This window comes from Indicator indicator, chromosome 9 (genome assembly GCF_027791375.1).
Source record: "Indicator indicator isolate 239-I01 chromosome 9, UM_Iind_1.1, whole genome shotgun sequence".
NCBI classification, from domain to species: Eukaryota; Metazoa; Chordata; class Aves; order Piciformes; family Indicatoridae; genus Indicator; species Indicator indicator.
The window spans coordinates 1,780,802-1,848,270 of NC_072018.1; the positions used below are offsets into that span (position 1 = coordinate 1,780,802).

Genomic DNA, 67,469 nt, shown 5'->3' on the forward strand with positions numbered 1-67,469 from the left:
GGAGTTGTAAGAGAGCAATGAGGTCTTCCCTCAGCCTCCTCTGGACTAAACACCCCCAGCTCCCTCAGCTGCTCCTCCCCAGCCCTCTTCTCCAGAGCCTTCACCAGTTTCTTTGCCCTTCTCTGGACACTCTCCAGCTCTTCAGTGCCCTTCTTGGAGTGAGGGCCCCAGAACTGAACCCAGTACTGAAGGTATGGCTCCACAAGTGCCCAGTACCAGGGCATGATCACTTCCCTGCTCCTGCTGCCCACGCTGTTGCTGATCCTTCTTAGCCACCTGGGCACACTGGCCGATGTTCAGCTGACTGTCAGCCAGCATCCCCAGGTCTTTCTCTGCTGGGCAGTTTTCATCCACTCTGCCCCAGACTTGGAGCATTCTTGGGGTTGTTTTGCGCTAAGGGCAGGACCCAGCCCTTGACCTTCCTGAATCTCAAAACTGGTGATGCTCCTTTGGCTTCTGTCTCCATCCATAGGTTGGCACTAACTGGGTGAGTACCAGCCAAATCACTCTGCTGCTGGTGTTTTCATGGTGCTGTCATCCTGGTTCCAACTGGAGTTGCTGGAAGAGGCCTTTGCATTCCTGGGGCTCTGAGGGTGCTCTCCTGTGACTGAGCAGTACAGAGGTGGTGGTTTTGGCAGCAGCAGTTTCTGTGCTCTGTGGCAAGCCCACAAGGTTTGTGCTGAGAATGCTTTTGAGTCCTGCTAGCTTGGGGACTTTATGCTGAGGTGCCCAGATCTGCTCTTTACAGAGCACTGAAGCAGGCTGCCCAGAGAGGTTGTGGAGTTTCTTTCTCTGCAGACTTTCCAGCCGTGTCTGGATGTGTTCCTGTACAATCTGTGCTGGACTCTATGGTCCTGCTCTGGCAGGGGGCTTGGACTGGGAGATCTCCAGAGGTCCCTTCCAATCCCTAACATCCTGGGATCCTGTAACCAGTATCTTTACTTGGCGTGGAGGTGAGGAGTCACAGCCAGTTGCCTCTGGCATGTGTTGTGTCTTCCAGGCAGCCCAAGGCTCAGCACCATCCCGCAGAAAGACTTCTGTCCTGATGGCTGTAGATGTTGGAAAGTCACCTTCTGAAGCCTCCCTGAGGGGGGTCACCGAGGGACATGGTAGATGGGACTGCACAGAGGTGGAGATGGACCACCCTCAGCTAGCAGACAGCCTGCACCAGCTTCTGGGGGCAGAGGAGGTCACGTCCTGCCCGCAGGGCATGGAGGGGGTGGCAGTGAGTGGATGTAGTCGCTTGACCATGGCTGTCACCCAGGGGAGCTCAAGCTACCGCTCAGAAGTGTCTCCAGCACCTGCACCCAAACTGCACAGAGCAAGGGCAAGCCTCCCAGAGACACAGACTTCACTTCACAGAGCCACTGATGGTGCTGATGTGCCTCATCGTGGTAGCCACTGGTTCCTCTCCTCAGAGGAGCAGCAGGTGAGCAGGTTGCATGCACAGGTCTGGCTGCATCACCAGGAGTAACCAGGCAAGACTGGCACTTCTTCATCCAGGCTTGTCTGAGCAAGGGCTTTCCATTTTTAGGCTTGAGCTTAGAAAGAAGTTCTTCCCAGAAAGAGAGATTGCCCCTGGGAATGGGCTGCCTAGGGAGGTGGTGGGGTCAGCATCTCTGGAGGTGTTTAAGAAGAGACTGGATGAGGCACTTAGTGCCATGGTCTGATTGATTAGATAGGGTTGGGTGATCAGTTGGACTTGATGATCTTGGAGGTCTCTTCCAACCTGGCTGATTCTGTCATTCTGTGATCTCCTCCAGCCAGAGGGTGCTCACCCCAGCCCTGGGCTAAGCTGCACAGTGGGGAAGGGCTTTGGGCTCCAGCAACCCCAAGGCATTGCCTCTGTTCATAGATTCATAGAATGGAAGGGGCCTTAAAGCTCGTCCAGTTCCAACCGCCCTGCTTTGGGCAGGGACACCTCCTACTAGCCGAGGTTGCTCAAGGCCTCATCCAGCCTGGCCTTGAACACCTCCAGGTGCCCATCTACAGCTTCCGTGGGCAACCTGTGCCAGTGTTTCCCCGTACTCACTGTCAAGAATTTCTTTCTAATTTCTAGTCTAAATCTGCCTTCCTGCAGCTTCAATTAATTCCTTCTCATTCTATCACTACAAACCATTCTCAAAAGTCCCTTCCTGGCTTTCTTCTGCCACTGCAGAGCTTGAAAGTTGTTTGGAATGGGCTCCTTAAATACGAGCCTCTTGCAGCCAGATGCCTGGCGCAGCCTTCCAAGCCCTTGGGATGCCTTTCCTTAAAGACAAGCCCCACTCTGGGCTCCAGGCAGCTGCCTGCTGTCCCACAGGCATAGCAGAGCCTCTCCTTGTGGCAGGTTCAGGGCTGGGCTTTTTTTCCTCCACGTCCCAGCTCAAAGAAGCCTTTTGTCTGGGTGCTGTGCTTCATTTCATGCATCTCTCTCTCTCTTTTTTTCCCCACCCTGCAGCAGGCGAAGGCATTGGGCTGTTGGGAGCCGGCGTGCAGCCCTCCCAGCCAGCACAGCTCTGCAGAGGAGAGCATTCTTGCTGGCAGCTGCCACGATGCCCTTGCCAGCCCGGGCAGAAGAGGGGGAGATCAGTCCCCATTTCCCTCCACCCCAGAGCTCCTGCGTCCCCCAACCCCCCCCAGCCCCGAGGGAGCCCTGCGGAGCCGCTCGGCGTCGTGCTTCTCGGCTCTGTCTTCCGAAGACCAGGGGCTCTCCGCAGAGCCCTCCGGGAGCCTGCTGACCAGCACAGCCCTGCCTTCGCCTGCAGCCGCCTCCCCCCGAGAGCTGGGCTGCGGCTGGGCTGGAGCAGAGGGCAGGGCACTGCGGCTGTGCAGCTCCCTCAGACCTCTGCTCGCCGGCCGCGGCGCGGCGGAGCGCGGCCGGGAGGTGTCGTCCTACCAAGCCAACTACTGGGCCTGCGCCATCCCGGGCTCCTTGCCCCCTTGCCCGGACCGCCGCTCGCCCCGCTGGGACCCCAACAAGGAGTACGAGGACTTGCTGGATTATGCTTATCCGCTGAAGCCAAGGTACAGGCTGGGAAAGGTGCCTGAGCCTTTCCTGCACGACTCAGGAATAGGTCTGGACAGCTTTTCTGTTTCCCTGGAGGGTACCTCGGGTTCTACCAGCGTCTACGGCCGAGGTGGGCAGGCTGAGGGAAGTGCAAGGAATGGACATCATAGGTCCCCGGCCTCTGCAGAGAGGTGCTCCACCCCACAGCTTGGACAAAGAGGCTGCTCAGGAGCTAGCTTGTGCTGTGAAGCTTCACCTGTTGCAGGAGAGTTTTCCTTCACAAGGAGGGCTTCCTCTCATTCTTCTAGAGGTCCTGCTAAGGCCCTAACGTTGGAGTCACCCGGGCTGGGTTCGTCTGTCCCCCGTGTTGCAGATGGTGGAAGCTGGAATGCCAGAGGCAGCTCCTTCCCAAGCCACAAACGGCAGCTGAAAAGCACCCACAGGTTTTTACCCACCACAGGGGTGCTCCCCCTGAGGAAGGATTGGGATGCTGATGAGGAATTTCTCTCCCTGCCTCCAAAACTGCTGGAGCTGGAGGGGCTGGCTCAGTTCCTGTCCAGCCTTTCCCTGACTGTCAGGATGCCTGTGCATGCCCATGGGAGCCCCTCACTGCTTCACACTGACAGCAGGCAGCCCCCTGCAGCCAGGGCAGCTCTGGGGCAAGAAGCCTGTGGCAGGGACAGAAGAGGGAATGTTGGGGATTTGGGGGGGCTGGGGCACCCCTGCAGCTCTCGCCAGCCCAGATGGAAAAACACCGAACTGTGTGGCCAGATCCATAGGGATTCTCTGCGGGGCCTTACTCTGCCAGCTGGACTCAGGGACACGTTGGATGGGACATACCTAAATGAACCACGGGGCAAGGGACACCCAAAGAAGAGCCAGGAGGGTGAGTCCCTTGCTCAGTGCCTTAAGGTAAGGCTGAGGTGAGGAATGAAGTTCATTACAGGAAGATCTCAAGTTGTGTTTGGTACCTGGGAGCAAGGAGTGATTTATGCAGGGGGCTCAGCAGAGCAGGGAATTCCTTCTGGTGGAGCAGGAGCCCATCTCGCTTCTCCTGGGGCTCAGCATCATAGAATCAGGGAATTGTTTGGGTTGGCAAAGTCCTCTAAGCTCATCCAGTCAACCAGCAACCCAACACCACTGTGGCCACTAAACCATGGCCCCAGGTTTCTTGAACATTTCCAGGGATGGGAACTCCACCACCTCCCTGAGCAGCCTGTGCCAATCCCTGATCACTCTTTCAAGAAATAAAATTGTTCCTAATCTCCAACCTAAACCTCCCCTGGGGCAACTTGAGGCCCTTTCCTCTTGTTCCATCACCCAGTACCAGGGAGAATAGGACCAACCCCTGCCTGGCTCCAATCTCCTTTCAGGGGATCTGTAAAGAGCAATGAGGTCTCCCTCAGCCTCCTCTTCTCCAGACTAAACACTCCCAGCTCCCTCAGCTGCTCCTCCCCAGCCCTCTTCTCCAGACCCTTCCCCAGCTTCCTTGCCCTTCTCTGGCCCCTGTCCAGCCCCTCAATGTCCTTCTGGGAGTGAGGGCCCCAAACCTGCCCCCAGCAGTCCAGGTGTGGCCTCCCTGGTGCTGCATACAGTCTGGTCCTTCTGGTCACACTGTGTTGAGGGGTTGAGTTCTTTGTTTCCTGTTGACCCTCGGGTTCCCCAGCTCAGGGCTGTTTGTGTGCAGGGAGTGGGGAGGAGGGAGCCGGTGCTTTCCAAACCATACCTGTTGGTGTCCCTGCCCTGTCTTTGTTGCAGGCTGTGGTGGGTTGAAAATTCCACCCACCCCCAACGTAAAATTGCCAGCCCAGCTCAGCTGGAAGCAAATGAAGCTGTATTTACAAAGCAAACCTACAATCTACATGTGAAATGCAACGAATATGTACAAGATACACAACATTTACATATATTTATAATTTATAAACAACCCAAGAAACCCCCTGGACAAACCAGGGGGCTACTAGTAGCTTCTCCTTCCTTTCCCCCTGTACACACAGGGTAAGAGAAGGAGCAGAGAGTTGTTTGTTAATGCTCAGCCACAACAAAGCAATGCAGCCACGGTCCGCAAAGCCAGCAGAAGCCAGAAGTTAGTATCTGTCAGAGTGAGGAAGCTGAAAAGAGAGAAAGTTAGTGTACAGGACCATCCTATGTTGGTAATCTGTCCAGTGGGATTATTTAGAGTTTATCATTATTTTCCTTTTCACCTCCAATGGTGATTCATTACCATTCTACTACTTTCTGTTCAAGGTCTGTGGACAATTTTTCAAGGCACAGCCTAAAACTACCACAGCAGCCTAAAGGGCCAACCATGTTTGTTAATACCACAGCAAAGCAATGCAGCCAAGGTCAGCAAAGCCAGCAGGAGCCAGAGCCAGTACCTGCTAGAGCAAGGAAGCCAAAAAGAGAGAGAGTTAGTGTACAAAACTAGATTTTGTGTTTATTATCTGCCCAATGGGATTATTCAGAACTTACCATTACTTTCTTTTTTACATCCAGTGGTGATTTATTTACATTCCTCCACTTGCTGTTCGAGATGCGTGGAAAATTTTCCAGGCACAGCCTAGAAACTTACCAAGCAGACATAGCTCAGTGAGCCCTCTCGGTGTGCTTTGTCAAGCAGACGTTCTGCTGCCAGCTGGAGGAGCTGATCCGTGGGCTGTACCACACCGTGGAGGTTGCTGGCAGCGGGGAGCCAGCCTCGCCCGGCGCCGGGGGCGTGAGGGCCTCGCTGCACCGCTACCTGGTAGGGCATCGCCGCTGCCTCCCTTCCCTTCCCTTCCCTTCCCTTCCCTTCCCTTCCCTTCCCTTCCCTTCCCTTCCCTTCCCTTCCCTTCCCTTCCCTTCCCTTCCCTTCCCTTCCCTTCCCTTCCCTTCCCCTTCCCTTCCCTTCCCTTCCCCTTCCCTTCCCTTCCCTTCCCCTTCCCTTCCCTTCCCTTCCCTTCCCTTCCCTTCCCTTCCCTTCCCTTCCCTTCCCTTCCCTTCCCTTCCCACTGGCATGCTGCAGGTGGTGGTGCAGGCTGCACCGCACGTACAGAGCCGAATCTGGCAGCTCCAGGAACCTGCTCAGGCAGCGCAGGTGCAGGGTCCTCATCCTCTGCGAGGGTGAGCAGAGAGCTGGAGCTGCTCTGCTATGAGGACAGACTGAGAGAGTTGGGGTTGTGCAGGCTGGAGAGGAGAAGGCTCCTAGGAGACCTTCTGGTGGCCTTCCAGGATCTGAAGGGGGCTCCAAGAAAGCTGAGGAGGGACTTCTGAGGGTGTCAGGGAGTGATAGGAGTGGGGGGAATGGAGCAAAACTAGAAGTGGGGAGATTCAGACTGGATGTCAGGAAGAAGTTGTTCCCCATGAGGGTGGTGAGAGCCTGGCAGAGGTTGCCCAGGGAGGTGGTGGAAGCCTCATCCCTGGAGGTTTTTGCAGCCAGGCTGGATGTGGCTGTGAGCAACCTGCTGTAGTGTGAGGTGTCCCTGGCCATGGCAGGGGGGTTGGAACTGGCTGAGCCTTGAGGTCCCTTCCATCCCTGACAATTCTGTGATTCTGATTCCCTTCTCAGGAATTCAGGAAAGATGTGGCCAACCACCGGAGCCTGACCGAGAGTGTGCTGGAGAGGGGAGAAGCTCTCCTGGACTGCCTGGCAGTGACTTCTCCAGGTGAGAAGGAGCCCTTGCGTGGAGCTGTCTGGACACAGCTGGTGATGCTGGCTGTAACATCTGCCCCTCGACATCCCTGGCTCCACCAGTGTGTGGGGAGAGGGAAGCAGTGGGCAGAGTTGGCCATTCAGCAGCTGTGTGGGAACAAAGAGGGACTTAGAGCTCCTGGAGACCTGGAGGTGAGGTGCCTTGGGGGTGAGGTGACTTGGAGGTGATGATATTTGGGGCTGAGGTGCCTTGGGGGTGAGGTGATTGGGGGCTGAGATGACTTGGGGGTGAGGTGATTTGGGGGTTTGAAGGAATCCTTTCTGAGCGCTTTCAGCTGCACTGTGCCTTGACCATTGCCTTGTGCTGTGCCCACCCATCATGGGTGATGGATGGATGTGTTTCTGCTTCTTATGGGTCCCTCCTGAGGGTTTTTTTTTTTTGTCTCTAATCCGTGGCATGGGCAGCTGCTGGTGAGCTGTGGGTTGCTGTCAGCCCGTAGCTGGGAGGAGAAGCTTCAGTCCAGTGCAGGAGAAAGTGGTGCTCACACCCTGCTTGCATCCCAGGCAGTCTGGGGAGGACAGCTCAGGCTGGCTGGTGGTGGGACCTGTGTGGGGCAGGTGTGGTGAGTCCTGCAGAAGGGATTTCTAAAGGTTGGGCTGCATCTGCAGCACCCAGAGGGGCTTTAGAGGCTGAGTGCTGCAGTATGGATGAGCTCTCTTACACAGTCCCAAAGGTCTCCTTTGGAAGCCCCTATTCCTCTATCTTCACTCTTAAGATGAAGCCTTCCAGGTGGTTTCCCCACCCTCCCTAACCTCTGCATCACAGCTTGGATGGGATGAAGATCAGCCTATTATGGGATGAAGACCAGCCTATTATTTCTGTTACTTGGTATCCCTCAGAAACCTGCCTGGGCCAGGGACACCCTCTCGTGTTGCTCTTACAGACACCGAATTGTCACCTTGCTACCACTTTCCTCCTCCCTTTTCTAGCTCTGAGAGACACTCTGGGCTTGATTGTGAAGCAGTCAGAAGAGCTGGAAGCCCATGCAGAGCACTTGTATGAGTCTGTCCTAGCTGCTGTGGGCAAGGACAGGGTGGAGGACAAGGAGGGCACAACAGAGAGCTGCTCAGTGGGTAAGCAGAGGGGCAAAGCAACCTTCTTGCACTGGTGGGGAGAGGGAGGGCAGTGCAGGAAGATAAATTAGCAAGCAGTGTGCATCAGGACTTGTCATTAACTCATTTCATCTGATGCCTGGAAAGCCTAAAAGCAGCAGAAAGCAAAGGGGATGGCAAAATGGCTGCCCCAGCATCTTGAAGCATGCCAGGGAAGAGCAGGGTGTGGGTGAAGCAGCAGATGAGGAGAGCCGTGGCAGCTCCTCAGAGAGACCCAGGGAGGGTCAGCAGTCCAGCACAGGCAGCTGCTCTGCCTAAAGCACTTGGACAGCAGAGGGAAGATGGAAAGGGCTGGGTTTGGGTTGGGTGGGTTTTGTGGGTTCCTCCCCACTCTCCTTTTTGTTTGTTTTCCTCAAAAAATTCTGCTTGACAGGTCATGGTGGGAAAGGGAAACAGGTGTGAAATACAGGCTAGGAGAACTCAGCTGCTGATTTCCTGAACTCTTGCTTCAGCTAAAGCTGCAGAGACAGAAATGTTTCAGGAGGGCAGGGCAGGAGTGTTGGCCTAAAGGGATGGAGAGGCACAGGGTGTTTGAGGGCAAAGGCAGAGCAGCATGACCAGGACCAGCTGCACACCCCTCAGACACTCAGGCTGTGGCTGGGACTCAAACCCAGGTCTGCACAGAAAGCAGGAGTGGTCCTGAGGTGCTTGGTCCATAGATGGAAGAAGGCTCTTTAGCTTCTGAGCACCAAGAGGAAGGGATTTAGGAACTGCAGGATAACTTTGAGCCTGCCTTCCACACCCCTCCTACCCCCATGAGCTCAGACTGTTGAATTTTTCCCATGGCTCACTCCACAGCACTCCTTAAAACACGGAGTTGCAAAGGGGAAACAGCATTCCTGGCCCTTGAGAAGACTCAAAGCCACACCTTGAGCACTGGGCTCAGTTTTGGGCCCCTTAATACAAGTAGGACATTGAGGATCTGGAGCAGGTCCAGAGAAGGGCAAGGAATCTGGGGAAAGGTCTGGAGAAGAGGGCTGGGGAGGAGCAGCTGAGGGAGCTGGGGGTGTGCAGTGTGGAGAAGAGGAGGCTGAGGGGAGACCTCATTGCTCTCTACAGCTCCCTGAGAGGAGGCTGCAGCCAGGTGGGGCTTGGGCTCTGCTCCCTAGTGATTGAGTGACAGGAAATGGCCTCAAGTTGCCCCAGGGGAGGTTTAGGTTGGAGATTAGAAGAAACTTCTTCACTTGCAGGGCTCTCAAGGCCTGGCAGAGGCTGCCCAGGGAGGTGGTTGAATGAATCTGTTTCGAAAAGGCAGGGATGTGGTGCTGAGGGCCATGGCTGAGCCCCAGTCAGAGAATGGTTGGACTGGATGAGCTGAAAGGTCCAACCAAACTGATTCTGTGAGTCTGTCACTAATGGGATCTTGATTAGTTTGGGTCCTTTTTAATTGCTCAGTAGAGATAGCTGTGCCCTGCTCAGCATGCTCAGAGGTGATTTAAGGTGGAGGTGATTTCAGTACAGTGTGGAGGGCTGGGTGGGGTGTTGGTGTTTCTTTGTTTATTGGCTTGCAGCCAAAGCACAGCAGCAGTTTTAATTTGTTGTCTTTCAGGTGCTGCCTCTGTCAGACCTGGGCTTGGTTGAGCCCATTCTGGGACGGCTGAAAACTCCAGCAAGCACCAGAGCACCTCTTCCACAGATGCCAAATGCCTGTAATCCTTGTTTGGAGCCAGCCAGCCCAGGCTGATTTCAGGGTGGGTTTTGTGTCTTTTTTTTCCACTGTGGCCAGCTGTAGGTCAGGTTAAAGGAGCTGAGTGGGTTGGGGAGTTTGGTGAGGGTCCAGCTGGCCTTTTCTTTTGCTTTGGTGTTTTTTTTTTTTCCCCAGTGTAGCTTTTCTTTCTTTTTTCCTGGAGTGGCCTGTTCCATGTGTTAGCAAGAGGTCAGGGGCAGGCTGGTTTTTACCTGTATACTCCATGGTGTGCCATGCAAATCCCTCCTCAGTAAAGCTGTGTGACTTTAAGAGCAGTGTCCTCACCTCTTGTTTATGCTCTTCAAAAAGAGCTGCTGGAAGCCAAGGAACAGCAAACTCCTCCTGGTTGTTGGGTGCAAACTGACCTCTTGTTTATCATCACTGTTCCCTGCTGAAGCAGAGCCAAGGTAACTCTCGGTTCTCTTCTGCATAAACACCACAAGGCAGTGTTCTGTGTGAACCTCAACAAACACCTGAGCATGCTCAGAGGGGAACCAGGTGAGCTCTGAGCTGCTCCCAAGTGTTGTCTGCAGGAGCTCTGTTGGTTTCCCTGGGTGAGCAGCTGCACCTTTCACCTCCCAGCAGCCTAGTGCAGCTCACCACTGCTCACAAGACACTGGTACAGGCTTTGCAAAACCTTTCCTGCAACAGAAAAGGGCATCTCTGAAGCTGCAGAACAAGCTAAGTGGCCAAAAGAAGGGTCTGAAGAGACCTTCTTGTGGCCTTCCAGGATCTGAAGGGGGCTACAAGAAAGCTGGGGAGGGACTTTTGTGGGTGTCAGGGAGTGATAGGACTGGGGGAATGGAGCGAAACTAGAAGTGGGGAGATTCAGATTGGATGTTAGGAAGTAGTTCCCCGTGAGGGTGGTGAGAGCCTGGCAGAGGTTGCCCAGGGGGGTGGTGGAAGCCTCATCCCTGGAGGTTTTTGCAGCCAGGCTGGATGTGGCTGTGAGCAACCTGCTGTAGTGTGAGGTGTCCCTGGCCATGGCAGGGGGGTTGGAACTGGATGAGCCTGGAGGTCCCTTCCAGCCCTGACAATTCTCTGATTCAAAAAAGTTAGAGCCAACTACAGAACGTTGGTGTTTGGCTTTAATTACCCTCTCAACTAATTGGTGGTCACTGTGTTCTTGTGCAGCACACATCATTTCCTCCCATTCTTGGGAACAGAACAAAGGGGAGGGGCTGTACTGCACATGGGGAAGAGTTAAACTGAAGCAGTTAGGAAGGACAAATAACTCACTGGGGGTTATTTTTGATGTTCTCCCCTGTTCCACCTCCTCAGCTCGAAGGTGATTTCTTTTTTTCTTGCCAAGTTGCAGGGGATCAGCAGAAATTCAACAAAAAAGGTTCAAAGAAATGGTTCAGGTGAGACTGGTCTCACTGGCTGCGTTGCCACCAGGCCCTGTAGCTGTGAGCACTCAGGGTGATGCTTAAAGGCTGTAACAGGGCATGGTAAGATGTAGAGGCAAGGGAAGGCCACTGCTGCCTGCTTGCAAGTCAAGCCTGACCCCTTCCATCAAAGTTATTTGATCAGAACAATGACTGAGAGACTACAGGGTCCAGACTGGAGGTGAGGAAGAAATTCCTTAGCTTGAGGGTGGGGAGATGCTGGCACAGGTTACCCAGGGAGGCTGTGGCTGCCTCCTCCCTGGAGGTGTTCAAGGCCAGGCTGGGTGAGGCCTTGAGCGAGCTGGGCTGGTGGGAGGTGTCCCTGCCCATGGCAGGGGGCATGAACTGAATGACTATTAGGGTCCCTTCCAACCCAAACCGTTCTATGACTCCATGGGGCCTACTCTGCCCCCAGCCTGCAGCCCCCAGGCTCTGGCATTTCACAGGAATGAGTTATGGGGGTGAGGTGCAGGGGGAAGGGGATAAAGTCAAATAAGCACCAAAGAAGTGGTGTAGCCCAAGCTGGTTTTGCAATGCTTTTATTACTGTATATATTAACATTGGTTTGGATAGTATGTAGCAGGCATCTCGACATTTAAGTTCATTTGTGCACTTCTCTGAAGGGGAAGATGTTTCACCCTCACCACACCACCACCTATCTCTGTCCTGCTCTGCTTCCCAGACCTCAGCAGCGCTTCACAGCTCCCTCACACTGCTCCCACACTCACAGTATTCCATAATGAATTATACCAACAAGCACATCTCTAATAGAAAGCACATCACTTTATTGTGAAGGTCTCCAGTGGAAGAGTTCAACTTAACCATGACAATAACTCAGATGGATTACAATTGCCTGTCGATTTTAATGCAACTATGTTGAAGAAAGCTGTTAGCCAAAGTCATCCCCTTCCTCCCACCCCACACCCCCACCCTCCCAAAAAAAAAACAAAACAAAACAAAACCCCAAAACAAAAAACACCCCAAAGAAAAAGAGGATATTTGCACCAGTTTTCATTTATACCTCACAACATACCTAGGCTATATAGTTCTGACTATCACAGGGTGTATTTACTACTAGGGGAATGTTACATGGTCTTTCAAACATGAGACTATTTACAGAGTAGGCTGAAGGTCAGAGTTTAGATAAAGCTGAACAATTGTACATGTAGAGGAAGTGTTATAGGCTAGCTTTTTCCTGTGGCTTTCAGCTAGACATCAGGCACTAATGATTGGATTAGCTCTGTACAAAGAATCCCACTGTCCAAAACCCTCCTGGCTGCTGGTTAGTTCCAAAGTGTTGGAGGGTGGGCCCCTGCTTTGAGCAACAGTCTGGGGTGGGGCCTCCACTGCCCGCTTCATCCTTCTGCTGCCTCTGTGTGTAACAGAGCAGAAGCTAAGCTGTTGCACTAAGTCAGAAGAGTACTGCTCAAAAGAGGATGGAATTAACAGTATATAGAAGAGACAATATACTGGGAGGAAGTTAAACCACCTGGAGGAGGTGAGGGTGAAGTCACCCGCCAGGGGAACACTCTGCTCCCCTCTACAACACAGGCAGGAACTCCCCACACAGACTCCCTTGAATTCCAAGCTGCAAGCCTAAGGTGGGGAGCAGTTGTACATTCAGAGCCTGCTCTGCCTCCAGCAGCATCAGCTGGCTGCCTCTGGTACAGCAGACATGCCTTAAGCACTGTGACAACTCAGTCCTTTGGTGGTTTGGTATTTTTTGGGGGTGGGGGGAGGCAAAATCACTACTTGGAGTTGCAGGGATGGTCTCTGGGTCTACTAGGAAAGGGTCTGAGAGCCATGGCTGCACACAGATATGTTTTGTGCACAATGCAAGCCTGATTTCCCCTTTAAGCCATACAAATTAAGACACTATTTATCACCATACAGTTTGATATTACTTCCAATAAGTACAATATTTATTAAACATTTTTCTTCCGTTGTTTTTTTGTTACTTTTTTTTGTGCAACAAATTACAATATTTTCTGCAGCCACAAATTATATGCAGAGGATGAAGAGAAACTATTAATCAGATAAGTGTGATCTCTCCCATTGATAATTCTACAAGAAGGAACTAGCCAAAAAAAAAAAAGAAAATAAAAATAATCAGATCTTACAGACATCTTGACTAAATTTTCTGCATGGAAAGTGACAAACACCGTTTGTGCTGTTTTGATACAAAATGGCTAAACTTCATCTTCAGAAAGACTAAACCCCCCACACAAGCTAAACATGCCTGGATAGGAAACACTGAAACAAACAAAAAAAAAAACAAACACATCCTAACCCAACCACAGGGAAACAGTCTGGTTATCAAGGAGGAGCAAGGAGGATTACACCTTTTTATGAACCAGCACACCAAAAAAAAAAAATCAAAACAAAAACCAACAAAAAAAGGTTTAAAACAGTTCTGAAAATGAAGTTAAGCTGTCTTGAGTCAAGGGAATAAAAAAACAAACCCAAACAGAAGTCAGTATTGACCATTTACAATCTCTGACCTTTGTGGAGACGGTTAAGAATCTGTTGTAGTGCAGCTACATACAGTACAATTCAGGCAATTTTTTTGTTTTGTTTTCACTTGGGTTCAGATTGCAAATTCATTGTTGTGAGACAAAAGGGGGAGAGGAGGAGGAGGAAAGGGAGGAGGCAAGTTTTAGCAGCAACCTCCACTAGACTGCTTGACTGGAGTGCTCTGAATTTTAACATTGGACTTCTCAGCACCACCAGCCGTCGCTCCCGGACCCATTCGCTTTTTGATCTCAGCAGCCATGGTCATGAAAGACTGTTCTACATTTGTAGCATTCTTTGCACTGGTTTCCAAAAATGGAATTCCAAGGGAATCTGCAAATTCCTGCAAATTGAAGAAACAAATGGGAGTAAGCTCAGGCGCCGATCCCTCGCCTCGGCTCCTGGGGCACATCCAGGTAAGCCACAGGTCCCACACCACCACGCCCCTGCTCCCTGTTCTGCATGGGGGTCAGCCAGCTCCTTGGCACCTGTGTACCAAAGGCCCTTTCCCACTCCAGGACTTACTCGAGGGCATTACAATCCAGAGGAGGTGCTCAGCCAAGCAAGTATCAACCTACCTTTGCTGTTGTATAGTCTACTACTTTCTTTGTGGTCAGATCACATTTGTTCCCCACCAACAACTTGTTGACATTCTCACTGGCATAACGGTCTATCTCCTGCAGCCACTGCTTCACGTTATTGAAAGACTCCTAGGAGGCAAGAGAACTGTAAGCAGGAGCCCTGGCTGAGAGGAAAGCTGCCTCGGGTGGCAGAACACAGGGAGCTGTGTGATTTGTGCTTGGTGAGGCTCGTGAGCCTGGCTGCCTCAGGACAGGGGTGCCACCATCAGCTCTATACAGCTCTTCAGTCCTGGCTCCAGGCCCTGCACTAGCAGCCCGCCCTTCCTCCCTTGCTGTACTCCCCCTCCTTATTCTTCCCTGCTCCACAGCTTCAATAGTGAAACTTCTACCATCTGGGACTCTTCCTCCTCCTGCAGCAGAGATGAGCCATGGCACAGCTGAAACCAGAACCCCAGGCATTTAGAAAGCACCAGGAGCAGCTGCAGACCACACCACTGCAGAGATGCAGGAACAACCTTTGCCTGCAAAAGTGCAGAGCTGCTGTGCTGATCTCCAGTCAGTGATGGAACCAATTGCTCTTTTTCTGGTAGGCAGCTCTAGGCTTCCTAAGAGCCCTTCAAACAGGACAACTGCACCAGTCCTCTTCAGAGCTGCTCTCACAGAAAACACTGCCTCACCTGTGTCCTGCACACAGACAATTTTTGGTTTCAAATGCCACACGTTCAGGAATCTTTCAACAACTTCCATCAGTAACTCTGACTTCCTGCAACCAAAGGCAGAGTGAGAAGTGCTCATATAGAACACTCAGCTCTCTGCCCACCAGGTCTGAGGTTAAGCCTAGGACAACTGCTTTAGAGCCACAGATCCCTCCACTCCTTTCATAGCTGGGCTCAGCCCCACACCAGAGACTTCAGACCTATATTTGGCTTGATAAAGCTTAGTGCAGCCTGAAGAACACAGTCCCTGTCTCCTTCCCCAAGTGTCAAGCTGCTCAATTCCCAGTTTGATTTACTCAGCAGCCTGCTGCAGTCCAGCTGGAGCAGCTCTCCAGGCACAGGCTGAGCACTTACCTGGTCTGTAACATCATACACCACGATGATGCCATGAGCACCTCTATAGTAACTGGAAGTGATGGTTCGAAACCTCTCCTGCCCTGCCGTGTCCCACTGCAAGACAAAGGACAGGGTCAGCCCTGCCAGAAACACAGCTCAGCAGCCACCCAGCTCACAGCCACAGAGGTGGCTCTACACCAGCAGGCACCAAATAGGCTCTGAGAAGAGCCAAGTGTTCCACAGTGAGAAGAGTTTTACACTTCAGTAGGTGCACTTTAGGAGTGCTCCTTGGCTTGGGTTTTGGCAAGCACATTGAAGAGACCTCACCGAGGAAATCATTAGGGCAGTTTTGACCCAAGCAGCAGCCATGGTTCAGTGGTTAGAAGAACATGAGCCAGGGCTTGGACACCTGGCAGAGCTAAGGTCAGAGAGATGCGGGTCTCTACTATCACCACTTCCTTCAGCTTCCTTAGCACAGGAGCTGCAGCAGGTGCAACAATTTGAAGCAAACCTGGTCCCCTTCTCCTGCTGAGACTTAAGGAGGGACATTAGCACTCACCCAAACAGCTCTCTGGAGCCACGTGAGGAACAGTGCTAGCTGCCTGGCAGATAGATTTCAGCAGTGACAGGCATTCCTAGTGGGCTGCTCTGGACTCAGGACAGCTATGTTCAAGCATGGAGGCTCAGGCCTCTGGCTGTAAACTGGGCTCCTGTTCCACCACAAGGCCTGGAAACCCCAAGTCATTGCCTTCAAGTCCTGAGCTGGAAGCAGTGGCTGACAAGGATTGTGTGACCTTGCACAGATATTAGATTTCATTACACCCAGTCACCCTTTTAGAGTGCTTCAAGATTAGAGGTAAGAACTGCCAAGTCTAGTCCCCCGCTCATGCCAAGGCCAAAAGCACAAGCAGCAAACACTGCCCAGTGCTGAGGCAGACAGGCCAGGCACAAGCACTTGTGTCTGTTTCCCACTCCACAAAAGCAGAGCTTCCAGCACTAGACAATGCAGCCTGCTATTACCAGCTGCTGTAGAACCCACACATCTTGGACAGCTGTGGCATCACAGAATTGTTTCAGGTGGAAAGGACCAATCACTAACTCTGCCAAGGGCTGGGGCTAAACCATGGTCCTCAGCACCACACCTCTGCCTCTCTGAAACACCTCTTGGAATGAGGATTCAGCCACCTCTACAAATAGCCTGTTCCAGTGATTGAGAACCCTTCCAGTGAAGAAGTTTTTTCTAATATCCAACCTAAACCTCCCCTGGTGCAGCTTGAGACCATTTCCAGCTTCACTGCCTTTCTCTGAACCTGCTGCAGTCCCCCTGTGCCCTTCTTGTAGTGAGGGCCCCAAAACTGAAAGCAGGACTCAAGCTGTGGCCTCCCCAGTGCCAAGTCCAGGGGAACAATCACTTCCCTGCTCCTGCTGCTCACACCATTGCTGATCCAGGCCAGGATGCCAGTGGCCTTCTGGGCCACCTGGGCACACCCTGGCTCATCTTCAGCCAGCTGTCAACCAACATCCCCAGATCTTGCTCTTCTGGGCAGTTTCCAGCCACTCTGCTCCAAGCCTGGAGCATTCATAGGGGTTGTTATGACCCAAGTGCAGCACCCAGCCCTTGTTGAATCTCATCCTACTGGTCCCAGCCTGTCCAGGTCCCTCTGTAGAGCCTTTTACACACTCCAGCTTTTTCTTCCCAGGACAGTAAATTTCTAACAGCTAACTTCCTCCAGGCAGACAGCCTTGGTAGGCCTCCTTCTCCAAGGGCAGGTCATGGGAAGCCTTGTAATCTTGTGGAAACTGCCCAGCCTCCTCTAACAGGGAAGATAGTGCTCATTGGAATGGTTAAAGTACAAAGGTAAGCACCAATAGTCAGGAATGTAACTCTCTGCTCTGACAGATTAGAGTAGCCAGGAGTTGAGAAATCCTACTTACTATCTGAAGCTTGATCGTTTTCCCATCTAGTTCTATAGTTCTGATTTTGAAGTCCACACCAATCGTGCTGATGTAACTTTCTGTGTACGTGTCATCCTAGGAGAAAGAGTGAACACAAGTCAAGCCAGCTCCACTCCTTTGGGAGTCATTTATTTCATCAGGCAGGCATCAAGCAGACCAAGGTACTTCATTCCCTATCAAATCCAGTCTGACACTTTGTGGCAAGGTCCTGTAGCCAGCTAAGCACTGGTTGCTTTTCAAAAATCCTGCAAAGTGTTGTTTTAGTGTTCTAAAGCCAGTCAAAGAGCCTCTTCTCTGGAAACCCTGTCCTGTTAAGTCTTTTTCAACTGTAGTTTAAAAAAGCCTTTGCTCGTGTTGGCAAATTGAAGAGCTACTTCAAAACCATTACAGCTATTAAAATGCCTCAATTTTTATTTTCCTTTGGTGGTTTTTCACCTGTACTACACAACACCTACCTACAAGTCAGAGGCTTTGCCTCAGCCACACACCACATCTGAACATCAAATCCTCTGCAGCCACAGCTGGTTGCTAGGGCAGCTTAGAGTCACAGCCTGGGTACCTGTGTTAAGTTCCCTGCTCTGCAGGCTGTGTCAATACAGAGAAGAAAGCCCAGCACTGCTTTTAGCAGCTTGCATGGACCCAACTGCAGTTTCCAGCAGGCCTCCAGAAAGTGCTGGCTCAGTCTTTGCTACCTTCTAGTGACTGTTAGCTTGCTGGCAGGAAGTTAGTTTCTATTCCCCAGGTACCAGTAGGATAGAACTTCAGGTGAAATACACCACAGAAGGCTTTATGAAACCAACAGCTCTCACAAAAGCAAGAGATTGCTTTGAGTTGTGAATGGGAAAACACCTTGGGCAACACATCTGCCTGAGGGAGCACATGCAAGCAAGAATAAAGCCTTCTAGAATGATGCAGCATTTATTTCCTTAACATTTCAACACTCAAAAGGTTATGTCTGAAAAGCCTGATGCCATTTAACCTACATCAGGAAGAAGAGGTATGTGAATGCTGCAGTAATCCCTTAGCATTAGGGTAAAAAAAAGCTTAAAGTCAAATTTCTCAAGGAAAAAATGCTACTTGAAGAAATACCACATAAAAGTGGTTATCAACCCCCCAAAAGCTGCATTATTTACATGAAACCAAAATGCAGAAGCCTCCACAAGAGATGCAGGCTAGACCAGCCTGGGAGTACTGCTCCAGTTCTGTGAGCAGATCAGGTCATACCTTCCCAGTGCTCACAGTGGGTTTAGTGTCTCCCTGTGACAGCTTTAACTCAGGTGATGGTACTTGCACACACCAGACCACCTTTTCACATGGAAAACAAAAGAGGCTCTTCCCACAGGTGCACAGAGCAATTGTTTGGGCTACAAAACTGCTGTCCTCATCCTGCAGTAGTAAAAAATTCCAGGAGTAAAAAAACTCCCCCTCTCCTCCCACATCCATGTAATGCTGTACTTTGGCACAGAAGTGGGTAAGGAGTTCACTGGACTCCAGCTTTTTCTACTCAGAGCTGTCAAACCCATTTTAACATTTCCTGTTGACAGGAAAACTAGAGCTGCTTGCATTAAATTCCATTGCATTCCACCAGCAATCTTAACATTTACCATACATCCATTCACTGAAAGCAGCCCAAGGCCTTAGCATTCCTAGACTCTTGTATAAATGACCTCTCCCCCTGGCTAAGCAACTGGGAGGCTCTTGCAATGGAGGTATCAAACTTCACCTGGCTGTAAAAATTCAGATCAAGTAGTAAGAGATCAAGGTCTTGCCCTGCCACATTTGTACTCTTCAGGCCTCAAGGCACACACCCCAGAATTCAAGTCTGTTGTTCTGGTTTCAGTGTAATGATGAAAGCTGAATTAATGTATCTTTTTCCTCAAACAGCAGGAAAATGAGAATTAAACTTCACTGGACATATTCCTGCTGGTTTTTTTTTTTTTTCTTTCCCCATCACCCAAACACATCAGCTAGAAACAAATGCAGAAGACAGGAGGGGTCTGCAATATTTTCCTTATTCCTTGGCATACCAGACCTGACAGACATCAGCCCTTTCTGAGGAGTTCTTGTTAAGTATCTGGTGGTTTTTTCACATCAAGTTTTCAAGCATGATCACTTACTGCAAACCTAAGTAGAAGGCAAGATTTCCCAACACCGGAGTCTCCAATCAGAAGTAGCTTGAATAAATAGTCACTGTAAGAGAGGGAAAAAAAATGAAGTCACTTAATGAAAAACACAATTGAGAATCAAGTTCCTTACAGCTAGTACCTTGTGATGGTTGAAAAAGGTACATTAATTCACTATAGGGAAGTCCTCTACAACTCCAATCTTCTCTGTCCAGTTCAGACACTCCCACAAATTCCTCTGTTTACTTTGTAAGTGTGAGGCAGATGCTCTCACCACAGTGTTTGTGTAGAACTGTGCTTTCCTAGGAAGCTCTTCCAGGAATGCTGTGTGACTGTCACTAAGATTAACACAGTCCTGCTTCCCCCCTGCAAAGCCTAGCTCAGATTAAAATCCTGCTTTGCAATTAAGTGCAAGCCTCCTTGTTTGGTTGAATGACTCGAGCAGCACACAAGTAACAGCCCAGTGTCCACCACAGCCACTACCTTTGCCTCCTCTTGCAAGCCAAAGGCTTGATTCCACTGCCCAGCTTCACCAAACACCATGTAGCTGGCCAAAAGCAACCAATTCTTTCCTCAATATACCCACATTTAAGTTCCAGCAGAACCCAACAGCACAATACACTATTTAAATACACAAACCATTGACTGCAGCAAAATGAATCACAGAATCATAGAATTGTTAGGGTTGGAAGGGACCTCAAGGCTCAGCCAGTTCCAACCCCCCTGCCATGGCCAGGGACACCTCACACTACAGCAGGTTGCTCACAGCCTGGCTGCAAAAACCTCCAGGCATTGGGGCTTGCACCACCTCCCTGGGCAACCTCTGCCAGGCTCTCACCATCCTCATGGAAAGGAATTTCTTCCTAATATCCAATCTGAATCTACCCATTTCTATTTTCTTCCATTCCCCCCAGTCCTATCACTCCCTGACACCCTCAAAAGTCCCTTCCCAGCTTTCTTGTAGCCCCTTCAGATACTGGAAGGCCACAAGATGATCTCCTGGAAGCCTTCTCCTTTCCAGACTGAACAACCCCAACTCTCTCAGTCTGTCTCCATAGCAAAGGAGCTCCAGCCCTCTGATCATCCTCATGGCCCTTCTCTGGACATATTCCAGCACCTCCAGATCTTTCTTGTAAATGAACAACCACTTTCCACACCAGACTATGAACAGCTAAGATAATAGGAATTCAAGTCACATTGGAAGAGGTGACGCTTCTGCTGCAGGTGGAGTTCTCTCAACCCCAAGGGAACAATCACAGTATCATCAGTGACCAACCAGTCTTACACTTCAAAGACTAGGGAAGATTTCATTGTTAGCAAAACGTGGTTTGTGTTATCACTGAGAAGGCAGTTTAAGAATAAAGTAGCAGAGAAAATCACATCAAAGCAGCACTGACAACTTATTTTGCTCTCTAAGTTCTGGACTAACCCATTTGAGCTTTGCAGCTCTTTAGCCCTACAGTGTCCAGGACCAAGATTTGTTCTGTTAACCGTTAGTTTACAACAGATGTATTTCTATGCCTACTTAACCAGACTGACAAAATAAAATTTATGTGAATGCATGAAGTTAAACTGTCTCCACCTATTTTTCCTGCTAACAACGTCATTGACTCTGAGTGGCAGGGATCCAGCCAGGAAACTGCATCCATCACCAGCTGATAACAGCCAGATGGTTAACTACTCAGTTAACCACTCCTTTACTAAAGTACCCAAAATCTCATCTTGGCTGGGCCCAGGCTGCAAGAACACATTCAACCACTTTCTAAAGCAGAAGTGGCAAATATAACAACTAATAAGGAGATCCTTAAAAATAAAGCTAAAAGAACTCAAGGCATTTGAAAAACAGGAAAAAACCCCCAAACCAACCCAACAACAAAATCCCAAAAATAAACACCCAAACTCAAAGGATACCTGGCAGTTTTCAGTCATAGAACTCAGCACTCCTCAAGTCATGTGCTAACATAAGAGGACTTCAGTAGAACAAGTCATTAACCCAAACTACCCAGGGAGATGTCCCCTTACATCACAGCTCACACCTTAGCAGCTTCAAAACACCTGAAGCATTATTACTGACCAGAAGCACTTGTATTCTCACACTGGTGAGCACAGATGAAATCTATGGTTCTTGAAGCTCAGGCAAGGCCCTAAAATGACACCAAAATCCCACTTCACAATCCAGAGCCCTGAGCACTGCCTCCCTTGAGTGCTTCAGAGGAGGGTTGTGTTTCCTGTGGCTCCACTTGCAGAAACAACCCCAGCCTCACTGACAGGCCAGTTGTGCTTCACCACAAATGTTTTCAGCCCAAGGATCACCATCAGCTGTACTGACCAGTGCTAGTTACCCAGGGGTGCTGCCTCCAAACCAACACCATCCAGGAACAGAGGTAAAGAGGCTACCAAACACAGCAAATGTAGCCAGAGACATTTACAACTTCTTCACCCTTACTAATAAGGTACTGTGGCCCTGAAACTTGGTCCTCTGTTTTAAGCCTATGTCCAGAAATATGCATAAACAAGCTACAGCTGCCTCAGCCTTCAAATGGCTCCTTCCTGTTTCAGTAGGAAGTTTTGGTTGTTCAGTTCTCTGCAAAACCAGAATTTTCAGCAGTCCTGAAGTTAAATTACTACTTACAGTAAGCACTAATACACTTGAAAGTATTAGAGCTTGCAGCATGTTATAATCCCCTTAAGAAGGGTAACACATGAATATTACCACTACTTTGTCTTCACTAATATTAATGGAGAAAAATACCTTCCTGGTATAGGTAAGGCTTCAGCTAAGAGTCTGAGAGATTCACTTGAGTCTCCTCTTGCTTCCAAATGGAACTCAGGTCTCCCCAGGCCCCCAAATATCAAGGGACCTGTCTTCCTCTTAATGCTAAGAGCAGCTCCCAAACAAATCTACCCTACTATTAAATCTTTTACTGTGCAGAAACAATAATGGCTCATACATAGCCCACAACTAAGTTAATAAGAACCCACAAGCCTTAAATACAGGATTTGAAATCACTCCAATATTTCCAGAAGCAGGTGAAAATCACAGGCTCATATGGTGACTTGAGCCACCTGCCTCATCCCCACCAAACCCAGGGCCAGTGCCACTCAGGCTGCAGCGTAGTTGGAATTGGCCTTCACCCAGGTCTCTGACCTTAGAAATGGGCACTGTGTCACCAAAACCTAGTTTTGCCAGATAAACAGGATTAACACTTCAGACCTGCATCAACTCACACCACTTCAGTAGAACTGAGGTTTCAAAAAGTAAACATCATTCCATATTCCAATGATACTCTGCCTCCCTTTCTATGTCCAGTTGCTTCAGGACCTTTACAAACACAGCAAGAGCCTACAGAAGGGCCTTGAGAACCCAATGAGCAGCCTGTTACACAGCACTGCTGTACCCTGAAGAGCTGTCTCCAGCACCGCACCTTTTATCAAAAAGAAATGAAACCAAGCTACAAAACCATGCAGGAATCTATTCCTAGACTGAGCCACACTGATATTTGTGTGCACAGGTACAGGTTCAACTGTGGCAATGTGCCCAACAAGCCTGCAGGTTAGTTTTGGGATTTGCTCCTGAAAAGCCACTCCATTTTTGCTCTTTTTAAAGATGAAGTCTTATCAGCTGTTCCAGTTTTGGAAGCCTTTCTAAAGAACATTGAGCATTGCAGCACAGCCTTCTCTACACTTCTTGGAGAGAGTGTGAACTCAGATGTATCATTCAGCTATTTCTCACCATTGATATAAGCAAGTCACACCTGGCACTTGAGAGAGCACACTGGAAGAACAAGTGCAGCAAGGCAGGTAGGCACTGTTGGTAAGAGCAAGGCTTTCAAATCCTCTCCATCAGCAAGAGGAATGGGAATTGCCAAAGAAATAAAGGACAGATGTGCTAAGCTTAATTGCCTCTTACCAAAAGAAAAGCAACACCTCCAAAACTACCCTGCAACTTCTGAGCAGAGCTGCATCCTCCTTTTACAAGGATTCTCCACACAACAGTTCAGCTGAAGACCAGGAAGTCAAGTTGAGGACAGGCCTGGCCAAGGCTGTGTGGAACAAAGGACCTGTAAGGTACTGCTGTTTGTACAGGTAGGCACCTGGGGATTTTTTTTTTTAATGTCAGGGTTTATGCCAAAACAGACAAGACTATGTAGTCATAAGTCTCCAACAATGAACTGCTGGAAGCAGCTTCAATTGTTGGTATCAGCTGCTAGTTTACTGCAAACAGGTACTCAAATCCCCAGTTCAACCACCCAAGAAATTCTGGAGAGCATGACTGTCACTGTGATTACACACTGCTGGTGTCAGTAAACAGAATCCAGAAGATATAACACCACATTGCATAGCTGTTTGGTAAGGTTAGGGCACAAACAACTTCAGGTGGTTCCAGCAAGCCAGAAGCTGTCACTTAGCAGCCATCTACTCAACACCATCATACAAATTGAAATACCACAACAGGTATTCTCCAACACTTCTGAAGAATAAATTAAAAAAAAAAATCAAACAAAAAACCAACCAAAACCCAAACCAAACCAAAAACTAAAACCAAACAAACCCAAACCAACCAACCAAAACCCAAACTAGATTTACTCTAAAAAGCACTTCACTTCCCCATCTTCCCTTGAAGACCCAGTCAGAGCAAGGCTGGTCAACCACACTGGTAAAGATTAATTCCTGGTACCAGTTGGCTGTTAGTTGTTCACCCACCAGTCAGCCTGCAGAAGGGGTAGGAAATGCTGAACCTGAAAGGACCTAGCTACAATAAGCCAACACTGACATTTTGCTCATTTAAACACCATAAGAGGTGGGGGAGAAAAACAGAAGTAATATATTCCAGTGCTAGGTGGGCAGGTGTTTTGTGAATTTAGCTTCCAAATGCTAGCACTAATATTTTATCCGTCCCCCTTCAACTCCATTCAACTAGTTCTCTAGGTTGACTCTAGGAACTAGGGTCAAGGAAGCTCTCAACACTCATCTCCCTTCAAACTATTACACCAGCAGCTTCTAATTCTCTAACTTCAACAGGAAAATTGTAGAAGGCAAGGCTTTTTATTAAGCAATCTTAACTAGCTATCTCACTGATCTCTGACAAGAGTTCTGGCACAACTGCTAGACAGGATTGGGGGCTACAGCCTGATCTGAAGCTGTGATAGGGAAGCAAGAATGCACTGTTAGAGGCAAGGCACTTTCAAAAGGACAAATGGACATCCAGGTAACCAGCAGGAATAATGTCACAATCCCATAAATCTCATTCCAGGTTTAACACTGAGCTAAGCATACAGATTGCAGCAACAGATATCTTCTGTCCATTTCACCACACCCTTCCCATATCCCACCTTCATCCTGCAGGCACAACCCTGTCAGGAAGTGACGATTAAATACTACAAACTCATCTTGCACTACAGCTTTTCCTCTTTGTTTTACTGTCAAGAATTCAGCTGTCCCCACCACTAGGAATGAATGCTCTTCACTTAGAGCAAGTCTCCCTCAAAACGTTCTCTCCATCTCCGAAGCAAAACTCAGTACCTCACTGCAGGGAACCAACTCTGCATTAGAGTCTAGACAACAGAGAGGCTTCAGGAATGGCCAAAATATGTTGTGGAAAAAGCCAACTTCAACCTACAATACAGCATTTCACTACAAAACCCAGTCTGCAAGGTAAATTTAACTCTGAGAGTCACTAAGACCACAGAAGTACCAACAATTTGTTGGCCTTTCACCCACTGACTAACTCCAGCCACTCTTCTGATGCTTTCCAAAGCCACACAAGCAAGCTTGTTCAGTTATATCTTGCCAAGATGTAACTTGAGTTCCTGGCTGTACTCTTAATTTTCAGCAACTCCCTCACACTAGCTCATGACTATATTACCTTCAACTCCTCTTTGCTCTTCAGGTGATTTTAACAGGCCTAAAGTGCTTGCAACTGTGTAGCCATAAGCAGAGAACACAAAACCCCACAACCATGCAAGTCAGAAGCCTTATGAATGTGGACAAGCACACTCTCTGAGGCCCAACAGTCATCTGTGGACACAGACAATAGATATCTAGGGTAGTAAATGCCTACCTCATGAGCATTTAAATAACCACTTCAGTTACACAGAGCACAGTGGCTCCATCATCCTGAACTGGAGCACCAATGCCAGCGGCAGTGAAAGACTTCTATGAACTCTCAACACTGAAGCATTGAGAGGGCAGCAGCAGTTTCCTAAATTGCTTTTTAAACTAATCCCAGGCCTCTCCTCTTACTCAAAAAAAAAAAAAAAGCCATGAGCAAAACAAGGTTAATTGTCCCTGACACCCTGGTGGGCAAGCGACTGCTCGTACAATTGCCAGGATACAGACAACTATTGACCAGAGAGCTCAGACCTCCCGGCTCTTGAGCAGGCCAATTAAGAGAAAAAGGCCATACTCACACAACGAGGTACCATGACCCTCCAAAAAACCACTGTGCTATCACCCGGGTTTCTAGGCAAGTGCTATTTCAGCTCAAGACAGCCCCAAGAGCATTTCATTATCAAGTCACAGCGTTGCAAAATCTACATAGGCAAGAAGTGTTTTGCAAGAGCCATGTGACACACACATGACTTGCAGCTAAAGTGAAGGGTGGACCTCTGACTATTAAGCTGCCAGCAACAACCAGCCAGGAAGATCGGCTTTCACAAAGAGCTGGTTTTCCGCCGTCCCCCCCCCCCCCCCCCCCCGCGCTGCCTTCACTTGTTGGAGCTTGGTCTCCGATGCGCATTTTCGACGTCCGGAAAAATCGCCGTCGGCTGCGCCCATACTTATTTCATCGCCGACAGCGCTCCCGGAGGAGAGATACGGGATGCAGAAGCCATCCGGTTCACAGGGCCGGTTTACAGCAGGGGCATCGTTAATTCCTCAGGGCCTGCCGAGCGGCTGACCTCCGCCCTCCCCAACCCCGGTGCCCATAACCCAACCCCCCGGGGACGGCAAGAGCAGGCCTAGCGCCTGCCCTCCGCAGCCATACGGCCTCCTGGGGACGGCTCCCTCAGTAACCGGGCGCAGGTGATGGGTGGCTGGAGGCCCTAAGGCCCAACTGTTCGGCCCACCCATCCAAGCCACCCCCCCCTCGCGTCAGACCCGGCGGCGGCCACCTGCCCCCCCCTTATCCCCCCCGCCCCCACCAGCCCCGCCCGCGGCCTGCCCGATCGCGACCCCTCGGCGCGGTACGGTGGGGCCCGAGAGCGCGTCCAGGCCCTCCCCCTGCCCGCACTCACTATTCGGGATTCATGCTGGACATGTCCGTGGGGCCCGCGGCCCGAGGGACGACGAGTGCGCTCTGAGGGGGGGCGGTCGCGGCCTGGCTCCTCCCGCCGCCGAAGCAGGCGCTCCGCAGATGCAAGCGACCAACAGCTGCCGCCTTCGCCCGGCGCTCGGCTCGGCCTGCCCCTCAGCCGGCGCCCTGCCCGCTTCGCGGCCTCCGCGCTCGCTCTCCTCAGCCCAAAATGGCTGCCAGAGCCCAACCAGGAAACGGGGCGGCCTCTTGCCGAGCAGTGCTTACATGGCCGGGGAGCGGCCGCGGAGCCTGCCGGGAAAGCGAGTCCGCGCCGCCGCCTCCCGCTCGTGCCTCTAAGCGGCAGCTCTCAAGGCAGAGGGACTCGCTTTCCCGTCGGCCCCCGCGGTGGCGGGGACGCATGCGCACCGCCCGCCCTTTCTTCCCTGAGCCCCGGCGGCTCGGCGCGGTGACTGGTGCTGCCAATTGGCTGGAGAGGAGCCGGCTCCGAGTGTCGTCAGCGAGCAGACGTGGCAGCTCGGACGAGTCACCGCGCGGCCAGGAGAGGGGCGGGGCAGGGCGGGGCAGGGCGGGGCAGCATAGGGCAGCGCGCCCCCCGACGGGTCGGGGCGGCGCTGGGCAGTGGGGAAGCGGGGGGCAGTGACAGCCACAGCGGGAGCCCCGACCGGGGAACCTCCGGACCGGCTTTGGCTGTGGGGCCTCCGCCGTGCCCCTCCCGTCTGCGGTCGATCTCCCACCCCGCAGTGTGGCTCTGCCACAGCTTTTCTTTTTCCCATTTCCTCCGCTCTAAACACGAGCGGCGAGGAGATTGCGAGCCCCGCCTTAAGTCTGCTGGTGACCGACATCCGCGTATCGAGGGCGATGGAACGCGTTCCACACGGCCTTGGGGCAGGGGGGCGGTGAGCAGGGACAAGCGAGACAGGTCCAAGGTGGAGAGGCTTGTAAACATTCCATCTTGGAAGGGAGAACAGGCCTGCGGTGGCCTGGAGGCTGGGAAAGGGAGATGGTGCAGGACAAACCCCTCTGCTGCCCAGGTGTGGGGTGAACGTGGAGGAGTTGTCACAGAAACAGCGACAACAGGAGCGGCTGGCAAGGCAGGAATGGCTTTCAAAGGAAGTGATTGACCCCCTGTAGGGAGCACTGGTGGGGCCACACCTTCACTACTGGGCTCAGTTTTGGGGCACTCGCTACAAGAAACCTTGAGGTGCTGCAGCACCTCCAGAGAAAGGGAGCAACGCTGCTGAAAGGTCTGGAGAAGAGGGCTGGGGAGGAGCAGCTGAAGGACGTGGGGTGGTTTAGCCTGGAGACGAGGAGGCTCAGGGAAGAACTGACTCTCCACAACTCCCTGAAAGGAGGTTGGAGTGAGGTGGAGGTCAGTCTCTTCTCCCTAGGAGCAAGCAATAGGAGGAGAGGAAATGACCTCAAGCTGCACCAGGGTTGGATATTAGAAGAAACTTCTCCCCTGAAAGGGTTCTCAAAGACTGGCATAGGCTGCCCAGGGAGGTGATTGAATCTCCATCACTGGAGGTGTTTGAAAGAAGCAGAGATGTGGTGATGAAGAACATTGCTTAGCACCAGACTTGACAGAGTTAGAGAATGGTTGGACTCCATGATCTAAAAGGGCTTCCAGTTGAAATGATTCTGTGATTCTGGGATCTGGAGAAGAATAGGGCATCTGGAGGAGTTAACACTGCTTTTTCTCCACATGCACTAATAACTGACAATCCCTTTTTGCACTCCCAGTGTGTCTTTTATCAAAAGCATTTTACAAGCATGAATTAGTCCCATTCCATGACATTCTCTGGGAGCAGTAAATACTACTATGTTCATTTACTTCTGGGAAACAGGCAGGGACAGAGTGTCTCACACCTAGGATCTCAGCACAAACAACTGCTTAAGACTGGAAGAATTCAGGATGCAGGAGTTCTTTCTTCAACCATCTGAAATCCTTTCCTACTGAATATCAAGTTGTGCCACTGGTAGTTTTAGTTTATACTTTCAGGTTGATTCCTCACAGGGGCCTGGCATTTCCAGCCCCACCATGATTGCACACTCCTACACAGAGCACTGCAAAACTCTACCAGAGCCCTAACTGCTGCTGGTAATCAGCTCAGGAACTCAGATCACAGAATCCTAGAATGCCTCAGGTTCGAAGAGACTTCAGGGATCATCTACTCCAACCCCCCTGCCATGGTCAGGGACACCTCTCAACTAGACTTGGTTGCCCAAGGCCTTATCCAGCCTGGCCTTGAACACTTTGAGGGAGAAGGCATCCACAGCCTCCCTGGGCAGTCTGTTCCATGTCTCACCACCCTCCTACACAAGACCTTCTTCCTCAGCTCCAGTCTAACCCTGTTCTCCCTCAGCTTCAAACCATTCCCCCTTGTGCTGTCTCTAGACACCTTCATGGAAAGTCCCTTTCCAGCCTTCCTGCAGGTTCCCTTCAGGTACTGGAAGGCAGCAAGACCTTGCAGTTTGACTTGTTGAACCTCATGCAGTTGGCACTGGCCCACTTCTCATGTCTGGATGGCATCCCTTCCCTCAAATGAATCCCTCAACTGAATAGAATCATTTTGATTGGAAAAGCCCTTTAAGATCATCCAGCCCAACCATTCTCTAACTCTACCAAGGCTGGGGCTAAACCACAGCCTTCAGCACCACATCTCTGCCTCTTTGAAACATTTCCAGGGATGGGGATTCAACCGCCTCCCTGGGCAGCCTGTACCAGTCTTTGAGAACCTTTTCAGTCAAGAATTTTCTTCTAATCTCCAACCTAAACCTCCCCTGGGGCAACTTGAGGCCATTTCCTCTCATTTTATCACTTGTTACTGGGGAAGAAGAGCCCCACCTGGCTCCAACCTCCTTTCAGGGAGTTGTAGACAGCAATGAGGTCTCCCCTCAGCCTCCTTTTCTCCAGCCTAAACACCCCCAATTCCCTCAGCTGCTCATCAGCCCTGTGCTCCCCACTACATCCATAGTATTTCATCTTACTTCATTACAAAGGGCATGCTCTAAAACATTGACCAAAGTTTATCTTCCAAGCAGCTCGAAGGACAGCAGGAGCCACCTGCCAGTGGACAGTGAGATCACTGAAACATCCTGTGCAGGGCTATCTGTGTGTGTAGGACTTTGTTCTTCAGCTGGCAAGCTGGGAAGTCTTGCTGCAGCCACCTAGGCGTTGATCTCTTCACATGCTGAGAGAGTTGGGGCCATTCAGTGTGAAGAGGAGAAGGCTTTCTTTTTCAGGAGATCTTCTTGTGGCCTTGCAGTATCTGAAGGGTGCCCTACAGGAAAGCTGGGGAGGGACTTTTGAGGGTGTCAGGTAGTGATAGGACTGTGGGGAACAGAGCAAAACTAGAAATGGGTAGATTCAGATTGGATGTTAGGAAGAAATTCTTCCCCATGAGGGTGGTGAGAGCCTGGCAGAGGTTGCCCAGGGAGGTGGTGGAGGCCTCATCCCTGGAGGTTTTTGCAGCCAGGCTGGATGTGGCTGTGAGCAACCTGCTGTAGTGTGAGGTGTCCCTGCCCATGGCAGGGGGGTTGGAACTGGATGATCCCTGAGGTCCCTTCCAACCCTGACAATTCTATGATTCTGTGCTGACTTCCACCACACTGTAAGTCACCAGACAGAGTCAGACACCAGCACCAAGAGACTACTGCAATAACCAATGTGAATAGAAGTCTTCCGTGGGACAACAACAGAAGAGAGCTGAATCCCCAGAGGAACTGAACTTGTTCAGTCTTGTCTGCTTCCCCCCACGCACAATAAGATCATGAAGTCAGTTCAGGCTCCACACATCTTCATGATTTTAATACAGTTATATTTGATTCCTTGAAGTCAATAAACTGTGCCAGATGTAGCTGAAAATATTGAGCATTGATTGTAAACAAGTTTGGGGCCATCACAGACAATTCAATAGAAGAAGGACATGGAACTGCTGGAGCAGGTACAGAGGGGGTCCTGAAGATGAGGCTGGAGAACCTCCCCTGTGGGAACAGGCTGAGAGAGTTGGGGCTGTTCAGCCTGGAGAAGAGAAGGCTCTGGGAAGACCTTAGAGCAGCCTTCCAGTACCTGAAGGTGGCTGCAAGAAAGCTGGGGAGGGACTTTTGACAAGGGCTGAGAGTGACAGGATGAGAGGGAATGGATTGAAGCTTGAGGAGGGGAGATTTAGACTGGGGATTAGGGAGAAATTCTTGACAGTGAGGGTGGTGAGACACTGGCACAGGTTGCCCAGGGAGGTTGTGGACGCCCCCCCCCTTCCCTGGAGGTGTTTCAGGCCAGACTGGATGAGGCCTTGAGCGACCTGGGCTGATGGGAGGCATCCCTGCCAATGGCAGGGGGGCTGGAACTAGATGATCTTTAAGGTCCCTTCCAATCCAAACCATTCTAAGATTCCCTTTCCCTGTTACTCTGTGTGTTTGTAAATCCACACCACTTGGTTTGAAGTTTGCCATCACCCATCCAGGCAATTTGAAGCCCCTTGTCCTGTCTCAAGACAGTGAGACTCTTGAGACCCCTCTGTGGAAGGTGACCAGATGTGCAGGAGCCTACCAGATGCCACTTTTCCTTCAGCAGACAGCAGGTTATTCTCTGCTGGATGCAAAACTTGTTGCTGCAGGGACGTTTTTTAATGTGGGCTTTTACTTTTTCTCTTCCCCAGTGAAACAAAAATCTCTGTCCACCACAATTCCTTAATTCTGCTTTGAGGAACCCTGCTTGCAGGCCACAGCAAATAGAGCTCTGCCACATTTGGTGCTGCATAAACGTATCCTGCAAAGTCATAGAATCAGAGAATTGTTAGGGTTGGAAGGGACCTCAAGGCTCAGCCAGTTCCAACCCCCCTCCCATGGTCAGGGACACCTCACACTACAGCAGGTTGCTCACAGCCACATCCAGCCTGGCTGCAAAAACCTCCAGGGATGAGGCTTCCACCACCTCCCTGGGCAACATCTTCAGTCTCTCACCACCCTCATGGGGAAGAACTTCTTCCTAACATCCAGAGCAGTCAGGGGGACAAACCAGCACCAGCACTAGCTAAGGATGAAAGACACAAATCAGACTTGCCTCTGAAGTAGGGCACAGGTTTGTGGGATGCTGTTTCATCTAGATAAATAACAGCTTCTCAGTCTGAGAAGAGCAGGAAGAGCAACCCATGGCTCTGGGCTGGGTGTGAGGGCAGTGTGAAAAGTGGGACTCCTTCAGCTCAGCAGGAAGGTGCAGGCAGGGCAGTCCTCTGCCCATGCTGCAGGCCAAGGTCATCTGCTGCTGTGATGCCACCTGCAGCCAAGTGTCTGCACCTGTACCTGCTTAACCAGATGGACAGGCTCAGGACCCCTGCTGGCTTTTCCAGCTGGGATCAGAGTGATGATTTACAACCCATGGATCACATCCTGCCCTGTTCCTCCTCCTTCCTGGAGCTGCTGAAGGGTCTGGAGAACAGGTCTTCTGAGGAGTGGCTGAAGGAACTGGGGGTGTTTAGCCTGGAGAAAGGGAGGCTGAGGGGAGACCTTGCTGCTCTCTACAGCTCCCTGAAAGAAGGTTGGAGCCAGGTGGGATTCAGTCTCTTCTTCCTCATAACAAGTGATAGGCCAAGGGGAAATGGCCTCAAGTTGCACCAGGGGAAGTCTAGGTTGCAGATTAGAAGAAACTTCTTGACTGAAAGGGTTCTCAAAGACTAGAACAGGCTGCCCAGGGAGGTGGCTAAATCCCCATCCCTGGGGTGTTTAAAGGAGGCAGAGATGTGGTGCTGAAGGCCATGGTTTAGCCCCAGCCTTGGTAGAATTAGAGAATGGTTGGACTTGATGATCTTAAAGGGCTTTTCCAACCAAAATGATTCTATGATTCTGTGCTTCCTGAAGTGGATATTCATAGTTTGTCTTGAGCACCATGTACAGCTGGACTGGTCAGAGAGGCCTCACTTGTCTCTGGCTAATAGGAGCAATATCAGATGCCAGTTAGGGAAACATTGTTCATGTACCTTCAGGGCTGAATTCTGCCTGTGCCAACAGAGGCTGATTTTATCCTGTTAGTGAAATCAGCTGCAGACTCTCCTTGGGCTTGGGTACAGCACTCTGCCAGAGCAGCCTAGGAAAAACCATGAGTACCCATTACCATCATGACCTTCCATGGTCCTCTCCACCCTGGGGCAGTATCTTGATGCACTAACTTGTGGTGTTGAGGTTGAACTGGTTCCTGGTTCCATGCAGGTGACCTGCTATCCCCTGCTCCTGCCTCTCTTCTCCCTAGGCCACAAAAGACACGTGCTAGAAGAGGCCCTGAGTCACGAGGTGACAAGAGGACAGGGGATGGGAGGAAGGGAGGGAGAAAGAAAGCAAGCTGTAGTGGCTGCAGGCAGGTGTAAGAGCAGTGAGGAAGGAGTCAAAATACCACAAAGGGTGGAGGAGGACTGTGACAGCTGTGTGAGCTCAGGTTTTGCATTGCAGTATGGCACCCACACGCCTGCTCTGCTGTGGGGCTGTCAGTGGGAGTGCCAGGGTAGAATCTGTGTGGATTGCAGCCTGCAGGGAGCAGTGAGCTGGGCAGGATTCATTCTGCCTTTCTCTTCTGCCCTTATTTTATATGTAATGCTCAGCATTTTTTAGCTCTGTATCATATAGGGGAAAGACAGACATTTTCAGGTTAAAAACTGCAGTCGAATGGTAAAGGGCAGACCTGAAACCTTTCTTTGCCCCGTGCCCCTGTGGTGTGGCTATATAGTGGCAACACCACACAGTCACAGGGCAAAGGAAAGTTGCAAGTCTGCTCTCTCCCCCTCTGCTAAGCTTTTCACCCTGAAAATGTCTCTCTTTCCCCTGTGCAACAGTTCTTGAACCAAAGGTGGAAGGAATCAGGTTTCTGACCTAATCCTGCCTCCCCCTGAAGCTGCCACGTTAGCATGGCAGTGTTCAGGTATCATTTGGCTCCTGCTGGTGTCCTTTTCCTTAGACTACCTACAAAGTTAGGAAAACCCAAACACTCTAGGTCTTTATTTCTCCTTCTGCCTTCCTCTGCTCTTCCTATCCATTCCCCCTTCTCAGTGTCTGGTCCATGTAGTGGGAAGCTGGCAGGCTGCACAACAACCACGCTGGGAAGGTCAGGTGCCAGGAATGCACACCAGCAAGATGTTGCAACTGTTTGTTTTGCTACTGGGAGTGCTGGGGCACAAACACTGATTTTAGCTTATCAATAGCAGCCTGTCTCCCTCGTATGGCTCCCAGGCCTCCCATGTATGGTATCTCTCTGCAGGGCTTGCCAGCTACCAGCTGGTTTTCTGACAGTGTAACCAGCCCATTTCTCACCTGCTGGCAGGATGCTCCTCCTTTAGTAATTCTTGATATAGGAAGTAAAGGGCAAAGGAGAATTAAGCTGCTGATGGACCTGTGGTACCACTGGGAGTGACAGAACAAATGGAACTCCTACATCAAGTGTAGTCTGGTGTCAGAGAAACAGAAGTGAGGAGGAAAATGGTGTACTGGAACCACTTCAAGGAGCTGGGCTGCTATCACATACTGCTTCTTAAAGGAAGGAGGCAACCTAATGGTGTAATGGATCTTACTGGTCTGTAAATCAGCAGCAAACAGCTGATGTGCAGCTCTGCCTCTCATTTTTGCCTGTACTTTCACATCCTACAGCGAGGGGAACGGAGCCAGATGTTTCACATTGGTTCCAGTCACAGGCAGAAGCCAAGCAGGTACAGGCAGGGTGAAGCTTCAGCAGCACTTGGTGGAAATGAAGGGATAGCAGGTTGCTTGGAATCACCTGGGACTGGAAGGGACCTCTAAAGGTCCAAACCCCCTGCAGCAAGCAGGGACATCCTCAACTAGATCAGGTCACCCAGAGCCCCATCAAGCCTCACTTTGAATAACTCCAGGGTTGGGGCCTCAACCACATCTCCAGGCAACCTGTTCCAGCGCTCAACCACCCTCACTGTAAAGAACTTGTTCCTAATATCCAATCTAAATCTCCTCTAGTTTGAAGCCATTGCCCCTTGTCCTATCACTGCAGGTCTTCATAAACAGTCCCCTCTGCAGCCTTCTTGTAGCTCCCTTCAGATACTGGAAGGCCACAAGAAGGCCTCCCTGGAATCTTCTCTTCTCCAGGCTGAACACCCCCAGCTCCCTCAGCCCGTCCTTGTAGGTGCTCCAACCCCCTGATCATTTTGGTGGCCCAGCTCTGGTGAGCTAAATCTCAGAAGGACATTTAGCACCTTGTTCTGGCTCCTTCCTTCAGAATCTAGGCCTAGTTTACTTCATTGCTATTGTGAGCACGTGAGAGTTTTTGTGGCAAGTGTCAGCCAAATTTGAAGTAGAAAACTATTTTGAGCAGGACATGAAATAAGCTGGCTGCAATAAGCTGGCTACCTATTAACTTTGATATCTTTCTTTTTACTTTACACTGTTGCCATGGTTCAGATCTGGATTTCCCAACCCTCTGCAAAACTGACAATACCACATTTTGCACGACAGGAGTAGCCATGGAGGAAGCAGAGGGGGCTGGTAGTTGGGGTTTCTGTTACACAAGCCTAGTGGAAGCAGTGTAACACTGCAAACCCAGGACAGGCAGTGGATGCATTTGCTAGAAGCAGTGAGAAAAAATGCTGTTGGAAAAGGCACCAAGAGATGGTAGAATCACAGAATTGTTTTGGTTGGAAAAGACCTCTAAGATCATCAATCCAATCTGATCTGTTCCTCTGCTTCACTTGCCTCTGTTTCAACCCCAACAGTGATATTCTTGAAAATGCCCAGAAGTTATAATTCCCACATGCCATTTGTGAAAGCACCCACAAGAAAGGTTAAAAAAAAATCAGTGGTAAAATTCCAAGAATAAATGAAGCAGTTCAGGCATCTTTTTTATCATAATTTTTACTGGCACAAGAGATAAAGAAGACAGAGGTCAGCATCTCCATCCCTGATCTGGTTGAGGATGTCCCTGCTTACTACAGAGGGGGATGGACTAGATGACCTTTAAAGGTCCCTTCCAACCCAGATGATTCTATGATTCTTCTATGATTCTTCTATGATCCTATGCTTCTATGATTCTATGATTCCATGAGTCCATGATTCCATGACTCTGTGATTCTATTCTACTATGCTGAGCTTCTGTGACTTTGTGCCAGCTGAGGATCTACCTGGCTTCTTTGCTGCTTTCATCATGGCAGCTCAGACTGTGGTCCACAGCTGTGCAAGAGGAGGTTGGACTCTGAGGTTGCTGCCTCCTGAGCACCTGCTTGCAGCACACAGTTCCTTCCAGTAAATGAGTCTGTCCTTGTTGATGCAGATCTTGGCCACAGAGACATTGGGGCAGAGTATTGCTTGAAAACACCCTTGAAAAGGGCTGAAGAACATCAGGAAGTAAGAACCCAAGGGTTTGCTCAAGTGGGAATCATAGTACTCTCCACAGCTAGTGCCAAGAGCTATCTTCTATCTCTGACTCAGACAAGCCAGTGGAGATAGCAGGGTAGTGCACCATGGAATTTGGTCGCTCTGCTCTTTGCCTAGGTATCTATTTGCTTAAGAATTTGATTCATCATACCACTTATCATCTAAGTGCTCTGGCATGTGTTCACCCAACTGGGCTGGCAGCTGCCTGCTTGGCACAGGGTGTTATTTAACACTGGCATCCATTCCTTACTGCAGGGTGGTTTATGGGGTTTGCCTGGTGGGTTTGATGGAAGGATTCTGGAAGGGAGCTTCAGCCTGTTAAGCTGAAAAGATTGAAAAGTTCTCTTACATATGTGTGTGACATCCTACATTATGTGATGGAGCAGGTCCAGAGGAGGCCACAAAGATGACTGAGGGGCTGGAGCACCTCTGCTTACAAGGACAGGCTGAGGAATTGGAGTGGTTCAGCCTGGAGAAGAGAAGGCTCCAGGGAGACCGAAGAGCAGCCTTCCAGTACCTGAAGGGGGCTACAAGAAGGCTGCAGAGGGACTCTTTGCAAAGGCCTGCAGGGACAGCATGAGGGGCAATGGTTTGGAATTAAAGAAGAGGAGATTTACACTGGATGTTAGGAACAAGTTCTGCACCATGAGGGTGGTGGAACACTGGAACAGGTTGCCCAGGGAGATAGTTGAGGCCCCATCCCTGGACATATTCAAGGCCAGGCTCAACAAGGCTTTGAGCAACCTGATCTAATGGAGGTTGTCCCTGCTGACTGCAGGGGGTTGGACTGGGTGACCTTTGGAAGTCCCTACCAACCCAAACCATTCTGTGATGCTATGTGTATGGCATCCTGAAGTGGCAAAAGGATACATTTCTAAAGAAACCCAGCAAATGTCAGTGGCTTTACTTTCATCTTCCCTTCTACTGTCTCACCCTTTTCCTGTTGTATCAGCTTTTATGTCATTATGCTGTGTTCTGACCTCTTCTTAAAAGCCTTCTGCTCAATCTTTCATTGTTCATGATCCTCCTCTGTTTGCTCATCTTTTAGACTCACCTGCCTTGCACAGCACCTTGCATGCTTTGTGTGGTGCACTCTTAGCAGGGGCCTGCAACATGATTCAACAGCAGAATGCCTGCCTTGTTCCTTGGCCTGCCATCCATGATGCCAGTTGACACTTTCAATGACCTACATTTTGATTTCCTTTCTCACTGGTCTCTGTGCTTTTTCACCTTTCTTGCCCCCTGGCATTTTCCTCTCTCCTTATTCACTCCTTCTAAGCTCCATCTAACTTGCTTTGGGGCATTGATTAGCAGGTTGGTGGAACTGCTTGCACATGCATATAGAGTTTAGCTATGTGTCAGGAGAGAAAGCCTTAGATCTCCACAATGACCTTTGGGTCTGCAGTTGTGTATTAGACCGTCTTCTAGAATTATCTGTTTTCACAGTGGCTACAAATGCAGAGAGAAAGGAGGAGCCACCTCCCACACTAGCCAGGAACAAAAGCATATCTTCACGAGGAAAGGAGAAGGAATTTTTGCCAAGCCCCATGGGCACTTTCCTCTCCCCACCCAGGATTATTCTGGAGTCCTGCCAAGGCAATGGTTTGAGAAATCCTGTTACAGCTCAAAGATGCAGCACTAAGTAGACCCCCACAAATACAGCACATGCTGACCTTTTCAGTGCTTGGGCCTCCACAGCTTGCTAAGCACACAAGTCTTCCTGACAGCTCTCAGAAGTCTTTCCTACAGCTCAGTGATTTTCCTTCTCCATACCTTCTTGTCTGTTTCCTGCTATATTTCATGCCTACAAATGGCAAGGGGCAAAGGATCAGTCAACATCAACGTCACTTATTCCACCCAAAGCTCTCAATGAAACCTCTCTTTGTGCTGTATCTTCCCATAAACAGGTGTCTTTCAGCTCCAGGGCTTTACTTTCCTAACTATTATGAGATTGGGGGAGGTTTGGAAAAAAAGTTTACGTAAGTGGTTTTATCTTGTCAGCAATGTTGATAAGTCCTTGGCTGGCAGACTAAACTCTGACTAGTCATGCACTGAACTAACCAGCAACAGAAGAAGCAGATGGGATTCATCTTTTAGTATTGTTATTCAGCAGGAATCCTTAAATGTGACAAAAATTTAAGGTAAAAAGCTCAGGCTCTGTATCTGTTGAGAGAGCCAAATGACTCTCAGCAGATCAAGGGAGGTTCTCCTCCCTCTCCACTGCACCCTGCTGAGACCTCACTTGGAATATTGCATCCAGTTTTGGGCTCCCCAGTTCAAGAGGGACAGGGATCTGCTGGAGAGAGTCCAAGGAAGGGCTCCAGGGATGCTGAAGGGACTGGAGCACTGCCTGGGGAGGAGAGGCTGAGAGCCCTGGGGGTGGTTAGTGTAGAGAGGAGAAGGCTGAGAGGGGATTTAAGAAATGGTTATAAATATCTGAGGGCTGGGGGTCAAGAGGGAGGGGACAGCCTCTGCTCACTTGTGGCCTGTGATAGGACAAGGGGCAATGGATATAAACTACAGCACAGGAGGGTCCATCTCAACATGAGGAGCAACTTCTTTACTGTAAGGGTCATGGAGCCTTGGAGCAGGCTGCCCAGAGAGGTTGTGGAGTCTCCTTCTCCAGAGCCTTTCCAGCCCTGTCTGGATGTGTTCCTGTGTGCCCTGTGCTGGATATTCTCTGGTCCTGCTCTGGCAGGGGAGCTTGGACTGGAAGATCTCCAGAGGTCCCTTCAAACCCCTAACATCCTGTGATACTGTGATCCTGTGACTCCATCTTCATCCTAACACAGGACAGACAGAACTAACTGAGGCTATCTTACAGACCTCTCACTGATGTTATGATTTCAGCTGCTTCAGATGTCAGCTCAGGATTAGGTATTATTCCTATTATTTCAGACAAAAGCTCATCAGTTCTGTAATTTGTATCATAGAAGGTCACACCTCTACAGTCATAGAGTCACAGAATGGCTTAGGTTGGAAGGGACCTCAGAGATCATTTGCTCCAACCTTCCCACCATGGGCATGGACACCACTCCACTAGTCTTGGCTGCTCAAGGCCTCAGCCCACCTGGCCTTGAACACCAGTCCTGTGAGGAGGATGGAACAGATCAGTTTAAGAAAGTCTTTGAAAGAAGCAAAGAACTGTCTTTGAATGCTGAAATGCTGTGAGGTTTGGGAGCAGAGTTTGAAAAGATCAAATGAATAAAGGCTTCACTCTGCTTAAAACATTCATCAGTGAATTCAAGTGATAAAACTGCAGGGCAGTTAAGGCAATGTGAGAAGCAAGTTATTTAGTTATAGAATGGTTTGGGTTGGAAGGGATCTCAAAGCTCATCAAGTCCAACCCCCTGCCATGGGCAGGGACACCTCCCCCCAGCCCAGCTTGCTCAAGGCCTCATCCAGCCTGGCCCTGAACACCTCCAGGCAAGAGGCAGCCACAGCCTCCCTGGGCAACCTGTGCCAGTGTCTCACCACCCTCACTGGCAACAATTTCTTCTTAATCTCCAGTCTCAATCTGCCCTCCTGCAGCATCAAAACATTGCCCCTCATCCTATCACTACAAGCCCTTGTAACAAGTCCCTCAAACAGTAGGGAACCCAGCTTCTGCTTCACTGAAATAAGTGCAGCTCTGGACTTCAACAAACAGGGCCACCAGGATGAGCAGAGGGCTGGAGCTCCTCTCTTGTGAGGACAGTCTGAGAGAGTTGGGACTATTCAGTCTGGAGAAGAGAAGGCTCTGAGGTAGACCTTATTGTGACCTTCCAGTATCTGGAAAGATACAAGAAAGCTGGGGAGGGACTTTTGTGGGTGTCAGATAGGGATAGGACTGGGGGGAATGGAATAAAACTAGAAATGGGGAGATTCAGATTGGCTGTTAGGAAGAAATTCTTCCCCACGAGGGTGGTGAGACACTGGAAGAGGTTGCCCAGGGAGGCGGTGGAAGCCTCATCCCTGGAGGTTTTGAAGGCTCTGAGCAACCTGCTGTAGTGTGAGGTGTCCTTGCCCATGGCAGGGGGTTGGAACTGGATGATCCTTGAGGTCCCTTCCAACCCTGACAATTCCATGATTCTATGTCCTACTTTACCGAACTTGTCACCTGCAGATTTTGGAGACCCATCTGTGAGTGACAATGAGGACAGACAGAAACCCATTATTATGGATTGGACAAAGGCAAAATGAGGAAATTACACTCAGGATTCAGCTGAGTATAGAAAAAAAAATCATGCAGTTCAAAGCTCTAACGAATTTGTGTGTGAAGTTTTAGTGAATTTGGTTTTCTTTCTCTCACTTTCTTGCTCTCTTCTCTCTCTTTGCCTTTTGCTTGTTTTAATTTGATTCTTTTTAAGGTGGCTCTGTGTCTGCACTGACCTGGTACACCTCTCCATACCATTTAGACACACAGCCTAAATAAAGCAGTAACTCTTAAATTCCATTGAGGTGTTTCATTTTCAAGCTCAGAGGCAGCAACACTTAATTAGTAGCAGGCTAATCCTGCAATCATTATTCAGTGGAGCTGCTCAGCACAGTGGAAGGGTGCTGAGTTGATTCTAAATGACATTGTGTAATGACTGCCCAACTTAAACAAACAAACAAACAAACATGAAAGCAAAGATATTAACATACAGGGCACATGGCTGAGATGGGATAGAAAGGCCTAACCCAAGACAAAAAATATCCACAGTGGGAATTCATTTTTCTTTTTTTGTTTGGTTTTTGTTCATGAGGCACATCCTATTAAATTGCAAATTATGCATTTAGGTGCTTCATTTCATTTAATCCAATTTAGATCTAGACTGATTTCTCTCTTCATGTACTCAGCACTGGGGAGGCCACACCTTGAGTACTGTGTTCAGCTTCAAGGCACTCACTACAAGAAAGACATTGAGGTGCTGCAGCAGGTCCAGAGAAGGGCAAAGAAGCTGGTGAAGGGTCTGGACAACAGGGCTGGGGAGGAGCAGCTGAAGGAACTGGGAGTGTTTAGCCTGGAGAAAAGGAGGCTGAGGGGAGTCCTCATTGTTCTCTACAACTCCCGGAAAGGAGGTTGGAGCCAGGTGGATCTTGGCCTCTTCTCCCTAAAAACAGGAAATGGCCTCAAGATGCACCAGGGGAGGTTCAGGATGGAGATTAGAAGAAACTTCTACCCTGAAAGGGCTCTCAAAGCCTGGCACAGGCTGCCCAGGGAGGTGGTTGAATCCCCATCCCTGGAGGTATTTAAAAGCAGCAGAGATATGGTACTGAGGGCCATGGTTTAGTGGCAGATTTGGTTGGACTCAATGCTCTTCAAGGTCTTTTCCAACCAAAATGATTCTCTGACTGATGAGCACAGTGGGTGAGGCATAACCAGTCTGGCCTATTAGTCTCTTACAAGTTTTCTTGTCAGATGTATCCTTTCATGTCTGGGAGGGTTGTTGCACTAATTCCTTTCCCTGAGACCAACCACAGCATAGGACTTGCACCGATGAAGCAGCTTTGGCTTCTCCCTAAAAGCAAACAAAAGGAGAAGGAACAGATATCTAATTTGGGAGGTGAATGTCCCCTCCCTGCAGATGTTCAAGGCCAGGCTGGGTGAGGACTTGAAGGACATGGTCTAGTGGGAGGTGTCCCTGCCCATGGCAGTGGGGTTGGAACCAGATGGTCTTTGGGGTCCCTTCCAACCTAAACCATTCAATGGATCTATGAATTTACAAATTTCAGGAGCTATCAATTCACCATTAAGAACATCTACATTCCATTGGCTCTTGTGGTGAAAAATAAATACAAAGAATGTTATTCAAGACAGGGGACTGAGATTATCTGCTGCTTTTGCCTTCAGAGCAAACCCAAAAAAGCTATTTAAAGATCAAATCATTCGTAGTTCAGTGCAATCCCTCCCTCCATGCTGTGTTCATTAACTAATGAGATTCTTCTTGTACCATGCAACAAAAAAGTCACATTTTGCACACATGAGATTAACTGCTCAAATCTGGCTGCTACCTAGCACAATACTGCCCTGTGGATTACATCCCAATACAAAAGCTGCTAAAAGGTAGAGTAAACTCTTACGTAAATTAAGAGCATCCAAAAGTGGGGTGGGGCAGAAAGCCACCAGAGGCTTACTGTGTGAGATAGCACTTGAAGAAGAAAAAACATCATCAGGATAATTACATTTGTGTTCCTGCTTGGTATCCACAAAAGATCCCTGTGGGAGAGGTTAAGCACACATGGGAACAAGGGTGGCAGCTTCTCCTCTGCTCTGGTGAGATGTCACCTGCACTACTGTGTCCAGCTGTGGGACCCTCCACACAAGACAGACATGGACCTGCTGGAGTGAGACCAGAGGAGGGCCACCAAGATGATCAGAGGGCTGGAGCACCTCTCCTGTGAAGACAGGGTGAAAGAAATGGGGCTCTTCAGCCTGGAGAGGAGAAGGCTGTGAAAGAAATGCAATGGGACACATGAGGTTTGTCCAAGGAGAAATCATAGAATCAGTAGAGTTGCTTAGGTTGGAAGGGACCTCAGAGATCATCTAATCCAACCTCCCTGCTATAGGCAGGGACACCTCTCAATCAGACTTGGTTGCCCCAGGCCTCATCCAATATGGCCTTGAACACTTCCAGGAAGGAGGCATCCACAACCTTTCTGGGCAACCTATTCCAGAGTCTTACCAAGCTCTTGCTGAAGAACTTCTTCCTCAGATCCAGTCTAACCCTGCTGTCCCTCAGCTTCAAACCACTCCCCCTTGTCCTGTCTCACAAGGATGAGCAGAGGGCTGGAGCACCTCTCCTATGAGGACAGACTGAGAGAGTTGGGGCTGTTCAGTCTGGAGAAGAGAAGGCTCCAAGGTGACCTTCTTGTGGCCTTCCAGGATCTGAAGGGGGCTACAGCAAAGCTGGGGAGGCACTTCTTAGGGTGTCAGGGAGTGACAGGACTGGGGGGAATGGAATAAAGCTGGAAGTGGGAAGATTCAGGCTGGATGTGAGGAAGAAGTTCTTCCCCATGAGAGTGGTGAGAGCCTGGAATGGGTTGTCCAGGGAGGTGGTTGAGGCCCCATCCCTGGAGGTGTTTAAGGCCAGGCTGGATGAGGCTCTGGCCTGCCTGATCCTGTGTGAGGTGTCCCTGCCCATGGCAGGGGGGTTGGAACTGGATGCTCCTTGTGGTCCCTTCCAACCCTGACTGATTCTATGATTCTATGATTCTAGACACCCTCAAGAAAAGTCCCTCTGCAGGAATCCTGCAGGATCCCTTTAGGTACTGGAAGGCAGCCCTAAGGTCTCCCCAGAGTCTTCTCCTCTCCATGCTGAACACCCCCAGCTCTCTCCTCCTGTCCTCACAGCAGAGCTGCTCCAGCCCTTGGGTCACCTTTGTGGCCCTCATTAGGACTCACTCCAACAGTTCTGTGTCTTTCTTGTGCTGGGGACACCAGAACTGGACTATTAAATGTTTAAGGCAATGTTGATCTTAATATCCACCACTTGCTTAATAACTGAGGCTGATAAAAGGGAATTACAGGCTAAAAATGCTGCACTTTGCCCCTCATGTATGAAAGTCACCCAGTACTTTAGACTCCTTCCCACAGTTGAGCCAGAAGCCAAGTGTTCAAGGCAGAGCTGAGCTATAAGGAACAATCCTCTGTTTTCCCTGATGTTCTTTCCAGCCATTTCATTTCATTTGGCAACAGTTTTCTTAACAACCATTTACATTTTAAGACATTAAAAAAAAAAAAAAAAGCTATTGATATAAAAATGGAGACTGAACCAATCCCATCAGCAGTAAGATTTTTCCAGTTTGGTGACATTCTGGTCACCAAAAGGGAAAAGCATGGACTTGAGGGGTGGGCCACTTGCTGTGCAGAGAAATCACTTGGGTGGTGACACTCAGAGAGCTGTGGGCAATGGCTCAGTGTCCAAATGGAGACCACTGACAAGTGGCATCCCTCAGGGGTCAGTGCTGAGACCAGTCCTGTTTAATATCTGTGTCAGTGACATGGACACTGGGATTGAGGCACCCTCTGCAAGTTGCAGATGACACCAAGCTGTGTGGGGCTGCTTACAGGCTGGAGGGAAGGGATCCATCCAGAGGCACTTGGACAGGCTGCAGAGCTGGGCCCAAGCCAACCTCATGAAGATCAACAAGGCCAAGGGCAAGGTCCTGCAGCTGGGTCAGGGCAATCTCCAGCTCAAATCCAGGCTGGGTGAGGAGTGGCTGGAGAGCAGCCTGCAGGAGAAGGCCTTGGGGGTGTCAGGTGGTGACAGAGTCCCCAGGAGCCAGCAATGGTCCCTGGCAGCCCAGCAGGCAGCTGTGTGCTGAGCTGCATCCAGAGCAGGGAGAGCAGCAGCACAGGGAGGGGATTCTGACCTCTGCTCTGCTCAGACCCCACCTGCAGCACTGTGTCCCCAGCACAATGACCTGGAACTGCTGGAGAGGGTCCAGAGGAGGCCACAGAGATGATCTGAGGGCTGGAGAACCTCCCCTCTGGGGACAGGCTGAGAGAGTTGGGGCTGTTCAGCCTGGAGAAGGCTCCAGGGAGACCTTAGAGCTGCATTCCAATATCTGAAGGGGACCGACAGGAAGGCTGGGGAGGTACTACTTAGAAGGGCTTGGAGTGATAAGAGGAGAGGGAATGGATTGAAGCTTGAGGAGGGCAGATTTAGACTGGAGATGAGGAAGAAATTCTTTCCAATGAGGGTGGTGAGGCACTGGCACAGGTTGCCCAGGGAGGTTGTGGATGCCCCCTCCCTGGAGGTTTTTAAGGCCAGATTGGATGAGGCCTTGAGCAACCTCATCTAGTGGGAGGTGTTCCTGCCCTGGATGATCTTTAAGGTCCCTTCCATCCCAAAGCATTCAATGATTCTACAGTTCTAAGCTTCATGCTCACTGAAAGACTAGCACTGGCTTACACGAACTGCTTGTGCCTGCTGATGGAATCACAGTCAGCTCAGATAAAGCCCTTCCCTTTCATCAGAGCAGCACTTGTGTGGCCTCTGTAATGCTTACAGAAATGTTAGTTTAGCAGGAGTTTGCCATGTAAGCAGGCCCAAGTTGTTGCATAAGAACTAGGACCTGCAATGCCTTGGTTTCACTTTTGTTTCTACAGCACTGTGACTACAAAGGTGCCATCTGCAAAACCTCCATCTTGCTTCTGTCTAGAACTCTCTGGAGACAAACTTGCAAGATGGGGCTCCCAGGAATATATTCCAACTGACAAAGGAAGGAAAATGACATTGAGATGGGCTCATACTTAACCAGACTGACACAAATATGCCACCTGTGAGGAATCTGCTCAGTTGAACCAGAAATGTTTGAAATACCATAAGTTCAACTCTGAAAACATTGACATTCTACCACTGGAAAAGTGACCAAACAAAAAGAAGACATTCACAGATTCACAGACTGCATTGTGTTGGAAGGAACCCTCAACAGGTCATCTTGTCCAACCCCCCTGCACTCAGCAGGGACCCCTCCAGCTAGAGCAGGCTGCACAGGGACACAGCCAGGCTGAGCTTGGATGGCTCCAGGGCTGGGGCCTCAAGCACAGCCCTGGGCAGCCTGTGCCAGTGTCTCACCACTCTCCTTGGGCACAACTTCCTCCTCAGCTCCAACCTCAAGCTGCCCTGCTCCACTTTCAAAGCCCTGCCCCTGGGCCTAGCACTCCAAGCCCTTCTCAACAGTCCCTCCCCAGCCTGCCTGCAGCTCCCCTGCAGACATTGAAATGCAGCTCTGAGCTCTCCCTGGAGCCTTCCATTCTCCAGGCTGAACAGCCCCAACTCTCCCAGCCTGTCCCCACAGCAGAGCTTCTCCAGCCCTCTCAGCATCTCTGTGGCCTCCTCTGGACCCTCTCCAGCAGCTCCAGGTCTCTCTCTTGTGTTGGTGGCACCAGAGCTGGACACAGCCCTGCAGGTGAGGTCTCCCCAGAGCAGAGCAGAGCAGAGGGGCAGGATCCTCTCTCTCCAGCTCTGCCCACACTGCTTTGGCTGCAGCCCAGGCTGCCCTTGGCCTTCTGGGCTGGAGGTGCCCATTGCTGGCTCCTGCCCAGCTTCTCATGCACCAGCACCCCCAAGTCCTTTTCTACAGCTGCACTTTTGAACACATGTAAATGAGATGTATGATGGGGAATAAGGACAGGCAGGAAGACTCCAAATTCTATTCAGGATCTTTTAGGGGATTGCAGACTGCTTCCTTGGTAAGTTGGTCTGAAAGGTTCCTGTTCCTTCCACAGGCTAGAAAGGTAGAGGGTGAGTTTTACTCTTTTCAAAGGAGTTAAGTGCGGAGAGCGTGACTTACAGCTTCCTGTCAGGCTGCAACCATACACCACAAAAGGAGATCAGATGCTGAATAAAGCTCACCTTGCCTGGTTTGAGATAAACCACCTTCTGCCTGTAAAAAACTACCTCCTCCTCAGCTGGAGGAGAACAGAGGGAAAAGGAAAACTTTCAGTAATCCAAAGAAGGGCTACGAGGATGAGCAGAGGGCTGAAGCACCTCTGCTATGGAGGCAGACTGAGAGAGTTGGGGTTGTGCAGGCTGGAGAGGAGAAGGCTCTGAGGAGACCTTCTTGTGGCCTTCCAGTATCTGAAGGGGGCTACAAGAAAGCTGGGGAGGGACTTTTGAGGGTGTCAGGGAAGGATAGGAGTGGGGGGAATGGAGAAAAAACAGAAGTGGGTGGATTCAGATTGGATGTTAGGAAGAAATTCTTCACCATGGGGGTGGTGAGACACTGGAACAGGTTGCCCAGGGAGGTGGTGGAAGCCTCATCCCTGGAGGTTTTTGCAGCCAGGCTGGATGTGGCTGTGAGCAACCTGCTGTAGTGTGAAGTGTCCCTGCCCATGGCAGGGGGGTTGGAACTGGCTGAGCCTTGAGGTCACTTCTAACCCTGACAGTTCTATGACTCTATGATTTGATGCATGAAAAAAAAACCAGCCCTTGGCATTCTAAAGAATGTTGTTCTGCAGAAGACAGCAATGGACTGTAAATGCCTGGATGTAAAGAGCAACATTTTGTATGTATTTTACTCATGATTTATGCTGCTTGCATGAAATAGCAACAAATGCATCCTTTGGCTGATTTTTCTCCAGAATATTGTGCTTGCAGAATGAAGTGTATCAGTTGAGAAACTCTCTCCCAGGGTGTGATGTGGAGTGTCTCTGGCAGTATTAGCTTTATGGACCAAGTGATAATATTATGTATCTAACTGCTGATTGCTGTTTGTGTACCAGCCTGTTCCAACACCATGGTGATGAGCTTGCTGGTGGTGTCTGGAACAGATGAACAGAACACAAGAGATATTTGCCTTGATTTTAAGACAAATAGGATTACCTGTGTGATTAATGACAGACAAACCCTACATGGTTCTATCTTCATCTCCAGTAGGTGACAGGAAAAAAGGAAAAAAACCCAACAAACCAACTCCAAAGCCAGAGCACATGTGTAAAAACACACAGTGGCTGTAACAAACAACTCACCCTACCTTCCAGGGACAGCAGATCTCTGAGTCACCTGCAAAGCCAAAGCAGCTGCTTTATGCTGGGGAGAGCAGAAAAAAATGAACCACTTCACTACCTGGCTGTCAGCAATACAGCTCCTTGGTGGTTCCCTGCAGAGCTGAAGATGAGGCAATTGCCTGCATCCTGCTCAGCACCACTGGCTCCCTACCTGCTGATTCAAACCTGCCTTGTGAGGAAGTCCTCACAACAGCTTTGCAGCATTTCTGGAGAAGAGAACTGAAAGAACACTGAGCACCACTTCACCCCATATGGTTGCAATGACAAAGAAATAGGGAGAAAAGTACATTTTGATTCCACTGTGTGGTTTCTTGAGGCCTGCCAGCAGCCAGCCACTGTATTGTCCACTCTCCTTGCACAGAATCACAGAATGGTAGGGGTTGGAAGGGACCTCAAAAGATCATCCAGTCCAACCCCTATGCCAAAGCAGGGTCACCTAGGACAGGTCACACAGGAATGCATCCAGGCAAGGTTAGAAAGGCTCCATGGAAGGAGACTCCATGGAAGGAGACTCCACAACCTCTCTGGGCAGCCGGCTCCAGCACTCTCACAGTGAAAAAGGAGGAAGAAAGACTAAGAGACTAAAGAAGAAGGAAGTATCGTCAGTTGTGCAGTTCTGTTCAGAATTAAGCTTGGGGGGAAATACTCTTGGGTCAATCTCACACACAACCCAAGATATGAAGGTGTATGATACTAACAAACTGGTTCTGGACCTTGGAGTCCCAGTGGACAGCAAGTTATACATGGGACAGCAATGTGCCCTTGTGGCCAAGAGGGCTAATGGCATGCTGGGGTGCATCAAGAAAAGTGTGGCCAGCAGCTCTAGGGAGGCTTTTCTCTCCCTCTACTCTGCCCTGGACCACACCTGGAATACTGTGTCCTGTTTTGGGCTTTCCAGTTCAAGAGAGACAGAGACCTGCTGGAGAGAGTCCGATGGAGGCTATGAGGATGATTGTGGGACTTGAACATCTCTGCTCTGAAGAGAGACTGAGAGCCCTGGGGCTGTTTAGTGTAGAGAGGAGAAGGCTGAGAGGGATCTGATCAATGTCTATCAAGAGCTGAGGGCTGGGGGTCAGGAGGAAGGCTCCAGGCTCTGCTTGGTGGTGCCCAGGGACAGGACAAGGCCCAACAGGTCCAAGCTGGAACCCAGGAGGTTCCACCTCAACATGAGGAGAAACTTCTTTGGTGTGAGGCTGCTGGAGGCCTGGAGCAGGCTGCCCAGGGGGGTTGTGGAGTCTCCTTCTCTGGAGTCTTTCCAAGCCCACCTGGCTGTGTTCCTGTGTGCCCTGCCCTGGGTGATCCTGCTCTGGCAGGGAGGTTGGACTGGATCATCTCTGGAGGTCCCTTCTAAGCACTAACATTCTCTGATTCTGTGATTCTGAATGGAGCTCTGACACAGAGCACTGGGACTCTAACAATCACAACTTTTTTTCCTGCCTGAGTGAAAAGCCAGAAGAGGGAACTGGAATCTACTGCTTTCACGTAAGAGCTGCCAATTTCCCACTGCTATCAGGGGCCAGTCATGTTTGGAAATGAAATGACCTATTGCTGCGTGGCAAAGCTAGCAGGTGCAGATGGCATGGGGACAACTTTCCCCATCACTCATCTACCAAGGTCACAAAACAGAAAGCTGAAAGGGTTTTAAGGGACAATTCAGTCTCTGCCAGGTCATCCACAGTTTCTGAAAGCACTTTGAATAAAGCTGAAGTTGAAAATTGAGTAATTTGGCATCAACAAATGCTTGAAATAAGGTCACCAACATAGGTGGGGTGTCACAGACTCAAAGAATCATTTTGGTTGGAAAGGGCCAAAAGGAAAGGATTCTTGAATCCAACCATTCTCTAAGTCTGCAAAGGCTGGTGCTAAGCCATGGCCCTCAGCACCACATCTCTGCCTCTTTGAAACACCTCCAGAGGTGGGCATTCAACCACCTCCCCAGGAGCCTGTTCCAGGCTTTGAGAGCCCTTTCAGCCAAGAACTTTCTTCTAACCTCCAACCTAAACCTCTCCTGAGCACTTTCCTCTCATCCTATCACTTGTTACAAGGCAGAAAAGACCGAGCCCCACCTGGTTCCAGCCTCCTCTCATGGAGTGGTAAAGAGCCAGGACCCTTCAGACTCCTTTTCTCCAGACTAACCAAACCCAGTTCCCTCAGCTGCTCCTCATCAGCCATGTAGCCCAGACCCTTCACCAGCTTCCTTGTCAGGTCACTGCAGTGCCTTGCTCTCCTCTCCCAACAGACACAAACTTCTATAAATTACAGATGCCAACAAACAGTAGCAATACACTGAAGCACCACAATCAGTCAAACAAGGACAGTAGCAATGCCCTGTCCTCAAATTGTATCATCTGTTAATGCAGACAGGAAGGTTAAAAGTTCTCCTGCAGCAGTGCTTGGCCTGCAGACAACCTCCCAGTGTCAGACTGCGGCTACTGCAGCAGAGCTGTGTGAAGGGCGCTGCCAAGGCCAGCACAGAGCACACAGCAGAGCCTGTCTCAGGATGAAAGGAGCAACAAGCATGCAAAGTGCTGAAGGCCTCAGGCAGTGAGATTGGCCCAGAAAGCCAATCCCATCCTGGGCTGCAGCAAGAGAAGTGTGGCCAGCAGGGCCAGGGAGGGGATTCTCCCCCTCTGCTCCACTCTGCTCAGACCACACCTGGAGCTCTGTGTCCAGTTCTGGAGCCTCTGTTCCAGGAAGGATCTGTAGGTGCTGGAAGGTGTCCAGAGAAGGGCCATGAGGATGAGCAGAGGGCTGGAGCTGCTCTGCTCTGGAGACAGCCTGAGACTTGGAGTTGTTCAGTCTGGAGAAGGGAAGGCTCCCAGGAGACCTTCTTGTGGCCTTCCAGGATCTGAAAGGGGCTCCAAGAAAGCTGGGGAGGGACTTTTGAGGGTGTCAGGGAGTGATAGGACAGGGGGGAATGGAGCAAAACTAGAAATGGGGAGATTCAGATTGGATGTTAGGAAGAAGTTGTTCCCCATGAGGGTGGTGAGAGCCTGGCAGAGGTTGCCCAGGGAGGTGGTGGAAGCCTCATCCCTGGAGGTTTTTGCAGCCAGGCTGGATGTGGCTGTGAGCAACCTGCTGTAGTGTGAGGTGTCCCTGGCCATGGCAGGGGGGTTGGAACTGGATGATCCTCGAGGTCCCTTCCAACCCTGACAATTCTGTGATCCTATGAGATGTAAGATGCAGCCTCTGCTGAGCATGTCAAGCAAGGTCAGCCCTGGGGAAGGCTGTCAGCTGTGGTGTGCTGGCAGTAGGCACCAAATCATCCACAGAGACAAAACTTTCTGCTGCGCTTTCACTTCCATTCCCTTTTTACTGGCAAATATCTACAGCTATCCAAGGAATCATCTCACAGCTCTACAAACGTGAGGAGATTTTGAGTAGGTCCCCATTCACTTCTGAAAGGTAGAGCTTGAGAGAGTAACAGGAAATAGCTGAACAAAAGACAGTTTCCAAGAACCCTGCAGCCACATCAGCACTTTGGTCTTCGTGGATGCATTAAAAGCTCTTCTCTGCTGCTCTGGGAGCAGTACAGCACAATGACATCTTTCTGCAGAACTTTGCATTTGCAGATACTGACTGCATTGTCACTTCTCTCACAGAATCACAGAACCATGCTAAGGGTTGGAAGGGACCTCCAAAGATGATCCAGTGCAACTCACCTTCCACTAGAGCAGAGGAGCTTGCACAGTTCCTGGTTTTCCCAGTGACAAAGCCAGGGTGGACAGGCTAGCTGATGTGGAGTTCATTTGAAATCTTCAGCAAGAATAGCTGCACATAGAATCATAGAGTTGTTTCAGTTGGAAAAGACCCCCAAGATCATCCAGTCCAACCATCATCCCAACACCACCGTGGCCATGTCCCTAAGTGCCATGGCCACAGGTTTCTTGAACACCTCCAGGGATGGGGACTCCACCACCTCCCTGGGCAGCCTGTTCCTGACCTCTCTCTTTCAATAAAGAAATTTTTCTTAATCTCCAATCTAAACTTTCTCCGGCACTATTTCATGCCATTTCCTCTCATGCTATCACCTGATACTAGGGAGAAGAGACCAACCCCCTCCTGGCTCCAACCTCCTTTCAGGGAGCTGTAGAGAGCAATGAAGCCTCCCCTCAGCCTCCTCTTCTCCAAGACAGCATCCCTTCCTCCTTTCAAGGGATGGGTTTTGAAATGGGCTTCAAAGACAGAGGAAACAATTCATTTTCTGAATTGCCAAAGTATTGACTATTGACCACTTGCTGTGAGAAGCTGGCTGGAAATTAGGGTGCAATTCATTTAACTTTTTCAATTGCTCCTGAGCTCTCTTGAATAAGAAAAGCAAAGTTGTGTACAGTACCATCATGGGACTCCACCTTTATTGTCTCATTACTTCAGTCAGTTCACAGAATCACAGAATGTCAGGGGCTGGAAGGGACTTCCAGAGATCATCCAGTCCAACCCCCTTGCCAGAGCAGGATCACCCAGGGTAGGTCACACAGGAACACATCCAGGTGGGTTTGGAAAGGCTCCAGAGAAGAAGATTCCACAACCTCTCTGGGCAACCTGCTCCAGAGCTCTGTCACCCTACAGGTGACAGAGGAAAAAATTTTTCCTTCTGTTCACACGCAGAAGCAGAAGCTAGTTTGTTCAACTAAGCTAAATATTTACTGTGTTACAAGCTGTAGTGGTCAGTGCATTCTTACTGAGAATTTCCTTGAGGCAAGTCTTTTTGTGACACACAGATCCTCCCACCCTAGTTACCTCAGCAGGTATTCTGTATTTGGTGGGGAAATTTGCACTTGGGTTAGCACCTAGATAAGGCATTTTGGGTTATGCAGCCCAGAATTGTGATATTTAGATGCAATGACTTCATCTTGAGGCAGCTTGAGGAGGGCAGATTTAGACTGGAAATTAGGAGGAAATTCTTGACAGTGAGGGTGGTGAGACACTGGCACAGGTTTCCCAGGGAGGCTGTGGCTGCCTCCTCCCAGGAAGTGTTCAAGGCCAGGCTGGATGAGGCCTTGAGCAAGCTGTGCTGGGAGGAGGTGTCCCTGCCCATGGCAGGGGGTTGGAACTGGATGAGCTTTGAGGTCCCTTCCAACCCAACCCATTCTGTGATTCCATGAATCTACATGAAGCCTACTTTTCTCTTACTAAGTCTGACACAAGGCATACATTAATCTGTGCAGAGTAAATGTTTGAGCTGGTTTTAGCAAACATGAAGCAGCTTATTCCAACCCATGCCTGGAGCTAAATGAAGTGTTCAGAGACAGAGGGCAAAACATGCTGCTTCTTATTCACAACAGTTCCTCTGATAGTTCCCTCTTTCATTTCCATTTAAGCTTTTTTTTTTCCCCTAGGACAAAAGCATAGACTGCCCCTGCCACAGATTTCAGTTACAGGTTCTCAGGTACTTAAAGAAAGGTTATTTTACAAGGCAAGCAAACCATTAGCAAAACAATGGGAGTTCTGGCCTAGTGGGGAGGAGATTTGATTAAAATGTTGATAAGAACTACAGAAAATTGTTCTGGCTTCTTAAAATTGATCTAGATACATGTTCAGGTAGATTGTTTTATGCACCTGGTACTGGATTTGGTTTTCTCATTCATACCCACAGCAACTCCCACCTAGGAGAAAAAAAAAAAAAAAAAAACAAAGAAAGAAAAAGATTTTGTTAAGCAAAATTAACCATATTAGTAACACTTCACAGGATCACAGGATGTTAGGGGTTGGAAGGGACCTCTGGAGATCATCAAGTCCAACCTCCCCTGCCAGAGCAGCACCATAGAATCCAGTGCAGGTCACACAGAAACACATCCAGACAGGGCTTGAAAGTCTGCAGAGGAGACTCCACAACCTCTCTTGGGAATCTCTTCCAGTGCTCTGTGACCCTTACAGTAAAGAAGTTCCTCCTCATGTTGAGGTTGTAGTGTGCTGTAGTTTATATCCACTGCCCCTTGTCCTGTCACAGGGCACAAGTGAGCAGAGGCTGTCCCTGCCCCTCCCTCCCTGACACCCAGCCCTCGGATATTTATCCCCTTTCAGTCTTCTCCTCTCCAGAATAAACAACCCCAGGTTTCTCCTCATAAGGCCTCTGTTGGACTCTCTCCAGCAGATCCCTGTCCCTCTTGAACGGGGGAGCCCAGAACCGGATGCAATATTCCAGCTGAGGTCTCACTGGGGCAGACTAGAGAGGGAGAAGAACCTCCCTCAATCTGCTGGACACACTCTTCTTAATGCACCCCAGGATCCTATTGACCTTCCTGGCCACAAGGGCACATTGCTGTCCCGTGGAGAACTTGTCATCCACCAGGACTCCCAGGTCCTTCTCCATGGGGCTGCTCTCCAGCAGATCAGGACTCTGCACTTATCCTTGTTGAACCTCACGAGGTTCCTCTTTGCCTAACAGATAGTCAAAAAAACAAAAGCAAGCTTGATATAGATTTAAGGCAACACCCGGAATTCTGACTACACATATTTTCACCTACTAAATAACCAAGTGCCAGATAAATGCCAACAATCCCAGCACAAGAAGAACAATATTATAAACCTGGACACCCAGCTCTCTACAAAACAGCTGCAAGGGCTGCAGCCTGAAAGAGGGTTTGAGTGCTGCTTCCATTTACCCTTTCTATGCCCCAGTTTGAAACTGCCAGTGCTGGAAATCACCAGATCTGGAGGAAGTGCCTCCTCCAACTGTTCCAGTTTCCTAAGGGCAAAAGGCCTTTGTCATCATATTTAGTGTCTCAGTGCCTGTTCTGCTGCCTTCACTTCCTCTTTCAGTAACATTTGAAACCAGTGTCCATTTTTCAGCTGCATTTGAAAGTCGTCACAGGTTTCAAGATAAAAAGTGGTCACAATTTTAACAGAGGCAAGGAGCCAGCTAGGAAGGAGATCCAGATGCTGCCTCCAGCCATGGAAAAAGATGTAGCAAAGGCCCCATTCCTCTCAGAGATCAGCCAATCCATCCAGGCCAGATGCAAAGGCCGTTCAGGTCAAGGGGGAAATGTGCATGAGACACAAATCCCCTGGAAACCAGGCTTCACTGAGTCCATTGCTCATGGATCCACTTGCTCATTTCTCTTAGACTTTCCTACCAGAGAGCTAGGGTTCCCTAAATATCTGCTCATGCCCTTTGCAGTCCAAGTTATACTTCAACTACAGCTTCTTCTTGAAAAACTCTGAGGCATATTTAATAAGGACTTTTCTCCATGCTCAGAATAGGTCTCCTCAGTGCCTCAGACCACTGAACAGTTCTCCCTGTTTCCACCTAGCTACAATTTCTCTCAGTGTAAGAAAACATTTTCATGTGTGGCCTTAGGTGATTCTGCTCACTGGCATTAGTCTGCAAAAGTGTTTGAGTCAGTCTTTTACATTCTGTTTGCTGAGCTTAGACATTCAAGTCCTTAAATGGTATTAATTTATCTTTTGTGCATGCAGAAGTCTTGCCAGTGTCAGAGGAACAGAGTGGATTGGGTTGGAAGGGACCTCAAAGCTCAGCCAGTTCCAACCCTCTGCCATGGGAAGGGACACCTCCCACCAGCCCAGCTTGCTCAAGGCCTCATCCAGCCTGGCCCTGAACACCTCCAGGGAGGAGGCAGCCACAACCTCCCTGAGCAACCTGTGCCAGAGTCTGTGCCATAAGCTTGTCCATTATGAATAAGGCTCCCAGATTCTACACAGATGATTTCTTCTTCATCTTGCAGTGCCAGTGGAGAGGATTAACAATGGTAGAAGTTTCTCACCACTCTTCAGATGTGCTAACAAAAGAGTTTATGGGAGTACAGCTAACACAGGTGAGGCAAAGCCAGTTGCCGTATCTCAGACCAGGCTTTTTAACTGCTTGAAATAGTCTACCTAATCATGCTGAATATAAATTAAGGCAGACTCACAAAACCTGCTTTGTGACAGGTCAGTGTGTAGCAGTTAGAAAGAGCCATGTGGCCATGGATGGCAGATCTCTATCCTCTTTCCTCTTTCTGGAGAAAAGGAGGCTGAAGGGAGACCTTCTCACTCTCTCCAACTCCCTGAAAGGAGGTTGGAGCCAGGTGGGGAGAGGAGGTTGGAGCAACAAGGAGGTTGGGCCATGAGGATGATCAGAGGGCTGGAGCACCTCTCCTATGAGGAGAGACTGAAAGAGTTGGGGCTGTTCAGTCTGGAGAGGAGAAGGCTCTGAGATGACCTTCTTGTGGCCTTCCAGTATCTGAAGGGGGCTACAAGAAAGCTGGGGAGGGACTTTTTAGGATCTCAGGGAGTGACAGGACTGGGGGGAATGGAATAAAGCTGGAAGTGGGGAGATTCAGACTGGATGTGAGGAAGAAGTTCTTCCCCATGAGAGTGGTGAGAGCCTGGAATGGGTTGTCCAGGGAGGTGGTTGAGGCCCCATCCCTGGAGGTGTTTAAGGCCAGGCTGGATGAGGCTCTGGCCAGCCTGATCTAGTGTGAGGTGTCCCTGCCCATGGCAGGGGGGTTGGAACTGGATGCTCCTTGTGGTCCCTTCCAACCCTGACTGATTCTATGATTCTATGAACTTGGGAACAGGTCTCTTCTTTCTAGTAACAAGTGATAGGATAATAGGAAATGGCCTCAAGTTGCACCAGGGGAGGTTCAGGTTGGAGATTACAAGATACTTCTCAACTGAAAAGGTTCTGAAACCCTGGAATAGGCTCCCCAGGGAGGTGGTTGAATCCCCACCCTGGACATGTTTTAAAAGATGATGTAGTGCTGAAGGACACAGTTTAGCACCAGACTTGCTAGAGTTAGATACTGGTTAGACTTGGTGATCTTAAAGGTCTTTTCCAATCAGAAAGATTCTATTCCATGAGCATCTGGATCTAGAACAAAACATCTGTCCATGTTCTAAACTAGTCAAGGATGCAGCTACTGCTGTCCTCAGAAAACCAAGAAACAGAAATAGTGTCTTTAAGACTCCAAACCCACCTGCTTAAAAAAGGAAACCACATTTCTCCAGCAACACAGACATGAGAAGGCCCAGGTGGTTTATTGCACTTTTCTATAGAGCAAAATATTTTTTGGCACATTCTCCAATCCCATAAACATGACTGTGAAAGAGTGAAGCTTAAACAAATACATAGAATCATAGAATCATAGAATGGTTGGGGTTGGAAGGGACTTCAAAGGACATCTAGTCCAACCCCCTGAAATCAGCTGGGACATCCTCCACTAGATCAGGTTGCTCAGAGCCTTGTTGAGCCTGACCCTGAATATCTTCAGGGATGGGGCCTCAACCTGTTGCAGTGTTCCACCACCCTCATGGTGGAGAACTCATTCCTAACATCCAATCTAAATCTTATCTTCTCTAATTTCAAACCATTGCCCTTCATCCTATCACTGCAGGCCTGTCCCTGTAGGAGATGTGCTCCAGCCCCCTGATCATCTTCATGGCCCTCCTCTGGACCCACTCCAGCAGGTCCATATCCTTCCTGTGTTGAGGGCTCCAGAGCTGGAGGCAGTACTCCAGGTGAGGTCTGACCAACTGTTAAGACTCAGTCTTCAACCCAAGAGTCTGTTCAGTTGTAAGAAGCACATTTTGCACATTCTTTCCCAGTTTCAGTAGCCTTATTAAAAAAAAGACACAAAAAAGAGAAGTGCTCACCTTGACCCTAACTTAACCTAGACTGTGCAATTTCTTATATTTGAACCTCAGTGTGTAGCTTCTAGGTGAACAAATACCTTGTTCTGTGGCAGCCATCACCCAACATGTTTCATACCACTTCAGCATCCTGTGGAGTACATTCCTCCTTCAGAAGCATATAGGGATGGTAAAAGAGCACCAGGACAACTACACCCAGGTATGCCATCTACACGAGAGGCACAGCCTCACCTTCACTTCAGAGGGGAGGCACGTTGTGACAGCTGTTGTCTCATAGATTCACATCTTCACACAGAATGCCCTCAAAGGGCATCTTGTCCAAACCCCCTGCACTCAGCAGGGCCAGGCTACCCAGGGCCACATCAAGTCTGATCTTGAATGTCCCCAGGGATGGGACCTCAACCACATCCCTGGGCAACCCGTGTCAGTGTCTCACCACTCTCCTCGTGCAGAACTTCCTCCTCATGTCCAACCTAAATCCACCCTCCTCCAGCTTCAAACCATTGCCCTTCATCCTATCTCACTGTATAGCTTCCATGAACCTAAAGTACAAATACTGCCTGTGCCTGGTCTTCACTGGTGGCCACTGAAGTGAGAGCTATCCCCATGTGAATAAATTCTCAGCAATGCAAGTGGTGATGACTAGCTTCTCAGACACCTGTGCCTCAAAGCAGAGCTGGAATGAATTTTGAGTTGTCTGGTAAGAAGTTACGTCACACTGCAAGCTTTCACCTTCTGGAAGTTAGCAGTAGGATCTCTGCCCTCCTCCCAGACATCCATTTTCATAAAATTGTTAGGAAGCTGGAAGACCGGAATCCTCTGTCTCCCTTCTACATGGAATAGCCAAGGGGGTTCCATGTCATTAGTGCTGTCTGTTGGAACAGTCTGATTACATAAACCTTATTTCTTTAGGGAATCAGGCTCAAAGAATCACCCCCACTGAAACAGGTTGCCCAGGGAGGTGGTGGAAGCCTCATCCCTGGAGGTTTTTGCAGCCAGGCTGGATGTGGCTGTGAGCAACCTGCTGTAGTGTGAGGTGTCCCTGCCCATGGCAGGGGGGTTGGAACTGGCTGAGCCTTGAGGTCCCTGACAATTCTATGATTCTAGAAAGACAGAGCATGTCACTGATCTACCTCTGACAGACAAAGGAGGGCAAGAACAAGGCTGGTAAGCAATGATGTGAATTGAGGAATAAATGACTCTAAAGCAGCCAGATGAAAGAAATGGCTGTGAGGAAGTGGACTCAGCACACCCTGCTAGCGATGAAAAGGCTGCGTGGAAGCCACGGCTGGCCGGCTGCTGGTGCAAACGCAGGGAAATGTTTGTTCAATAAAAAGATTAAACAAGAGCTTTCGTGGCAATGCCTGCTGTGCCTAACAGGACTGGACTCTTCCAGCAAACCTCATCTTGCATGCAGGCCCATCCAGGTGACCTGTTGTGTCTCAGTGGATTTGTGCTTAGAATGATAAGAATCTGATCAGTTGGGAAAGCCCTTTAAGATCGCTGACTTCAACCAGTCACTAACTCTGCCAAGGCCGGGCTAAACAACATCCCTCAGCACCACAGCTCTGCCTCTTTGAAACACCTCCAGGGATGGGCATTCAACCACCTCCCTGGACAGCCTGTGCCAGTGCCTGAGAACCCTTTCAGAGAAGTTTCTTCTTATATCTAACCTAAACCTCACCTGGTGCAACTTGAGGTTGTTTCCTGTCACCCTATATCTTTTTACTAAGGAGAGAAGACCAACCCCCACCTGGCTCCAACCTCCTTTCAGGGAGTTGTAGAGAGCCAGAAGGTTTCCCATCAGCCTCCTTTTCTCCAGGCTAGACAACTCCAGTTCCCTCAGCTGCTCCTCCCCAGCCCTGTTGTCCAGACCCTTCACCAGCTTCTTTGCCCTTCTCTGGACCTGCTTGCAGGACCTCAATGTCTTTCTTGTAGTGAGTGCCTTGAAGCTGAACACAGTACTCAACTGAAAAGAGTTTCACCACCTTCCTTGCCCTTCTCTGCATAGGTTAACTGAAGGGGAAAAAACAAAACCTTGCACTTCTTGTCTACAGGATGTCACCAAAAAAAAAATAAGAAAGCAGCTTAGAAATGGTGTTCTGCTGTGGCTCAAGGCTTATGTGCATATTTACTTTCTAGGTAGAGCAGAGTTGCAGCTTACTCGTTTTGAAGGATTTGTTGCTCTGCCATCATTTGAAGGAAGTTTTCATAGATTCACAGAACGGTTTAGGTTAGAAGGGAACTTAAAGATCATTTAATTCCCATCCCCCACCATGGGCAGGGACACCTCCCACTAGAAGAGGTTGCTCAAGGCCCCATCCAACCTGGCCTTAAGCACCTCCAGGGAGGGGGCATCCATGACCTCCCTGGGCAACCTGTGCCAGTGCCTCACCACTCTCACTGGAAAGAATTTCTTCCTCATCTCCACTCTCAATCTACCCTCCTCATGCTTCAATCCATTCCCTCTCCTCCTATCATTCTGACCCCTTCTAAACCTCCCCAGCCTTCCTGTAGGTCCCCTTCAGATATTGGAATGCAGCTCTAAGGTCTCCCTGCAGCCTTCTCCTCTCCAGGCTGAACAGCCCCAACTCTCCCAGCCTGTCCCCATAGGGGAGGTTCCCCAGCCCTCTGATCATCTTTGTGGCCTCCTCTGGACCCTCTCCAGCAGCTCCATGTCCTTGTGCTGGGGGTCACAGAACTGGAGGCAGTGCTGCAGGTGGGGTCTGAGCAGAGCAGAGGGGTAGAATCCCCTCCCTGTCCTATTTTGGAATGCAGCTCAGCACACAGCTACCTGCTGGGCTGCCAGGGACCATTGCTGGCTCCTGGGGACGTTGTCACCACCTGACACCCCCAAGGCCTTTTCCTCCAGGCTGCTCACCAGCCACTCCTCACCCAGCCTGGATTTGTGCCTGGGATTGCCCCAGTCCAGGCGCAGGACCTTGCCCTTGGCCTTGTTGAACTTTATAACATTGGCTTGGGCCCACCTCTCAAGCCTACCCAAGTCCTGCTGGATGGATCTCTTCTCTCCAGCGTGTCAGCCACACCACACAGCTTGGTGTCATCTCAGACTTGCTGAGGGTGCACTCAATCCATGTGCATCTGAATGAAATAGGAAAAAAAAAACAATAGTAAATTGACATTTGGCTATTTTTAAAATGGGGGGCTGTAGGGAAAACCAATCAATAGACAGACAAAATTGACAATAACATTTACAAGTCTGAATACCCAGCAGGAAGCCTGCAGAACTCCCTTGGCTACATTTTGGTTGTCCCAGTGAATGGCACTGTGCACATTCTTCAAACAGAGCAGAGGTGGGCAGGGACACCTCACAATGGGCAGGGATACCTCACCTGCTCTAGTGTGAGGTGTCCCTGCCCATGGCAAGGGGGCTGGAACTGGATGATCTTTGAGGTCCCTTCCAACCCTGACAATTCTATGGTTCTAATTCTAGAATTGGGATGTTGCTGTGATTCGTCTCATCTTTTTTTTTTTTTTCTTTATTTTCCCAACTAAGCATTTTCACAGGGTGAGACCCCACCTGGAGCACTGTGTCCAGTTCTGGAGCCTCTATTACAGGAAGGGTCTGGAGGGGCTGGAAGGTGTCCAGAGAAGGGCCACGAGGATGAGCAGAGGGCTGGAGCTGCTCTGCTCTGGAGACAGCCTGAGAGAGTTGGGGCTGTTTGGAGAGAAGGCTCTGAGGAGAGCTTCTTGTGGCCTTCCAGGATCTGAAGGGGGCTTCAAGAAAGCTGGGGAGGGACTTTCTAGGGTGTCAGGGTGTGATAGGGCTGGGGGGAATGGAACAAGTGGGTAGATTCAGATTGGATGTTAGGAAGAAATTCTTCCCCATGAGGGTGGTGAGAGCCTGGCAGAGGTTGCCCAGGGAGGTGGTGGAAGCCTCATCCCTGGAGGTTTTTGCAGCCAGGCTGGATGTGGCTGTGAGCAACCTGCTGTAGTGTGAGGTGTCCCTGCCCATGGCAGGGGGGTTGGAACTGGCTGAGCCTTGAGGTCCCTTCCAACCCTAACAGTTCTATGATTCTCTGATATCACCATGTTTGCCTCTCTGCTGAGACTGGGAAATTGCAAGGTTTTGTTTTGATTTGTGGATCAGCAAATGTCAATCATTGGTATTATTAACAAAAGTAGGTTCTCTTGCCATTAGTTTGTGGTAGTTCATGAGGAAGACAGAAGTCACTCGTGATCTGCTTTGCACACCACAGTCAGGGGACAAAGGTTCACCCAACTTTCCAGGATACTTAAAAGGAGGACCAGAATTGGACACACTTCTTAGTCGAATAAAAAAATACAGTATTGTATTGGGAGTTTATTCTTACTGGCAACATGATTTTTCTTAGCCAGAAGAAACAAACTCAGATGAGAATGAGACAGATTAAATTCTACCTCTCCACAGTGCTGCAGCCTTTCCCTCTACAACTCTTGATCCAGATATTTAAAACAATCTCATACAACCCCATTTGAAATGATGAAATGACTTAGGGACGTTTTTCATGATCGAGCATAAAGGACAAAGTTGGTTGCTGCCACCTGCAACATCTGAGCTGCTCGTCACTGTGATGTTTAAGAAGAAGAGCTCAGATGCTGAGCTGACTCCGCCCCAGCTCTGTCTCCAGTTCCGGTGCGGGCTTCACGAAGCAGCGACAGCGGTGAGCAGATACTCAAGGCTGCCACCTCCTGACTTCAATCCCTAGTCACTCGCTGGCTAAGGAGTAACCTCGTTAGGGTGCTTATGATGCTCACAGAATCACAGAATGTTAGGGGCAGGAAGGGACCTCGAAAGATCATCCAGTCCAAACCCCCTGCCAGAGCAGGATCAACCAGGGCAGGTCACACAGGAGCACATCCTGGTGGGTTTTGAATGTCTCCAGAGAAGGAGACTCCACAACCTCTCTGGGCAGCCTGCTCCAGGGCTCTGGCACCCTCATAGTGAAAAAGTTTTTCTTTATGTTCACACAGAACCTCCTCTGCTCCAGCTTGCTCCTGTTGCCCCTTGTCCTGTCACTGGACATCCCTGAGCAGAGCCTGGCTCTGTCCTTCTGGCACTGCCCTGCACATCTTAATTGACAGGAATGAGGGCAGCCCTCAGGCTCCTCTGCTCCAAGCTGAAGAGCTCCAGCTCCCTCAGCCTGTCCTCACAGGGAGATGTTCCACTGCCTGCAGCAGCTCTGGGGCTCTGTGCTGGACTCTTTCAAGCAGTATACTGAGGTGCTCAAGACAAACTATGAATACCCTTTTAAGGAATCACAGAATCATTTGGGTTGGAAAAGCCCTTTAGAATCATGGAGTCCAACCATTCTATAACTCTGTGAAGGTTGGAGCTAAACCAGATCTCTCAGCAGCACATCTCTGCCTCTTTGAAACACCTCCAGGGATGGGCATTCAACCACCTCCCTGGGCAGCCTGTGCCAGTGTCTGAGAACCCTTTCAGAGAAGAATTTTCTTCTTATATCTAACCTAAACCTCCCCTGGTACAACTTGAGGCCATTTCCTCTTGTCCTATTACTTGTTCCTAGTGAGGAGAGACGAACCCCCACCTTGCTACAACCTTCTTTCAGGGAGTTGGAGAGAGCAAGAGGGTCTCTCTTCAGCTTCCCTGTCCCTCAGCCACTCCTTACCAGCCCTGTTCTCCAGACCCTTCCCCAGCTTCCTTGCCCTTCTCTGGACCTGCTCTAGTACATCAGTGTCTTTCCTAGAGTGAGGGCCCCAAAACTGACCCCAGGGTTGAAGGTGTGGCCTCCCCAGTGCTGAGCCAGGGGTACCATCACTTCCCTGCTCCTGCTGCCCACACCATTGCTGCTCCAGGCCAGGCTGCTGGTGGCCCTCTTGCCCACCTGGGCACCCCCTGGCTCCTCTCCAGCCAGCTGCACACCAACACCCCCAGGCCTTGCTCTGCTGGGCACTTTCCAGCCCCTCTGCCCTAAGCCTGCAGCCTTCCTGGGGTGGTTGTGCCCCAAGTGCAGGACCCAGCCCTTGGCCTTGTTGGGTCTCATCCCATTGGCCTCAGCCCATGGTTCCAGCCTGTCCAGGTCCCTCTGCAGATGCTACAAGGAATCGAATTCGAATTGGATTTCAAACCCAAAGTGACCTTTCCAATGTGTTCTTATGTTTAACTGGAAATGAGTGAACAGAATTAAAAGCACATACTCTGTGACCCTGCCACACTGAAGAGGACAAACATTTTTCTCCACCTGGTGAAGAAGCTATGGAAAAAATCCTCAACAGTAAAAACCTGTCCTCATTGTATTTTAATTAAACAGCCAAATAAATATCTGACTCAGGAAACCTCATGTAACCTGCACTAGATCATACCATCTGTGTCAAGATGTTTTGCAATTAAGCCAGTAGTCCCAGCTCAGATGACTCAGAACGGGTGGTTACAGGGAGGAGAATCCAGATCCTTTTGTCCTTCACAGAAATCCAGGCCTGCTCAGCAGTCTCAGACATCAGAGTTGTCTTTTCTGAGCAGGAAAAACACCCTGCATAGGCTGCCCTGCATGCTGCTTCTGGCACCTGAGTGAGGGTGGTTTGGATAACCAGGAAAGTTAGACATTCCAGATCTGGGAAAGGTCAGAGTCCCTTAATGCTAATGAGGTAGTCACACAGTGTTGGAGGTGTGTCTGTTAAGGGCTTGTCTGCCCTTTAAACCATGAACTATTCAGGAGAATTCAGACTGCCTGGATGTTTTTAACTCACACCATCCACTTTTTAAGAAATCCAGTGAGCCATACCCAGTGGTTAATCAGTTCTAATGGATGCTTTCTGGGAATGTTTCTGATCTTCTGTTTTTGGTAAAGAAATTAAATAATTCTGAGACAAAGGTAAAAATGCCTCAATAAGGACCCAAACAGACTAATGAAGATAAAAGAGGTCGATAAAAGGTAGAATGTCTTTTCCCTGCTCTGCCAAAACAACATTGGAACTGGCCTCACCAAGAGAGGAAGTGGCCTGTTTCCCTGAGTCAGCACAGTGCTGGCACATGCAAATCTTGTGTGCCTGCACTGGGAGAGAGGGCTCCACAGGGAAAGTGGCACTAAGAAACAGCCTTTTAGCTGTGCTATGTGTGAGATGGCATCTCTGCCTCCTAGACTCACCTTTTGCTGCTACACTGAGGAGAGCTGTCAACGTCCCCTCCTTGAAGGTGTTCAGGGCCAGGCTGGATGAGGCCTTGAGCAAGCTGGTCTAGTGGAAGGTGTCCCTGTCCATGACAGGGGGGGTTGGAACTGGATGAGCTTTAAGGTCTCTTCCAACCTAAACCTTTTTATGAATCTACAACAGCTGTCCCTGGAGCTCATTTTTCCTTTCTGTTCTGAGAGTTTCCTGCCTCTGGCACATGAGGAGAAGCACAAAGCACTTCACTGGCAAGTTTGTAAAGATCCATTAAATTCAGTACAAGATAATTGTGGTACTTCTGATAAGCTTCAGCCCTCTGCTTAGTCATCATACTTTTATTATCTTCTATCAGGAAGACTTGCTCTCTCCCAAAAGCCACAGCAAGTCACCACACCCTCTCCTACTGGGAAACTGGAGGCAGCTCTCTCCAAGGCTTTATGAGAGGCTGTGAGTGGACAGTAACTTTTTGGAAGACACTCATCTCAGCATCCAGTGACAAGGAGCAATGGACACAAACTGGAACACAGAAGGTTCCATGTAAACATAAGGGGAAAATTCTTCACTCTGAAGGTGGCAGAGCATTGGGATAGGCTGCCCAGAGAGGGTGTGGAGTCTCCTTCTCTCAAGACATTCTAGATCCACATGGCCATGTTCCTCTGTTACTCTAGGAGATCCTGCTCTAGCAGGGGGGGTTGGACTACACGATCTTTGGAGGACTCTTCTGACCCCTATCAGAATTCTATCATTCCAGGATTCTGTGGTCTTCAGAGGACCCTTCCAACCCTCACCATTCTGTGAAATCTTCTATTTACACATTATCCAAAGATTACTTTTCAACTTACTGTTAAAAAAAAAAAAAGTTCTAAAGTACATATTCAAAATTACTCTTAAAATAATAATAAAAAAATATTATTTTTCTTCTGCTTGCTGATTTCTTGTCAACCTTGTAAGCAAGTTGCACTATTTAGAATACATAGAGAATGGAACACATGTGGTATATACACAAAGAAGGTAATTCAAATGTATTGAAATGATTTTCACCCATCAATTCACTGAGATTTAAGCTTTTCCGCTTGGAGGTTTATCTGCAGCATGTGACTGAAATAAAAATGAAATACCAGAGATTCATAGAATCACAGAATGGTTTGGGTTGGAAGGGACCTTAAAGATCATTCAGCTCCAACCCTCCTGCCATGGGCAGGGACCCCTCACACCAGCCCAATTTGCTCAAGGACTCATCCAACCTGGCTTTGGACACCTCCAGGGAGGGGGCATCCACAGCCTCTCTGGACAACCTGTGCCAGTGTCTCACCACCTTCACTGTCAAGAATTTCTTCCTAATCCGTGTTTAAATCTGCCTTCCAGAAGCTTCAATCCATTCCCTCTCCTCCTGTCACTCCCAGCCCTTGTCAAAAGTCCCTCCCCAGCTCTCCTGTAGCCCCCTTCAGGTACTGGAAGGCTGCTCTCAGGTCCCCCGGAGCCTTCTCCTCTCCAGGCTCAACAGCCCCAACTCTCCCAGCCTGTCCCCATAGGGGGAGGTTCTCCAGCCCTCTGAGCATCTTTGTGGTCTCCTCTGGACCCTCTCCAGCAGCACCATGTCCCTCTTGTGTTGGGTGTTGGGGGCACTAGAAGCAGATGCAGTGCTGCAGGTGGGGTCTAAGCAGAGCAGAGGGGCAGAATACCCTCTCTGTCCTGCTTTGGATGCAGCTCAGCACACAGCTGCCTGGCAGGAGGAAAAGGCTGGTGTGATAAAAGATACAGGGGCTGTATATTAATGTAATAAAATTAAAACCTTCTTGTGGCCAAGAAGGCCAATGCCATTCTGGGGTGTATTAAAAAGGGTGTAGTTAGTAGGTTGAGAGAGGTTCTCCTCCCCCTCTACTCTGCCCTAGTAAGGCCTCATCTGGAATATTGTGTCCAGTTCTAGGCTCTCAGCTCAAGAAGGACCTCAGGGAACTGCTTGAGAGAGTCCAGCACAGAACCACAAAGATGCTGCAGGCAGTGGAACATCTTCTTCATGGGGAGAGTCTGAGGGAGCTGAGGGCTCTGGAGCTTGGAGAGGAGGAGCCTGAGGGTGAGCTCATTGCTGGTGCTAAAGATGTGCAGGGGGAGTGCCCAGAGGCTGGAGCCAGGCTCTGCTGGGGGATGCCCAATGCCAGCACAAGAGGAACTAGGTAGAAGCTGAGGCATAGGAAATGCCATGGGAACATGAAGAAAAATTTTGTCCCTGTGAGGGTGACAGAACACTGGCACAGGCTGCCCAGGAGTGTTTTGGAGCCTCCCTCTCTGGAGATATTCAAGACCTGCCTGGCTGTGTTCCTGTGTGATCTGCTCTAGGTGATCCACCTCTGGCAAGGGGGGTTGGACTGGAAGATCTTTCAAGGTCCCTTCCAGCCCCTAACATTCTGTGATGTAGAAAAAAATCTCAGGAAGATTAGTGAAGGCAATTTGCTCTTCAGTTTGCTCCTTTTTTGCTTCAGCTTCACCAAATGCAAACATAGTTTGCCTCAGAACAAACTGTATGGCTGTACCTGAGAAGGCAAAGCTTGAAGCATTCCGTCTGACCAATCAGTAAGATGATTTGAAGCCCAAATGAAACATTCCTCATTCAGAGATGGCAGATGCTTTATTCCTGAGCATTAGTGTCATATGGCATGGTACCACATCCAGCCAATTGAAATGAAGACATAGTCAGGCTGATGTGTCCAGAATTATTCAGCAAATCTAACAGCAGAGCAGTAAAAAGGGTGCAGCTCCCTTGCCTCAGATGGGTCCAAGGAGCTGAGTGATTTCAGATCTACAGATTAACTGATTTTTGTTTGTTTGGGGTTTTGTTTGTTTGTTTGTTTTCTGGACAAAGAGCAGGCTTTTAAGGCAATTGCGTTGCACATCTGGATTCACTCAGCAATGTAAACTTTTTACTTGCATAAATATCAAAACATCATGCCATGAAAAACAGATTAAAATATGAATGCTAAACACATCAGTATTGGCAAGCAATTCATACCCAGGTAAAGCTGCTGCAGTGACCAGGGTGTCCTTCTATTACAGCTGCATGGCACTGGATTAGTCCATGTTTGCACAGCCTCTTCATCCTGTTAGGTAATGCCCTGTCTTCTCCACATTCTCAATATTTGGATGTGCTGAAAGTGGTGGTGGTGGTGAAATTAAAAATAATTAAGATATTATAGCCTATAGCCTATATTCCAGTATTTTTAAAATTTCTGATTGTCCCCACTAGTCTGTAAAGTTTAGGGCAGAAAAAAAATTACAACCACCACTGTACAACCATCCCCCACCTTGTGCTTATATTGTTTCTGCTCTGCCAGATTGTAACAGGTCGTTGTTTGTAGAGGCTTGACTCAGCTCACAGACACAGAGGTTAGAAAGGGAGTGAATTGTTGCAGACTTTTTAAGTCTCCTGAAATTCAGTGGGCAAGATGAGAACAAAATCCTGAGCTGTCAGAGGTATCTGTGAGGGTCATGGAGCACTGGGGCAGGCTCCCCAGGGGGGTTGTGGAGTCTCCTTTCAAGACCTATCTGGGTG

General features: G+C 49.6%; 2 protein-coding genes across 2 annotated transcripts; one reads left to right on the top strand and one right to left on the bottom strand.

Moving 5' to 3' along the window:
* Window positions 1-1,045: 1,045 nt before the first annotated feature.
* On the top strand, window positions 1,046-9,569 carry CEP68 (centrosomal protein 68). Its single transcript, XM_054383634.1, is given in 7 exon segments — window positions 1,046-1,429; window positions 2,441-3,901; window positions 5,610-5,732; window positions 6,537-6,633; window positions 7,611-7,731; window positions 7,733-7,754; window positions 9,343-9,569. Coding segments are annotated over 7 exon segments (2,343 nt in total). The 3' UTR covers window positions 9,478-9,569.
* A 3,241-nt stretch (window positions 9,570-12,810) lies between these two features.
* On the bottom strand, window positions 12,811-26,378 carry RAB1A (RAB1A, member RAS oncogene family). Its single transcript, XM_054383722.1, has 4 exons — window positions 26,327-26,378; window positions 19,086-19,158; window positions 16,948-17,043; window positions 12,811-13,722 (listed from the first exon to the last, which is right to left on the bottom strand). The coding sequence occupies exons 1-4, from the start codon at window positions 26,347-26,349 to the stop codon at window positions 13,525-13,527; spliced, it is 390 nt and encodes a 129-aa protein (XP_054239697.1). The 5' UTR covers window positions 26,350-26,378; the 3' UTR covers window positions 12,811-13,524.
* Between the last annotated feature and the right edge of the window lie 41,091 nt (window positions 26,379-67,469).

Bases quoted from the DNA above. Each gene is read 5' to 3' on its own strand.
- RAB1A (XM_054383722.1), bottom strand. From the start codon at position 26,349: ATGTCCAGCATGAATCCCGAATA. The intron at 19,159-26,326 runs GTGAGTGCGGGC...CCTCTCTTACAG, and splicing joins TCCAGCATGAATCCCGAATA to TGACTATTTATTCAAGCTAC. The intron at 13,723-16,947 runs GTAAGTAGGATT...TTCAATTTGCAG, and splicing joins AAACGATCAAGCTTCAGATA to GAATTTGCAGATTCCCTTGG.